The 61126-nt window shown below is 38.2% G+C and overlaps 2 protein-coding genes across 7 annotated transcripts; one reads left to right on the top strand and one right to left on the bottom strand.

Annotated features, from left to right (window-relative positions):
• Positions 1-2637: 2637 nt before the first annotated feature.
• On the bottom strand, positions 2638-41185 carry LOC113228782 (EH domain-binding protein 1). 5 transcript variants are annotated; one of them, XM_026462160.1, is made up of 27 exons: positions 41080-41185; positions 31997-32108; positions 30154-30249; positions 28900-29011; positions 27598-27779; positions 26540-26660; positions 25743-26246; positions 25460-25522; positions 25245-25304; positions 24386-24460; positions 23054-23187; positions 19536-19671; positions 19396-19462; positions 19184-19313; positions 18869-19061; positions 18049-18196; positions 17729-17853; positions 16791-16955; positions 15586-15668; positions 13909-13997; positions 12747-12851; positions 11699-11805; positions 10661-10792; positions 9754-9839; positions 5566-5689; positions 5428-5492; positions 2638-3011 (listed from the first exon to the last, which is right to left on the bottom strand). In XM_026462160.1, the coding sequence occupies exons 2-27, from the start codon at positions 32098-32100 to the stop codon at positions 2933-2935; spliced, it is 3285 nt and encodes a 1094-aa protein (XP_026317945.1). In that variant the 5' UTR covers positions 32101-32108; positions 41080-41185; the 3' UTR covers positions 2638-2932. The 5 variants fall into 5 exon arrangements, with proteins under 5 accessions (XP_026317945.1, XP_026317944.1, XP_026317946.1 ...); XM_026462159.1 differs by having other exon boundaries at positions 2640-3011; positions 18049-18199; XM_026462161.1 differs by lacking the exon at positions 25460-25522 and having other exon boundaries at positions 2640-3011; positions 18049-18199.
• A 607-nt stretch (positions 41186-41792) lies between these two features.
• Positions 41793-60640, top strand: LOC113228769 (dynamin-like 120 kDa protein, mitochondrial). 2 transcript variants are annotated; one of them, XM_026462143.1, is made up of 20 exons: positions 41793-41978; positions 42315-42522; positions 43657-43792; positions 45276-45419; positions 45664-45750; positions 46091-46242; positions 46305-46492; positions 46563-46673; positions 47127-47256; positions 48261-48359; positions 48518-48649; positions 50910-51217; positions 53668-53861; positions 54994-55208; positions 55271-55412; positions 55874-56087; positions 57590-57671; positions 58092-58226; positions 58799-58868; positions 59572-60640. In XM_026462143.1, the coding sequence occupies exons 1-20, from the start codon at positions 41950-41952 to the stop codon at positions 59634-59636; spliced, it is 2841 nt and encodes a 946-aa protein (XP_026317928.1). In that variant the 5' UTR covers positions 41793-41949; the 3' UTR covers positions 59637-60640. The 2 variants fall into 2 exon arrangements, with proteins under 2 accessions (XP_026317928.1, XP_026317929.1); XM_026462144.1 differs by having other exon boundaries at positions 45306-45419.
• Positions 60641-61126: the final 486 nt, after the last annotated feature.

Genomic DNA, 61126 nt, shown 5'->3' on the forward strand with positions numbered 1-61126 from the left:
TAAGAGAATTATTATTAATGATTAAGAAATGGGTAGGCCGGGGCGTTGTTTTTTTGGTACTAACAAAGTGACGTAAAAATATATTAAGTTACACATAATTAACTTAATTTTATCGTACCTAGAAATTAAGTTACAGGATTACAGACACGACGCACCGAATGAAGGGATCACCGCATTTTTAGAAAGAGGTTTACCAGGCCAGTTTTTGACTATTATGACCTAGCACCCATTTCAGAAACCGTACTCGTGGCGGTTTAGGTGATTTAAAAAAAAATTTAATTCGTCTGTTTAGTTCAGGGCACGAGAAAGTAGTCATATGCATATGTATATGAAATTTAACAGCAAAAACCGCTAAACCAACTATTTACAAATTTAATAAAAAATAATAATTGATCGCATAAAAATGTCTCTACTTAAAAAAATAAAAGACTACTCTATGTAGCGTCAGTATAAAAACAATTATATTCTCTATGGCAAATTGTACTTATTTATCACCATTTACAAAAAAAGTATTCATTTACACAAGGGGAGTCGGGAGGAAGGTCTGGGATAATATTGAGGTACCACGATCAAGAGTAGAAACTCCCGATTTACAGCATAGCTATTGCCTCTCTTGGGTACCTTCCAACTTCCACAAGACAGGCAATGCCGGTACCTCTTAGGATTTAATGCAGGGATTAAAATTCTTTGGTAAACCTATATACCAAATATTAAAATTAAAAAATAAATTAAGCAATTTTAATTAAATAATATTCTAGAGCATAACATTTTTGTTATAAGATGTCACATAAAGGCTCACATGTTACTTTAGACAGTAGACGGCAGTAATTCTTTATAATGCTGTCTTTGATAACTGTAATGTCACAATTATACTCGAGAACATTAAATAATTAAAAGAAATAATAAAGGATAATGAAGCTAAAATATTAATTAAGAAATACGCCAAATAATTATATTTAAATATAGGAAACACTTGAGTATTATATGTTTCACAACATGTAAGGCCGTTTTTATATTAAAGTACAGTCGTCGACATATTAAGTGACGCTTTACCACCGTAATAACGATGGTTGGCATACAGTAGCACAAAATAAGTACTTGCATCATGTCGTCCTTAAGTAAGAATGAATTAAAGGTGTAGTGTAGTACTACTGCAATTCCATAGTTATTGTATTAATGTGTAATGTATTTACGAGAATAGCGTTCGGAAATATTGAGGTTTCCGACTTTTCTGTTCAATGTGTATTGTATGTGATTCACTACACTACCATGTCAAAACACTATGAATCCCTGTACGGTGTTTTGTAATTTCCTTACAACAAGAAGCTTGGCGGCTATCAATGCAAAACAAATTTATTACTTTTGCATTTATAGCTTATTTTGCAAAATACAATAATATTGGGTAGATAGAACGATAAGTTTTAGTAGCAGTATACGAGTAGCTCCGTGTGAAAATGGAATTTATTATTTCATCGAATCGTTTGAGAAAAGTACTATATATACCTCGGCGGGAATGGAATGCCTGACTCGTACTTTTAATAGTTTCGAGTGTATAGTCATACTCGACCGGCAATCCCTTATTATAGCAGTAGAGCTCGTTGTAGTAGCAGTAGAGCTCCTTGTCAAAGAGTTCGTCCAAAGAAGTACTGCCACGATACCTCAGATTTTTGCGATTTAAAGCTCTGAGTGGCACTGTAACAGACGTGTCGCTTACCATCTGGGGCACGACTTGTCCGTCACGTCATTTAGTATCATAAAATAATAATAATAATAATATATAACGTACTAAGTAAGTTACGTGCAATTTTTTTTGTTATTTACTTGAAAAAGAACAAAACCTAGAAAAATCCTTGTTGAAGCCTTTCCTTAAAATGCTACTTTTGATATTACGGTGTTGGTTTGACACGGTAGTATATCTGTGTTTACTTATGATACTTACAAAATTATACGTCATATATACCGTCAATTCGTGCTAAAATGGACACACGATAGAGAAGATGATAATGGTTCAGTAATTTACCCAACCAGCATTTATGCTGCTTGGTGGGCCATAGGAAAAAACCAGTGCCGAAGAGGGGAAATATGATTTTGAACAAAATACTCAATATGCCACCGTCTGTACTTGTGTAAGCACACTTTTTTTAATTATTTTTCGTACATCACCATTCGTAAATCTAATGGACTGGTCATTATCCAAACAATTTCTTTACATTTCATTTTTACAGCATTCACTACTACCTGCTACCTAATTTTGTCAATTTTCAATTCTATGATGAAAATAATAAGATTGACAAGTATAGCGAGTGCTTTGTGCATATAATTCACACATTCGGATTTCAATTATTTTTTTTTTAATTATGTTATCGCACTAGATACATACTATCTAAGACAGATTAAAATGACTTCGATATATAGAGTTAAATTTTATTAGTGTATACTATATTCTAACAGGCGTTGTATGATAGACAACTGACAAAACTTTCAAACAGAGAATACCGGATTTCGTTTCTACGAAACCAACAACATGTAGCCTAGGTATCGACAACATACTATTAAAATTTGAAAGTTGTAGTGTAGAGTATTTCAGACAAGGCTCGTTATGGTTCCCAGTTTTAAGTGCATTTTTTTAAATTATATTTTTAGATCTACTGTATACATTTTGCTTGCAACTAAAAACAAATAAACAACAACGTGTCTTGTAGTTTCAGCTGATATTTCCTTGTTTAAGGTCAACTATTTAATGTAAGAATCAATCAATTACTTGTCAAAATACAGTACACGAATAAAGTCTGTTATAATTACGACTGCGGCCGGAATCACTAAAAAAATTTAAATTCCGGCTCTTAATGAAAAAAAAACATCAATACAATAAAATGTATCGCCCTTACCTATACAAGCAATTATGACCATCACGGCGTATTTTAAATTTTATTCACTGAAGTATACAGTTGTTTTTCCTTTGTATTTCTACTTGTGATAGATTATGTTCTATCTCCGCGTCATCTGCTATCCTGTGAACAAGTTTATTTTATCATAAAAAGGCTGTTTTGGGTTCTGGAGTCATTGCACTTTTGACATCAATGTTTATGTTGTCGCTACAAGAAAGCAATTCTTTTATCATCATTAGTCCATAATACGTAATAACGGTCACGAGCGCCTGTAAAGAAAGGGTTTATATTATAGCATGGACGAAAAAGTCAAGAGGATCGCCAATTGCGATACAAGACAGCGTAGACGGGTATTTAGTACTTACTCGTACACCAGATGTCGCGATGAGTACCAAATATCTACTTTTGTAACTAATTTGTTTTACATTGACAAGCTGCAATTTATCAAAGCCACTCTAATTTCTAGTGATAACTAACCAATAACTAGATGATGCTTATTAGTGCCAGCAATCCATATTGACTAGGATTAGCGCAATCTATCCGTATTAGGAAGCGTTAATTTATAAATTAGTTTGTAACGTACAATGCCATCTATTGACACGATAATTTTATATGATGGTCAATATTTGAACGTCACAAGACAAAAACTGACTTTTTTTTAATATTAATGGCCTTACCTTCGCATTTAGCCAATGAAAGGGTTTTGAAAGCTGAATTACAGATTATGGAAGAGGTACGGAACTTGGATGAAAAAGGATTGGGAAGATGGGTAGTTGTTATAACATCGGCATACGTATTAAAGCTTGATATTATTATTTTCAATAAATAAGGCCAGAATATTGTAAACATTTTTCTTGCATAAATATATAAACTTGTTATGGATGTGGGGAATGGGACACTGATTGCCAGGAGTTCGGAAATGAAAGTATCGTGGTCAATTGAGGGGCAGGAGAAGAAGATATGATTTAGATCCCCATGGGCCCAAAATGAGCATGCAGGGTCAGAAACAATTTTGAGTTTGAACAGGTGGGCAAGAGTTGTCACGTGACCAAGTCGTAGTCTACAAATAATGGAGGTAGTTTTTTGTTAAATTTCATCTTGCTGAACCATGGCTTGCGAGAGATAAACTCTTGAGTCAAGCGAGTAGTGCTTCCCTTTGGAGGCATCTGCCATCCAGTTTCTATTCTAGTTATATTCCATATTAAAGAGAAATTAATTGACATCCACGATCATTTACATAATATAAACTATTTCCAAGTTATTGATCAGCGCGATCTGGATATCACGACGGAATTTTTGCCTTTTTCAAAGTTATCATCTGCAGTATGGAGATTATCAGTCCTCTTGTGTTATTGGTTATAGTTTGTTTTCCAACGTTTGTAAACCGTTTTCTACGCGCAGGTTTTTTCCATAGCCATGTTTTCCCTTGCCGTTAACGAGAGCTTAAATTTAGGCAAATATGAATTTTGAAACTAAAGTCATACGTATGTGTCGCTACAGGGACTCGTATTGTCAATATCTCAATTGAGAACCAACCGTTCTTATATTGGGCTGCCGACGGCAGAGTCCAAATTCAAATTGTCAGCCTTTAAACATGGCGTTATCGATTTAACTAAAATCATTTGATCGGTTTCGAATTATTTACATGGTACATAATAGAAGATTGCTTTGTTTTAAAGGCAAAGGAAAATATAATGGGTCTACCTGTTAAGTTAAAAGCTCTTCGAAACATATCTGTCTTCCTTGTCATAACTAACGCATTCGCATTTTGGTAAGTTTCGAGATGTCAGTATCTTTTACCCAAATGTTTTTTTATTAACAACCCTGTAACTAGATAAGATATAAAAAACCGGTTATAGGGGATTGTAGATCTTTTTTCGCTGGTTCCAGATATGTTAATAACTTACGAAATGTCGGTTACGTTAGTTATGATCAATGGTTGGAAAAAGGTGTTCCACATATATAGATAAAGCTACAAGGAGCGACATAGAGTTGTTGAAATCACCAAATATTGATTAATTATTTTTTCGAATTCCGGATTTCCGGAATTGGTTTCATTGCATTGTAAGCCAAAACTACTGACCTAGGAAGCCGAAGTTAGGTTTTTTAAAGTATTTCTAAAAACAGAGAATAAAAAAGTAACGAGAACGGTTACTCTCCGCCCCTCCCTAGCTTTAGATACCGCACGCGCTCGGCATATCAGGAACGGCAACAGGGCTGTCAGTTATCTACTGCATTTTTTTTTACATGTCACCATTAGTTACCTTAAAAATCTATCTTCGACTTCCTATGTCAGTAGTTTGTTCTTTGATGTAGTAAAACCATTTGCGGAAATCCGGAATTGGAAAAAGTAATTAATTAATATTTGGTAGTTTTAACAACTGTACGTCGTTCCTCGTAGCTACGTCTAGGACACGTATCTATAAATGTGGAACACTCTTCTTCGACCATCTGTCGGACGTTCGCGGCGTCGGCAGCAGACTATCTCCACTTGAGCCGCGAGACTTTTACGGGTTTTGAAAGAAACGCCTGTACATACGCTCTCTCCTGCTCGTCCATCTCCTGCACCAGCCGGTCCCGCTCGTTGACGGCCGAGAGCAGCTCCTGCAACAGAGCGCCGGTCAGTCCCGTCTTTGCTCTTGCCCGCAGGCAAGGCTCAAGGCAGGATTTTACCCACCTGCAGCAGCAGGCGCTCGCGGCGCTTCTGCTGCGGCGTCTTGCGCCACTCGTCCACGCCCAGCGACAGGCGCAGCTCGCGCGCCAGCAGCTCGCAGCGCCGGCTCAGGTCCTCCTCCTGCTCGCTGGAAACGGCCGGCTCATTTTCAGAACCATTCACACAGCGGGCGTTTTTCCAGAAAAATTCCCAACAATTTTAAAAATATACTTTACAACTATCTTTTTGACTTTTATTTAGCGTGTATTATAAAATACCTAAAAGCCACCTAAAGAAAAATAAGATTTAAAATTAAATCACAACAGCGAAAAAAACCTTTCTGTTGGCTCCATCGTTTTCGTTCAGTAACTTCAAAAGCAGTAATAACATTTTTCGTCCTCCGAGACAGGCTAAGGCGTCTGTCTAGCCATTCTGCCAAATCTTAGATTACAATTTTTCCTCAACGTTTGGTTCTATTAAGGCGAAATCTCCTATCCAAATCTTCAGTATGTGGATGCGATTACTGGCAGGGCGTACCGTAATTTAGGGTTTATGATGCGCACATGTCAACCCTTCAGGAACTTGACTAGTTACAAAGTTGTATATTTCGCTTACGTGAGGTGTTTATTGGAATATGCCTGTCCGATTTGGTCACCATCCTACGCTGTACACGTGAAACGCATTGAGCGCATTCAGAAAAAAATGTTATCGTACTTAAACTACAGACTGTATATTTGAAAGTGAGACATACTTATAGAGTGCGTTATATTCCTGATTCTGAACCCAAAGAAATAATAAACTAAGGAACTTAACCTTTATAAAAATTTTTTTTTACTTTTTTTTATCGACTACTACTTGTGAACAACATTAGTCATCAAAATCTATGCACATCACTATTATTGCTCCGACGCAGCAGCGGGCGGCGGCATGGCTTTGTTCTCTCGCACGGCAGCGAAAAACAAAGCACAGGTCGGGGGTGGGGGCGCGGGCGCATACGCGAAATTGCTGTTTGCAGAGACAGTGCACGCGCAACCTTGGTCTAACGAAGACACATAAATTATTTGTACTTCTATTTATTCTAACGTCGAATTGACTGAGATAGTGTCACGCAGTTACGCAATAAATGGTGATGGTGCGAGGCAAGCTATTGAAATGTTCAGAGAAATATTCCCAAATTGGAGTTTACGCGGAGGAGGTAAACAGTGTCGAAGTGTTGCGTGAGAGGATTATTTCAGCATTTTATACTGTGAGACAAAATGTGTTTGTGCTGAACAATTTAAAACAAAATTTACTATGCCGTGTTAGACTATACATTGTGGAAAACGGTGGACATTTTGAACACTTGCTCCGTACCAAGTAAGTGTAAATCAACTGTAAATAACTAAAAAATCAATCATTGTAAATAACTTGATTTCACATTTTTAACTACGCCAAAAACCTCAATTCTTATTAAATGTTAACTAGTTACTAAATTATAAACTTATCTTTTTAGTACGTAAACCATTTCGATGATAGTTCAAGTAAAACATAATTAACATAAGCTAAAAAAGTAATCATTTTGATAACAGCTTTTTCCAGCATAACATAAATGAGTAGGTGAGTAACTTAGCTTTTATTTTCTAGAGAAATGAGGTGCTTTGTCGGTCCCAAGCCCGCGAAAAAGTAGGAAGGGAGATGTGAAATAATTGTTATTGTTGCTGTCTCACTCGACCCTCGCTTGGTAGTATTCCCATTGCACTCGAAATCAAGCGAATCGGTTTATTCCTATGTACACTTTAAAATACATTTGTTGATTTATTTTTTGTTCTATCCCACATCCTAATTTTATTTTAGTCTATGTTATGTTGTAACAGGATTTACTATTACATGTATGAATATGTCTCACTTTCAAATATACATCCAGTATAAATTTTGTAGAACTAGTCGGTCATATGTCGAAAACTGCAGACATTATGGACTGCTAACTCTGGAAGAAAGGCGTATGGTGATGGACATGGATCTTCTTTTTACCAGTCATGTTACGAGGGCGGCTCGATTGCCCTGAACTCCTATCTAAGATCTCACTCTCCACACCGAAGCGCAGGACCAGGCATACATCACTATTTTCTGTTCCTATTCATTCTACAAATTATGGCATGAATTGTGTTCTAACGCGAATCATGCGTCATCAATCATGTCTCAATCGAAAATTTTATGGACTGGATCCGTTTGTTGGATCAAAGCACACTTTTGAAAGGAAATTGGAAACAATCTTATTGGAAAATATTTGAAATTAACTGAAATTTAAAGGAGATCCGCCAAATCCCATACAAAATTACCCCAGGCCCGGCGCCAAAATAATGTAACTCAATTTTTAGAGTAAAAATAGCAAAAATATTATATAGTTTCGGTATTGCTAAATTCACATGCTAACATTGTCTTTTTGCCCGTTGAATTTTAATAGGGGCTCTTTGTAAAATTATATTTTTTTAGAGAAACGTCGTCATTTTTAGTTCATTAATCTTGTAATTAGTCATTATGGCATATAAGCATGTATGTACTGTACTGTGAACTATGAAAAAATAAATTAGATGTTCGAAACTATGTGTAAAATAAAACACTTAGTATGGTTATAAAATAATATATATTTTCATTTTCTCGACAGAATATATGTTTGATGGACTTAGTTTTCTAAATCAACTAATACAAAATCTAAGCCTAGAGCTGGGTGGTCTAAATCACGTTCATTGTGTCTAGCCCAACCCAAATAGTACATGACGCTTATTACATGGGCGCAACTTCCCAGTGTTCTGTTCCCGTGATAACAGGAACAGTAATGTTCTTTCACTGCCTCGATTCCAAAAACCGCAGTATTAAATAACAAATAGGTATAATAAGTTTTTGATCTGACATGACGTGAATTAATTCTGCAGCGAATCAGTACGTTGTTTGTATGCGACTGTGACCTTATAACTCGATCATTTATTATATCTATTTGTTCTGAGTGTCTGTAAACCTCGATTTCATATACGCCAGTTCTCTTCGTGTGTTCGCTGCAGTACGAACGTGCTATTTTGAGGTGATATGTGCCTATAGCGAATTTTATCAGATCTTCGTACGTCAGCTTCGGAAAATCTGATACTTCTGGATTGTTTGCGTCCAATCTAGTAAATGATGCTCTTTGCCTGTTCAAGTTGTTTTCTAAAACATACGCGGCCAACAGATTTGTTTTATGTATGTTGCGGTTTATTGATGCAATAAAATCATCAGTAAATCTACTGTCTTCGTAAGGCTCCTGAAAGCAGTTTATCAAAGCCGCTGCTATTTTGAAATCTGTGAATGTTTTCGTCAAGGTATTGTTAAACATTCTGTTGCGGAAGATTTTAAAGCTATTTTTAAACTTGCCATTCACAGTTTCTACAACCCAACGACACATGGTTATTAGTCGTGATTTGTTGGCCTCTTCTGTAGTGAGTTGAGTTTCATTTAATAATAATAATATGATTGATATACATGCTTATATGCCATAATTATTTATTACAATGTTAATGAACTAAAAAGGACGACGCTTCTGTAATAAATAGAATTTTTCATAAAGCGCCTATGAAAATTCAACAGGCAAAAAAACTATGTTAGCATGTGAATTTAGCAATACCGAAACCATATAATATTATTGCTATTTTTACTCTAAAAACTGAGTTACATTATTTTGGCGCCGGGCCTGGGGTCATTTTGGCGGATCTCCTTTGAATACAATGCGGTGTACCACTTACAGAACTGGTTTATTTTTCTTGTTTCGTGCTTTTTATTTAATAACTTTTTTGAATGCATGCTTTTTTGCAAGATTAGCACTCTCACTTTTTTTGCTATGCTTATTATTGTAATTGTGTTCTTTTTTTTTTCATTTCTAGAAAAATATCCAGAAAATACCTATTTTCTGAAGAATATGATTTTTTTTAAATGGCAATTTTTCCATGACCCCCAACACTAACGAGGACCTCTAGACGTATCTCGCACGTACCTCCCGAATTATACGTGAGCAAAATATTATTTTAAAACGAGATAAAAAGGAAAAATTCAAACCTGAATACTATAATTTGAAGCTATTCAGAGCTAGAATAAATATACGAACTTTAAAGTATACAAAACTGTCGGTAAACATTAGGTGAGGCAGCAATTTAAGTCTCTATCGGAAACGGAATACTTCTTTTAAAATGGATATTCAGTACTTACAGTATATTAAGTTGCATTTGCCGCCGTATAAGTGCGTTCTTCTTGTTGACTAAGTTGAACCATTGAGACATCAGTCTGTCTTCCTCCTGTGTAACATTTCCATATGTTAGAAAGGGACGACAATATTATAACCTGGCCGTTCGGCCACTTCGAATTTACTGAAGATATAATAACACGAGTGCGTTTAATATAAAAATGCTTGAATTAAACAACGGCACTTGAAATTTTATAACCAATTATGGAGTGGATCAAACTATTTTTTATTTTATCGTTTTAAAAGTGCACACTTTTAAAACGATAAAATAAAAAAATAGTTTCATAAAAATCCTAAAAAAATGGAGAATCTAAATCAAATACTCCACCTTTTTAGAAAAAGTTTGTAGTACGATTAAAAGCGCATCAAACTTGACACTTAGAACTGTTCTTATGATAAACGGCCTTTTGTCGTCCTACATTATTGTTTAACAAAATGGCGAACAATAAAATACATAAAGGACAAAAGGGATAGGAAGGGACAAGAGGGGATAGGTACCGGATCACGAGGTGTAGACACACAGACGAGCAGAACATATCGCCATTTATTACTCTGAAAGCAAAAGATGTGATTTGGAGGCGGTAAGGAAGACTGTATTTTTTGTGATTTTGATTGCGTGTCGAGTTTTGTGTTTTTGATCGTTTTTAGATCAACCAATCGTTTTTCGGTCAATTCTTTTAGCACTTGTTGGCACTGGCGTGCATACTAAAATCGTGTTTTTTTTGTTTTTTTTCAGAGAACCGTTGATGCGTACCGTCGGTACGTATCAGTGTTACCAGCGGTCGGATTCTCTAAGCAGTGCCCGCCTAGACAGGACGAGCTTGGAGAGAAGAGTACTGCAATCACATTCGGACAGTGGAGGCGAGTCCCCACCTGCGTGTTGTCGGCCTGCTCCATGACGCGGCGCAGCTGCTTCTCCAGCGCCGCGGCGCGCTCGTCGATGGCCTTCTGCTCGCGCTCCAGCGCCTCCAGCTCGCTCTGGATGTACGAGCCCGTCTCCTTGCCCTGCGGCAGAAGCACCGTCAGCAGGCAGTTACATATTACGAAAATATATGCGGGCTTGGCACGAATGGATATCCGAACGTAGTGGGAGGTAAGATGATATATGTACATAAGCACTATCCGAATGGGCTAACGAGTGAGACGGTTTGAGTGAATGTTTAAATCAAAAATGAGTGAAGATGTGTACTTGGAACGAGAAGACGGATGAAGAAGGACGTGTGCTAAGCTAATTGTAAAAAGGTTTAAGTTTCTTAATTTTTTTATGTAAAACACGTTTAACAAATAAAAGGTTTCTTTTCACAATTTTTGGTCATAATTGAAGTCTCCTGATCCCCACATATATTAAAATATATAATAATAATAATACATAAAATTTATGTTATAAAAACGTCGAATAGTTGGTTTATTCGCTAAATGAATGACTATAGTTATTATTATCCTAGAGCGGGTAACATCGAATGGAGTTGTAGGGAAATAGTAATGAAAAGCAAAGGGATCTATTTTATAAATAAAAACTATCTCTAACAACTAAACAATCTAGACACCATTTTGTATGCGTGGTATCAATTAGGAAATAGTACTGTGTAATAATTTTTATCTTATTTTTAAAATGTGAATAGCGCCACTCTCTTTGCAAACACCCTTACAGGGTGTCACATGTACTGTAATTTTAATATTATTAACATGTGACTATGCAATAAACGATTACACTACAATCTCAAAAAAAAACTGGTTTAACGGTAAAGAGAAACCTACATATCGGTGACTTACAACACTCATCATAAACGCTGGAAACAATCGTGAAATATATGGAAATTAATTAAATACAAAACGGTATTTTACATAGCAAATATTTTGTTTTTCGTACCCGCCATCGCAGCTTTAATTCATAAAAAACTAGTGAGGTACCTCATCCATATTGTCCTTGTCCGGCGTTAGCCTGTCCAGCATAGCGGAGAAGGATTGCAGAGGAGACCCGCTTTTCACGCTCCGGGTATCTTCGCTGTTGCGCTCCTCTGCGCATACAAATAAAATTCCGATTAGAATAACCTATCACAAATCACCCTTTGTAGACGGTGCTGCAATGGAACTGCACTGCCTGAGGGATGAGGCAAAAAAAATGAGGTTGGTGTTGTCTCTGGTTCGAGTCCGGTAGGACCGAAATAATTTTCTTTGTCTTTGTTCGATCTTTGTACCACCAATAATAATACAATAACAAAATAATTAAGTATTTTCACAAAAAAATATATGAATACGCGACTCATCTGATATTAAAAAGACATAATGTTACTTTTATTTCGTACAGCTTTATTATTAATTAAATTTTTATTGAATTGATATTCAATTCATTTTTGTGAAATTACTCCACTAGTTTGTTATAATTATTAATACAAAGATCGAACACTCAGAAAAAATTCCTTCGATTCAGTCGGAGTCGAACCGACGTCTCCTTGCATACCGTGCCAGACGCTATATCAACTAAGCCACGGAACGAACCAACGGACCTCACGAATTTGTCTATGTGCTTGTGTCGTGTCTTTGTATTTGGTTTTTCAACGAATTTTTAGTCGTAGCGCCATCTATGAGAAATCTATGAAAGATTTATCACCCAGTTAGTACCTTTACAGCTACCGGTCCTGGCGAGAGATGTCGCTATTCATTATTAGCATTATTATTTTTATTTTATTAATATTGTCAGTTATCTAAAAACATTAAATTCGAAATCCCGTTATTTCATTTATGGCGATATGCGATCATTGAAATTAAAAGTCGACATTGGCACCATCATTTCAAGTTTTAATCCAATCTTGTTAGTTCTATCGACCATAATGTCCGTTTTGTCAGTGTCGATTCTCGTTCTTTTCGCTCTTCTTAGACTTATCGATATTGGTACAGTAAATTTATCGCAAATTCGAAAAGTAATTAATCAAATTAATAGGTAAATTAAAAGTCTTACCAGATCGGTCTGGACTAGCGGAGCTCTTCCTCGACCCGTTACTGGAGTTGGAATGCACGGAGTCAGCACGCGCTAGTAGAGCGTCCAGTTGTTCTACTCCACCCGCTGTTCGACAAATAATTAACTGATATATAAACATGCCACATTAACACACTAAATACATATTTCATCTAATATTAGGAAACGTAGTGTACAGAATTACCTGAATTATACATAAAATAATGGGAACTCCATAGAAATACGGAACGTCGATTGCCTACAGAAGCGCAGCCATCTTTTCTTAAATTTTTCTTTTTGGCATTATCCGTGCGCACAAAATTTTACAGTTGAATCTTTACCCCATAGATTAACAAGATTTGCGCTTCGTCGTCGTGGAGTTTCAGTAGCCGTTGGTAGCGGTAAAGGAAAACATCGTGATGAAGATAATGCACAACTCTTGGGAAACCTATTGAGCAACTCACGGCCGTTTCCTTACATGCGACCTAGTGTCCAGCAGCAGAACGTATAATAGATTGATGATTATGATAGATGATATTTGAGAAGCTTCATAAATCTCTGACAGTTGTTTTGACTTTAACTTTTCTCTACTGACTCGATCTTATAGCTCAGTTGGTAGAGCTGTGGCCCTAGTTTGGCATACGCACGCAGGTTCCAGTCCTGTCAGAAAAAATCTTTTGTGTACCATATTTGTATTAATAATTATAACAAACTAGTGGAGTAAATTCACAAAAAAATATATTAATATCATGATAGTAAAACATCATGTTATTCAATAAAAATCAATTTAAGAAATTTCTATGTTAGGATATTCCTTGTAACTAATACTAATACAGAAATTATATCAGACCAAGAGACACGAAAGTTGGTATCCCGTACCACATTTACTTGAAACGAGTTTGGGATCTATCGCGTACTACCCAAGGTGCTTAACGACTGTGCTACCGAGATTTACGGCTAGCAACAATTCATAATAATCCGGGTTTTCTCAGGGCCAAAAGAACTGAAATATAGCACACAGTACCGAAGCCACGAATCAGGTGTGCCTTTTCAGCTACCATAAAAGTTTCAAGCTATTAAATAAACCGTATTCAGAATATACACTAGTGCTTGAATTTGTTACGGCTTCCTTCTAACGCATCTTAGTACCGAGATGTTTTCTTACCGGCGGCAATTTCGTCCATGACCGATTGCTTGCTGATGATCTCGACGGTGCCGCGTGTCGCGCGGTTCGGCGATAGAGGGGAATTAGGGCTGCAAACAAATTATCATATTTTATATATTTTGGGAAAATTCACTAACTTTAGTGCTTCATTGGCCGGGAAGTAAGTTCCGCCGAAGAATGTGTAGTGTTTTTCTCAAACAATGTGAAACAATAATAAAAGATTAAAGGGAGAAAGATGTATATAGGAAAGTTAAACAAAATTTTAATTACTATTAAAAGTTTGACATTTTCTTTTAGCACTTGTCCTAAACAACTGCTACTGAAAATGATGCTTTTCCAAGCTCATTAATAGTCTGCCAAACTTCCGATGACGTGGTTGAATGTGCATCCATTATTGTATTTTCGTTACCGCTCTTCTCATCAGCACTCATTTTCGTGACGAAAATCCAAAAGAATACCAAGGCACTTTAGTTTATTTTACCGTCTTCTTTTTCTTTTTTTTAAATAGAATAGCTATATAGGTAGATGTTTTATTAATTCTCTCCATGACGAATGGCAGTTGGTTAGGATATTGTCTAAAGAATGTGCTAATTTGTTACACCATAGGATGTACTTTATCCGATTACATAAAACCATGGAAACAGGATAAAATAAAAGTCTAAAACGAATTATTTTAGAATAAAAATATCTAACTTTGTACATAATTTTTATATGGAGATATTTCTCTTTAAGTACTACAGAGAATCTGCAAAAACTGAAGCCCTATTAGTTATTAAATTCGCATTTATCCCAAAATTTACAAATTGCCCAGCCAATTAACGACACGACGCACCGCCCGCTGCTGCCATCGGGCGCTTGTCGACGTCGGATCTGTGTTAAGTTTTCTCCTACTGTTCCTATTTTATCCACATTTATTTACACCGCAAGTATTGCGGGACGCGGGAGGCGACCCACCCCCAAACCTCACCTCCTGAAATCTAGGCTCGTGTTGAAATAACTGGCCTTAACGAATGGTAGTAACAAAATTTATCAATTATTATATGGCGAAGTGACATTACGGCCAAGTACACGAAGCAAACTATAAAACAGCGCGTTGGTATGGTGTGGTCTAACGGGCTGGTGTACTCAACTCGACGTTCAGGCGCTAATTTATAGCCTCGTTTTCACAGTTATTAATTTGAAATGGAACAATACACCAACTTGTTATCTCTAACAAATAGATGACGTTAATATGAATTCGTCAGATTGTTGTAAAGGTCGGTCGGCAACACAGAATTACAATGTTGGCACACCTGCATAACAGGTTAGCCAATTGTGGCGTGTGTACGCGGGCGGGAGAACCGCCAATTGACAGACTGACTATTTTAAACAGCCATGCAGTGCACCCATAAAACCTCGCGAGTTGCAACGTTCCATCAGTTCCAATTATATCAACCACGCTATATTTCTATAGTTAAGTGTGTGGACGTTTTGTGGAAGACTGTTTCTCCGTAAATGCCCACTCAAAAGCTTTCCTTTTCTTCGTCATATACCAAGCGGAATTGAACGCTTTTTGTAACCACGGGGTTTTGTTTAAAAAGTTTGAAATATAGATTTAAAATCGAATTTTTTAGTTAGATACCTTTCTTAAACAGAAATGAGATATGTCAGAAGTGGTTTAAGGCGCAAATGACTTACCTAACAATGCCCGCTCGCGCATCAGCGATCAGTTTTCTCGCTCGCTCCCGGAGCATTGTCTGTCTTTCTTCCACCGTCATCGACTGTACACACAACGTTTTAAATATTATAATATCATCATCATCGTCGTCAATATATTAATCGACCAGTGGGACTGCTAGGCACAGGTCTCCGCTAAGGTTTTTGGTCATAGACATAGGTCACGGCCACACGGGTCCAATGCGTGTTGACGACGTCACGCCTTTCCAAGGGTCGTGAACCTCGTGGCAAGTCTTACTTCACCATCAGTGAGAAATTTCACTATGCTATATATAGTGACAATACTAAAATGTACGAACGTAAAAAATATTTTCACAGGTACGTGCCGCCATAGAGATTCGAACCGTCGACTTCTCAATTGAGAAGCAAGCGTTCTCACACTTAGCTGCCACCACCCTTAACAACATGCTTGAATGCAATTAATTTGACTTATCAAAGTCACTAGTGCTAAAGCATATATTAAAAAGTGTGTCGTGCTAGTGTGCATTACCCATGAAAATCAAACACACCCGTCGTAGAGGTTGTTTTAAAAATTATGGTTATACCATCGAACATGTAACCAGAAATAGAGACGAAATAAGGGCTATCCATACCTGCCAACTCATCGGATAAATGGGCCTTAAATCACTTCTAAATATCAACTCTCGTTTGCGCTGAAATCACAAATTAGAAAGCTGAAATAGTACAGCGCCAACAACGTACATGTGTGTACGTCTCCGTATATTCCAAAAATATTCTGTATTTATTGTAATAAAGATAATATCTCTAACAATGAGGGCTCTTCCATTCGGGTGTGGGAAAAACAGCATAACATTTAATTACATAACAAACTGAATCACAATGTAATTTTACAATTTTCGTCCATTATAGCAAAGCTCAAGTTAAACTGGGCGTGTTGAAGTGAAACAATTGACGACACCCGTCAACTGTTTCGAATTCAGGCTGGCCAATCAGAGCGCAATTGTCACAGTAATGATTTCACAGAATAGTTTTCTAACAATTAAATGACATTTCGTCTCTATTTCTGGTTATATAGTTAATGAGTTATGCTTACTTGTCTGGCTTAGGACACTTGTCATACTCAAATATGTGTAATGCCAATTGGTTGTCATACTTCTTGCTAACTTTGTTTACTGTGGTAAAAAAGTTTAAAATAAATCACGTACCTTTTTAGGGCTCACTTCGTCACTTTTAACTCCGTTCATCTCAGCTTTTGCTTCTTCCTTTTCTTTTTGTCTTCTGAATCTCTCTTTTTCTCTAGCCTCTTTTTTAGTTTGTTCTAGTAGTAGTCTCGCTCTTTCCTTCAGCTCATCGTGACGTGATAACAATTGCTATAGCCAATCACGTTACAGGACGCGCCATTATCATCCAATCAGACCGAACGTAAAATAAGTAACCAACAACAATGAGGAATGGCATCCGTGGACCAATCAAATCCATGGGTGGGTCACGTCGATCAATCGTAGTGAACCAAGGGAAACGTTTCGACCAATCGCAAGCGTCGTTTACATGTAGCATCCAATAGGAAGCGGGCGTTTTCACACGCACACACAGGCAGGTTTTTCAAAGCGATGTGGGTGGAATGAAAAGAAATGAAATGACGTTATGTACTTATGTGGAAGTAAAATTTAAATAAAAACTGTTAAATGTTAAAAAAATAAATTGGGATTGAGGAGCGTTATACAAAACTATAGAAATTGTAAGTCGATTGTAAAAGAAAATTTAACAAGTCTAAAAATAATGATCAAATAATAATTTTTCAATCAAAAGGGACAGCACTATTTTTAGATCTGTTTATAAACTTTAGAAAGATATGCAACAAAATAGGTAACTACGTAACTAACCAGCTTGAAAGTTTCACACTAAAGTACTGTTACTTCAAATCCGCTACAAAATTATTAGATCGTGGTTTCGGTTTCGCTTTAAAAGATTTAAAGTAAAATACGTTTTCCACTGAGTCGAATCGAAAGGCGAAATTGAAACGACGTCCATGGATTTAAACTATGCTATGTCAATCTGAATAGGTACATAATCTAATTTCATTATAATTGGGTAAAAAGACAGCAACACTAAAGCCACTAACACTAATTTGAAAATCACTTACCGGCGTCGGTTTGGGCAATTCGGGCGTTTGCAGCTTCGGCTGGGAGTCAGTTCCAGGACTAGCTGGGTTGCTGAGAATCACCACGTTTAGAGGATCTGTTAACGGCTCTTGTTGTTCTGATTTCGCTGAAAAAACAGACGAGTAAAATAGGAATAACTATAAAAAGTATCCGTAGTGAAATATAATCCAGCACTACTTTATTTGAGAGTCAAAAGTCCATTATCCTGGGTAATTGGACTCTGCTCCTGAGAAAAACCACAGAGATTGTAATGCGTCTTTAACTTGTGATATGGGGAGAATTAGGGGGTCAATGTCCTTACCAGGTTCAGCGTCGTGAAGTCCGTTGCGGTGCGGTAGGGGTTGGTCCTCTTCGTCGTCCGAACCGAAAGGATCGGTCAGCTCTTTGCGCGTCATTAGACGCAATTGCGGCTGCGGCTGCGGCAAAGGCTGCGGCTGAGGCTGCTGCGGCTGCTGTAGTTGTAAGGAAGGCATTCGATGTATTTTACTCGATTCCTTGTAACTGTGCGATTAATCATGTGGGACGAAACGGGCTACGATTGAAAACTGAGTGTAATGAGTAGAATAAACCAAACAGTCATGAGTAGAAGCTCATTAAAACTAATACGATTTCTTTCTAACATGAACACTCATCCTCCGATTCAAGATCTGTTACGTCCAGCAAAAAAATAGGCTTAAGCTCCAAACTTGCCAATCGAAATTCACTCAAAATTTTACTTCAAGCATTAAATTTTTAAAAGTTTTTGGCCACATCCGATAGCAAACTCCTATGAACACAAAGGTTCAAATAATCAAATAAGGAGAAATTGAGTGTCCCTCAGAATTTGACGACTTAAAGCTCTCACTGGCACTAAAACTGCTATGAACAGGGGTGTCGTTAATCAGCAGACCCACGACATTTTCGTCCCGTGACTTGGTATCAGAAAAAAAGGCTTTTGTCTACAGTTCAATTGGAAGGTTGTTGTTCCGAGCCGTTTGGATATTCACTGGTTGGACTATTCACAGAAAATGACACTCTAAGACCAGACACCGCATAAGCACTAAAAGATTCAGGCAATTACTCGACCGAAGGTTTCTTCCTGGGAGCAGCAAGGTATTTCGACCTCGTTGGACCTAACTTACCTCATTGGCTTTAAGCGGTTCCGCAAACCACTTGGCCGTAGGTTTATTCCCGGGTGGAGATAGCATTTTATTGAGTATGCTCTTGGACTGTTGCAGGAACATATCGCGGACGTCTTTGATCGCCCCAGGGGAGTTCGGCTTGTCCGGCGTTGAACGTTCTTGGGAGTGGCGAGATTCTTGAGAGTCTTGAGACCTTAAATTGTTAAGGGCAAAAACACAATCAGGTGACAATAACAACGAACGTCAAAAGGTATCCTCAATTGTCGCTCACGACATCACATTCCAATTCGCGCCGACGGTCAGTAAGTGACTCACACGGGCCGAGACTTATTCTCCATTCGATGCGATCTTCTCGTGCTGATCTCTCGACTGAAGAGGTCCTGCGGCAAGGAACCGTCGGTGTCGTGGCGGCCGACCAAGTACGACGACTCCGTCTCGTCGTTGCCTGAACAGATAAACCGGTCGATTGAAACTCCAAGAACATCGGAATACTCGAACCGCTTTTCGGCGGGCGTTCGCTCACTGACCTAGTTGTTCGACCTGCAGCTCGTTGCCGGTGAAGTGCGCTCTCAGTTGGAACAGGTAGGTCATGATCTGCAACAAGCGACCGTTAGTGCCGGGGCGACGGCGGGCGGCGGCGGGCGGGCGCGGGCGGGGGCAGACTCACCGCCAGGCGGTCGGGCGTGGCGCGCGCGCAGACGTCGGCCACGGTCAGCACCTGCGAGATGCCGAGCTTGGCGCTGGCCTCCAGCGCGATGCGCACGTTGCGCTCCGCCTCGTCGGGCTGCAGCCCCGAGAAGTCGCTGCGGCACAAAGGTTCCCCTCACCACCGCCGCTCGGAGGAGCAGCATCTCCGACACGTTTGTTTAACAAAGTAACGTGCCCAAAGGTGCCTGTAGACCGGCTCGATTTTTTTGACGATCGACGCGGGTAACGTGGCTTATGTCGAGGAAATTCGTAAGCGACAGACAACCGACAACTTATTTTTAACGATCGTCAAAAATCGAACAGACCTGTAGGCGTATCAAATTGGCGTCCCAGTTCATTTACAAAAATGTATAATTTATATAATGACATTTTTCTATGAAATAAAACAAAAATAAGCTGCCTGTTACCGACAGCCATTGTGACAAATTAACTTCAGAAGCAAATATACGCTTCCATAGTAAGAGTTCTAATTATATTTAAACTCGCTGCTTGTATGTATCTCAGTTTTCTCAACCTTGACTTGTCCGAGAGCCTTGATGATGTCCTTGTAGAGATTTATCATTTCTTGACTTATTAGGAACCCTTACGGTAGCTTCATATGTGTATGTTAACGTATGTGCACAAACAATTTTCCACATAATTTTATATTTCTTCGTTATAAAACGAAGACACAAGAAATTTAAGAAGAAGAAGAAATTTGACATTTCAGCAGAATAAATTTACCATAACAATGCACGTCACCTTGCTTTGAGAGTTATGCAGGAAGTGATAACATAGTAATTAATAAGCACGTCCACTCGCTTCAAAAATTTTAATGGGAGTGATGACGGAACAAACCAACATAAGATTAGTGGAAGGAAAATGAACTCGAGAACGATTCAAAATTTAAAAAGTAAGTGGCCAGGAGCGGTATTCTGTAATCGCTATCGTTATGATTCGGTATGGCTCTGATAGCGAAAGTCGTCGATTGCCGTATCGACAACTTACCGATTATGCTATTCTGTAAACCCACGATAACGAAAATCGTTACTGGAACCGACGCGTACCGACAGCGACGTGACGTGAGCATTTCATTATCGAAAAATATACGAAATGGGAACATCCCGACGGGAGGCTATGTTTCTCGACCAATCACGATCGAGCGTTCAAATAGTTATTAACAAGCACTCTTAACTATGGTTATTTAGTTTGTGAAAAGTAGTAGTTTCAGTTTTTTCACGAATTAATTTTTAGTTGAAGTATTATTTCGTTTTGAGTTTCTTGATTGTTTGTTGCTTTTTAAACAAGTGATTGCAAGACACAGCCAAGAACAAGTACCTTTTAATTACGAAACATTTTGGCTTACCTTAAGGCAAAACGTGATTTTTTTCCACTTAATGCAATCAAAACACAAATATCAAACAGTGAAATGTTTATAAGAAAGCGCGTCGTTAAGAATAACGACGTTAACAGGATGTACTCGAAGAGCCGATAAAAATATCAAATCTTAACGAAACTTAACGAACGTATCGAACAGAATTGTCGTTATGATCGGTTAAAGTAGTGTACAGAATAATAGCATTTGTCGACAAAACCGCATAACGAATATCGAATAGCGAGCCTCAACGATTACAGAATACCGCTCCAGGTACCAGTAAAGAGGGTGATAAAAAGATGGGATGACCATGAAGGTCAGGAACGTCACAAACTCTACCGTTCACGAGATTTAACCATCGCTTAAAAAAACATTCATAAAAATGATTTCTGCAAAAAACTGTCCCTGCATACATAAATAACGAAAATCAACAGTAGTGACCCGTTTACATAACAGGTTTTATTTATATTCGGGTTCATAGGCAAAAGCCTATGATTAAAAATAAATGTTAATTTATTAATAAAAACATCGAAAACAAAGAAATATTCCTACGATCCGGTTGGACTCGTACCAGAGACCTCATCACAGCGTGGCTGACTCAGCCATCGAATCGAAGGTATTTCTCTTTGTTCTCGATGTTTGTATTAATAATAGTAACAAACTAGTGAAGTAATTTCACAAAAATAATTTATTACCAACGTAGTAAAACATCGTAATAGTCAATAACTTAGTATTACAAACGTCTATTTATTTTCCTAAAGCAACTTACTTGTTCTCCACAAGACAAACTGCTTTACGAATGTGTAGCCTTGTTTGATCAAATTGACGACTTCAAGTACAATTTGCTTACCTATGAAACTATAAAGAAAAAATAATCTTAACTTAACTGGCGTACTTTTTTGGATTCTTTGAACTTAGCACTTTTATCTTCTCTACGGGGTTTTATATTAGTAACTTATTTCATTCTTAAGTTTTTAAAAGCTAAAAAACACAAAATCCTATTCACACGAGCAAAACCACATGTAGTATAATGCGTGCAGAAGAAAAACTTGAGTCCAACTAAACTCATGGTTTAAATTAGTAACAAATTGCTACCGTTACGTTCTGGTTTAGTAACCGAAATAATCATTGCTAATTTGCTTTGTTTAGTTTACATCGTAAGTGTTAAGTTGCCTTTAGAACGTTCCAATTTAAACGTTAATGACTAACTGTCAGTGATTAATTAAGTACAATTTTGCCATGGTCGATTTGAAAGGTTAATATAATAACATAACAATAATATATTTATTTGACATCACAAATACAAAGAGCAACATGACAAGATTTCCAAAAATAATATAACAAAAAGCTTATGCTAAAGTGCCATTATATTTTAACATTTATATGCATTGCAAACGGGATACGCTGACACGCCTGGGAGCACTATGCACGGTCGCAGTTGGTTCCACACTAGGCAGAGCCTATCTTGTGACGACCCTATTACGAGTTCATTAAATGAATTTCGACAATGGTATGTTACGTTGCATATTATATTAAGTTTATTATTCAATAATGACGATGTTTTACAACTATGATATTCAATTATTTTCGTGAAATTAATACATTCTGAATTCGAACCAGCCGCTGGTATCAGTAAAGGTGCCTGGCTGAGTGAAGAAAAACTTTCATAGATTTCACACAGATGGCGCTGCGACAAAAACATCGTTAAAAACAAAGCTGTAGTAGTGCTCCTTGTGAAAGAGTTCGTCCAGGGAAGTACTGCCATCTTACCTATTTCTGCCGCCAAGAAGTAATGTTAGCCTTACTGCGTTCCGGATTTGAAGGGCAAGGATGCTGGTGAAATTACAGGCACATGGGACTTGTCAACTTATATGTCAGGGTGACGGGCGCAGTGGCAGTGCGCCTCAGATCTTTGCGATCGATTTAAAGCTCCGCGTCGCAGTGCAACTATGGACAGGCATGTAGCTTACAATCAGCTTTAACGACTTGTTAGGTCCCGTCACTTGATATTATAGAAAAGTTCGTTAGGTCAGCTGGTTCGTTTCGTAACGTTCCAATTTTGGATTAATGATTACAACAGATTAATATAAATTCAGTAAAAAGCGACATAAAATTGTACCCACATGAGATCCGGGCGATGTCGATGAACAATCGCGCAGAAGGCGAGGCCGGAGCGGAAGCTCGTCGTGAGATTGGTGACGCGACAGGAGCGGTACTCGCGCGTCACGGACTGGCACCATTCCAGGAGGTCTTGCACCTGGGGCAAACAAATGATCTTTCGTCACTGGCCTCTTATGCCTTTGCCATATGGTTCCGATGATTTTATACTAACAAAACTGCATGTCAACGCAAGAAGACAACGTGATAAGGATATAAATTAGAAGGCACCCATTTTAGAGGTCACCCACAAAATGATTTTGAATATTTTGGCTTACCCGTATTCTCCATTGTGATTTTTTCGTGTCTATTTTTCAAAATGGTAGCCACTTATGGATAATTGACATCAATACAAAACAAGAAATGTTTTGAGACAAAATCTCATAAAGTATTAAGTTTCCTAGATATAAGCTATCAAAGAGTTTACAGGAGGCCTAAACTCAAAGTAGAACAAAATCTGTAAACTTGCTTTTAATATTCTTTTACAGTCATTCAGATCTATATAAAGCGTCAATGTCAAATCCAAGGGGAAATCCTTACACTTCATACACCTCCACATATATTTCAATGGTCTTATTTCAATGCTTATCATCTGCCTAAAGTAAAATGTGAGGTGACTGGATCCATTTATCTTGAACTACATTACATCAAGGTGGATATTTACACAAAAATAGGCATTTATCTCGTACACAGACAGGTAGGTATTTTAAATGGTTTTAAAATTTTTAAATTAGCGATAAAAATAAGAGACCGTGGAGTTTTATAGCATTTTAAAATTATCATCATTAATTAGCTTCAATTCAAAAAGAAGTAAGTACACACAAATTAGGTTTTCATTGCGCTAATCAAAATGTGAAAAAAAACACTAACTTATACTTTGAAGAAATGACACCTTAAGAGATTTCGTACGTAACAATTCTAATTTATGTCAGTTATCAATTTAGATATGTTTTATATTCGGCCGCCATTTTGATTATATTTCAAAATTGGCGCTACAGGCCGCAAATAAATAAGCCAGTCTCCATAGTAAAAATTTTAATCCCCTATACGTTTCTTTTTAAAACAGAATTACGTAATGCTGTGTATTTGACATGGAAAAGAGAACAGAGAAGTATTACACATAAAATGTACTCATATGCGTTGTATGGTAAGGCATTGCATGCAATTAAAAAGATAAATTGATATTCAAGATAAGGCGTTGCAGAGTAAAACAATGCTTAAGCAATAGGCTAAAACAAGCGCCTTGTTAAGTTCAAGTGTTATTTATTATATGCGCTACACAACTGAAGCTATCTCACCTGTGGTATTTTACTGTAATCGGCTGTTTCCGGCACCGGTTCGACAATTTCAACGGCCGTTTCTTCAGTCGACGTCTTAGCATAGATAAAAGATAAGAGATAGACATAAAATACAAAGAAAGAAGTACAAAATAGAGTTAAAAAGAAAACAATAGAAAATTAAATAGATAAAAACTATATTGCAAAGCAAAAGAAGTAAAAGCTAACAGGTTACGTTTGGACCCGTACTATTGTAACGCTGAGTGTTCTAGAGAAAATAATTAAACTCGAATGCATTTATTATATGTTACCATAGAGCATTTAACTGTAGGCTTGTTCCAAAGACATTATAAAGGTGTACGAAAATATAGATAACCAACGGTACGTCACAGTTTTCTCATGCCTTCGAATGACATACAGTGCCGTCTTTAAGCTTCGTGTCCCGATGTCCCCAAAATACTTAACAATGTCCCGCTTTGGCAAAGCAAGACACACTTGACACAATTTTTTTTTAAATGGTGCCGTAGCAAAGAATATATAAAGCCAGCCCACCAGACTACACAAGATTTCTTAAAATTTTTGATTATTAAACAATTTTTATTTTTTTAATCATCAAATATTTCGTAACACTCATAAACATGAGTTTTATTTTTAAAACAATAATAAATATACGGGCGTCCTGCTCTGTGAGAAATATGAAATGGTCACGTTAGGTATACCATGTATGCAATTTAAAGAACTAGTTTCATCATCTAAAAACACGAACACCCCAATAGAGATTACTAGTATCACAATTTGAGGGTCCAATAGTAACTTGTCAAGTTTTATAAAACATTATAAAACTGTCAAATTAGTATACTGTCAATACAATCAACTATACCTGCTTTTCAACATTGCCTGTAGTTTCTGGCAACGGTGTGACATTTTCTTCGGTTGGCGTCTGAACCGTAGATAAAAATAAAGAAAATAAATACATAAATACAAAGTACAAATTAAAGAAAAAGAAATAGAAAAGGAAAAATAGAAAAGAAACAAGAAGTTTAATCCGTATAATTCTTCTACACTTTATATATTTCTATGACATTGACATCTTACCTGTGAAGTTTCGCTGTAGTCCACTGATTCTGGCAAATCGTTTACATTTCCCTGGTCCGGCGTCTTACCATAGATAAAAAATAGAATTAAGAAAAGAAATAGAAAAGAAAGTGCAAATAAAGAAAGGTGAAAGACAATAAGAAAAAAATGTTTTAAAATCGACCTACTTAAACAACAATTTAACAGCACCTTTTGCCCAGAAGATTAAATTAAATATTTTTTTTAAATAACGAAAAAATTATTACAACAACATATTTGCGCATAAATCCAAAATACAACCTACCGGTGTTTTATCCTTATCCATCCTTCCAGGCAATAATTTCTCCACTTCTCCAGTGGGTGTCTTGTCATCTTCTTCATTGTCATTTTTATCCAAATTAATATTATTCAGATTCGTTTTAAACTCCAGAGGTTTTAAGTTCCTCCTCACAACTGCATTAGGTTTAAATATATTCGTTTTAATTAAACTATCCGTTTTTAATTCCGAATTAACTTTACTGGGCGTTGACGAAAATTTCGGCGGTTCCTTCATAGCCATTTTGGTCAAATTTGACAGGAAATCTGGCCGTGATTTTTCTGGTTTTTCTGTGATTTTCAACTCTTCATTTACTGGTGTTACAGCACCTAGGTCGTTCGGGGGATGTTCTGGTACTTCTGGCGAGACAGGCGCGGTGGGGGTGCGGGAGTTGTCGAAGTTGAGGCTTTGGACGCTGTTGGGGGTGGCTGCGATATCGCTGTTCGTGAGAGACTGTGTCATTTCTTCCATTTGTTGGCGGAAATCTAGCACCTGTGGCGAAAATGATAAAAATAGTTTGGTCAGACAATAAAGATTCCTGTCGCAATGTGCGCCTGTAATTCGTCTCCCAAAACATACACAGAAATTAAGACTAAAATGTCAAAATTTCAAAAATAAATTCTGCCAGAATGCCACAAAGCACGCAGGAGGCTTACGCTTACGAAATCCTTCATGTATTTGTTACGACTTTTTGCGCACCTCTGAGAACTTACGAAAGTTTTCCACGCAACCAGGTACCTCTACAGCTACCAGAAAAATTTTTCTACCCGCTATTTATATATTACCTGTCTAGTTGAATTGTCGGAGAGCGTATAAGTGTCGTCCTCGTCGAGATCTTCCAGCACAGCGATGTCAGAATTGTTGTTCACGGAAAGGAGCGAAGCCAACGATTGCATATCTTCGTCGCTGTAAAAATGTGTATACCAGAGTTAAAAACGACCGAAAGTTTCTTAATATTTAATCAGAATAGATTGAACTATAACATCATATCTATTTAACTATCCCTTTAGTTAAGGACTTCGAATTCTTAGCATCAAATTGTATATGTTGGTTACACTCATCTATACCGTGCTTATCAGGTTATCGTCAGTACACAATGAAATCATCATCACCATTATACGCCCCGCTACTAGACACGGGTCTCCACTAATGAAGTGTTTAGGTCATAACCCCTTTCCTAGGGTGATGAACCTTCTTCGACGTGCAAGTTTCATCACGTTATTTTCCTTGACAGTTCAGCGAGAGCTATTGCTGCTGCACATTCACCAACGTACGTAATTTAGAAATTGAAGTCATAGGCAAATATCCAACCGTCGACTTCTCATAGGAGAAGCAACCGTTCTTCCATAGATATAAAATTATGATCTTCAGCTCAATGTGAAGTTTCGAACGAAAATATAACAAAGGTTTATTCTAGAAAGAACCAATCAACTTAAACAAATAAATAAATACTAGACAACGTCACACACGTTGCTCTGATCCCAAAGTAAGTAGCTAAAGCACAAACACCCAGACCCGAGAAAATATAGAAAAGTTAGGGTCGCATTCCAGAACTCTACTCAATGGTCAAGTCAGGACTTGAGCAGACTTTAGTATGATTTCAATCACTGGAAATACGACCCTAATGGCAAGGACTTGAGTATGATTTTCATTGCTCACTTGAGTATTGAGTAGAGTTCGGGAATACGACCCTTAGTTTTCTACACACTGACCCGGCCGGGGACCGAGCCCGGAACTTCAGAGACGGCGACACCACGAACCCGGCGTGCAAGGCGCTCGACCTCGGAGGCCGTGAATTGCGCAGTCGGTCGCGCTTAATTGGCGAAAGCGCAGTCGGACTTACGTGGCCTGGCCCTCCCGCAGCAGGACGCAGTGCAGCGTGAGGTGGACGGTGGCGCCGACGATCTTCTGCGTGGTGGGGTCCATGCTGAGCGCCAGCGCGCGCTGCGAGGGCTCCAGGCTGGCGTACTTGCGCATGTTGATGGAGCGAACCGCCAGGCGGCGGCGCTTGCCCGTCGACGACACCTGCCGTCAAATAATACCGCGTGCCTATCAAGTAGCAGTAGCCCTAATGAAAGGTTCGTCCGGGAGGTACTGCCACGTTACATATTTCTGCCGCCAAGTAATGTCGGCGTTCCGGTTTTGAAAGGACTTGTCAACTTATCCTCACTATAACCTCACTTTCCCAAACTCATATCTTATAAAGAGTGATTATTGAGGAGATGGCAAAACTTTCTATTTATTTTAAATTTCTTATCAAGGGTGTTAATTTGGATAGCTTACTTTAAGAATAGGTAAAAGCCAGTTTGTGAATATGAAGGAAATGTAATGTGAAATCGGCTTGCAAAATTTGTATATATAACCCATTCTTTACATTTCAGTAACTTTGTGTTTTAAGAAACGACTTTGGGAAAGTAAAGCGACGTTATGTCTCAGGGTGAGGGGCGCAGTGCCCCTCACATCTTTGCGTTTTAAAGCTCTGAGTGGTACTGCAACTGTTATGGATAGGCGAGTCGCTTGCCCCCAGGTCCACGACCTGTTCGTCCCATCACTTGGTATTATAGAAAAGAAGTGGATCGCCTGATGATAAGTGATGACAGGATCATAGACGTCCTCTGTAGCACAGTGGGCGGTAGACAATGTGATCTTGGATTCAGTTACAGGTAGGATCAATTTAGGAAATCTATTTTTCTGATTTGGTTCTAGTCTACGTATTCGGAGTCTACTCATACTACACAGAATTCCCAAGTTTGAGACCAGGCAATTGGTGTGATCGTCTGGCACATTGTTATCTCGCCCTTCTCATCGAAATCACCATAATCACCAAATAAACCTTAAAACCTCCACAGCTGGCGTACGCCTTTTCCAAGCGGACAGACCACAGTACGTTAAATGGTGCACAGGCCACACGCGAGCTTAAGGACCCATCGACCAAGACACGACCAATCACCAAGCTCCCCTTTTCCATGACCCTCAAACTACGAAAAAGTGGTATAGAACTATCTATATTAAGGCAGTCAAGTTATAAAGAAGTCCTGAATCAGTGCCAAACAAGGCATTGAACTCAATACAGTCAATCATCACGTCTTTGGACAATTGAATAAAATTCGTCTTTGTACCTTATCTGATATTAAGCTACACTTACATCTTCCAAGACAAAAGTCCAGTCTTTATCTTCAAGTTCATTGGTGCGAGAATCCTTAAACAAGGTCACGGCCACCGTGTGGTTTTCGGGGACCGTGTAGACTACTGTGCCCCTGCAAGTGGGAGAATATACAATGTATAGATATAAAATTGTTATTGATACAAAGATCGAAAAAAGAGAAAAATTCCTTGGATGTTATTGGACTCGGACCAGCGCCTGTTGCCACACTGGGGCAACAGCTCTTACCAAGTGCGCTAGAGAGCAAGCACATCTTACGAATTTCTATATGGGCTTGTTGCAGATTTTTGTATCAGATTCAAAGGCTTTTTGCCGTGACAAACTTATGAAAGTTTAATTACTAGTCAAATTTAATATAAAAAGAATATTAGACAAAGTCATATTCATTACGAAGCATTATGCGTAGCAACGCAAGAAGCTATTATTTAAAGGATTTTGACTCTTTGCTGAATATTAAACAAATTACTTCTTTTACAAACAAAGCAAGAATGTTTTCTCGTTTTAAGTACATGGACATCTGGGAATGGATGTACAATTCACAAAATACACTCACGCCTTTGCGTTGCCTGGAGAAAACCTCTCTAGATTTACTTACATTCATTAACAGAGACGGGCAGTGGGTTAAAACCAAATGAACCCGGTTTTATCCGGGTTTTTATCCAAAGCGCCGCCAAAGGTTTTATCCCATTTATGAATAAAATCGTGGGGGAAACCATTATACGCGTAAAATAATATGGAAGTTGGTATAATTCTATTCTTGTTAGGTTTTTTTTTTTTACGATAAAGAGGCAATTTACAGCAAGCGATACTTTATGATTCGATTTTTGTGGAAATCGATTCAAATTATATTATTATACGATATAACGTTTTTTTGTATTGATAATTTCAATTTTCGATTTTCAAGCGAATGGATTCAATAGAAAGGCAAAACAAGTGAGCAAGCACTAAACATTTTGTAATAATATCATTTCTTTTGAACAAATCTCGATTTACAAATATTTAGTTGTACCTAAATAGTTTTTGCCCTCGACTCCGGGTGTTAATGGGTTTTACCCCGATTTAAACTCAGCATTAAAAAAACGCCGGGTTAAAACCAGGCGTTACTCATCAATCTTTCCACGATTTTAGGATCATAGTCCAATAAAAAAAATGGTCAATTGGAACTATAATGACATTTTTGACAGCATCTATGCAAATCTGTATGTGTAAATATTAACTTATTACTCTGGCACTCACTTGAGCGGATCCTTTAGCGAAGGCTCCCACTCCAGGGGGTCAGTGATGACACGCCGCGAACGTCGCGTCCATACTATACTCAACTTGTTCGGTTTCCTGATAACAAAAGGGCATTAGAGATATAGAGTTGACCTTTCTAAGTGTCTGAGGCAAAAATGATTGATTATATTGTACGGTTACACAAAGCGGCAAACAGTTAGGCGGTATCATTAATTTTGCTAATGCATTACCAGGCGTCAAATATCCACCATCACACTTCCAGTCAAAGGAGTAGAGCCCATTTCTGTACCCTTGATGCCCAGCATTACCCGAGTTTGTTTCTTCCAAGTAACTGCGAGATGTGGATTGACCTCTGTTCTGTTTCCTTTGCGTTATGATGTGGGTTTTTCAAAGAGCGAGTAAACAAGGCTCTCAATGGTGATGACTGCCTCCCAGTTTTAGTAGCAGTAGAGCTCCTTGTGAAAGACTTTGTAGTGCCACCTTGCCTATTTCTGGACGCCAAGCAGTAATGTGAGCTTTATCGCGTCCGGTTTGGAAGGGTAAGAGTGCTGGTGAAATTACAGGCACATGGGTCTTATCAACTTATGTCTCAGGGTGATGAGCGTAGTGGCAGTGCCCCTAAGATCTTTATGATTTAAAGCAGTGAGTGGCACTGCAAAAAAGCCCATCATCAAGTTTCTCGTATTTTGTGTAAGACATGTCGTGGTAGTTGTGCTGACCTTCCCCACCTCTCGAGGTAAGGCATTGGTTCTTACCTGAGAGGGAGGGAGGGGAGGAATGTAGTGTGTAAATATTTATGTAAACACTGACAAATCTCGCATCCCAGGACAAGGATCCGTTTTGTTGGTTCGTATTAACCCGCCGCTGTACAACGAGTGTGTTTTACACTTCATTACCATATTTAATACGAAGCATAAGTAAATTGTTGTTCACCAAAGTTCAGGGTCATGGTGAACAAGTGTACAATAGTGCATATTAATAAAGACAATACAAGCCAAGTTGGTAACAGGTTTGTCATTTTTTCCAACTATGGAATTATTAGAGTTTGTCGTATACCTAAAAACTGCAGTATCTTATCAAGGTTTTTTACGAGAACTTGTTTCCTGTTTACTTTTAAACTATTTTGTAAGTTATTACACTTCGGTAGGTGCTTGATGACGAGGTTCTACCACAACTGGCTACTTAGTGCCTCTAAAGTTAATTTCGTCACTTTGGTACTTATTTGAAATACTCAATTAGAAGACATTCTTTAGTTGCCCCCCTTTTCATCTTGCATATTACTTAACCTGGTAGACATTAAGACTTAGCAATAAGGCTGCCTGTTGTGTTGTACATTAACTTACTTAAATTCCTGTTCTGTCTTGTCATAGTAATTTTAATGTGCAATAAAGAATTTGCATTCATTCAATCATTCATTTAACTGCTTGCGTGGCCGAACGGTTACCATGCTGGTCTGCCACGCAGAGGTCCCGGGTTCGGTTCCGCGGCAGGCCGGGATAAATATTTGTATGGCCTACATTTATTTCTCATGTTAAATTGGGGTGTAATTTGTGGTTATATACGTGTATGTGTCCATGGTACCTGCGATACAGGGTTTTCCTAGTGCGGAGCTATGACTGTGTGCGTTATTGATGGTAGTCATAAGTAAATTCTCTAGTTTGAGACCAGGTAGTTGGTATGAATGTCTGAAGCACACAACGCTATATATAATCGAAGTAATATTTTTATTTAGTGGACACATCCCTTTGAGAATTGCTTATCCCCAGTTCCCACATGACACACGTTACTATAGGTACTTCACGCCTAAATAGTATAAGAAAAACTGCAATAAAGACAAACTAACCACTTAGGCGACGTTTCGAGATCAACGCGGTGGTAGGAGGCGGTGTACTGAAACTTGGCGGCGCGCTTGTTCACGCGCTGCAGTCGCTTCCACACCGACGCCATTGCCGACTCTGCAAAAAACATTTTCATTTGTGATTAATTAGAAAAAAAGTAGAAAACGCTGTGTACAACTCTGCCCTCATATCATATTAACGTTATCGTTTTTTTTTTGGGAAATTGAGTTATTAACATATCCGGAATCAGCAAAGTAAGATCTACAACTCTCTCTAATCGGTTTTTAACATTGACTTACGAATAAATGGACGACGGGTCTAATACAAAAACCACGAAAAACTAAAAACTAAAACGTTGAATTTAAATTGTAATGTCATCGCAGTACTGTCTAATATTGCTTGCTTCGCTGTCAGTCGAACAAACGAAGACTAAAGCGTGAATGACGCTCTGTATACTAATTTAACGCCCTATAAGTTCGGACACTTTTTAGCGCGGACCCGACGTCCATATAATTGTAAGTCAATGGTTTTTAAATATCTTATTTGGTTTCAGTTTTATTGTTGAGCAAAATCAGGCATTTTTTAGGTGACAATAAAACTTCAGGCGTCAATATCTCGAAAGTTAACGAAATGAGTTATACTACAAAGGTTTAGGTAATTAAGAGTCGACACTACCTTAGCTCGAATGCAAATATTTTATCCGCATTAGCACGGTTCATTTTCGTTAGGTCGTGCGGCTGGGACACTGGCTTGATTGCAGAATTTATTTATTTATAAAAGAAATTAAAGGAATTTGATAAATTTAAAAAAAAACCATTGGTATATGTAAAATACCTATTGAACGTAGCGGTTTTCTTGTAAAATGTAAGTTTTTCTATCGTGAAAGTTTTTGGAAAACGTGTTTTACACCTTACAGTAATCAGTGTATATAACCTCAATTGATTCAACACTTCACTGTTATGCTGAATCAATCAAAGCCATCTGAGGTAGTGTAGACTCTTAACTAAATGAGGCACCTGCTTGCTTATAATGAACTTTTCAAAATGGCTCTAAATATGACAATATTTTCAGATAATAGACAACATTTCGAACTACCTATTTAAAATAGTACTAAATATATAATACAAATATAATATTTAAATAAATATATTTACGTATTACACTTTCCTATGATAAACAATCTAAAATCAACAGAATAATAACATAAAATATTTCAATTATTCAAATGTTAGCTGGAAGCAATCCCTTTACGGGATATGCTCGTCTTTGTACAATAACGTTTTATTTCTGTGTTAAAAATTTGTTTTGTTGTACAATAGTGTTTACATACATACATTCTGCCTATAAAAAGATGACAGCCAATAACATGCGACCAATTTTCAGAAGTTTGTTTACTTTTAGTTAATATCCTAAACCTTTATAGTTACCTCTATAGTTATGACAAGGAGGACAGAATTACTAACAATTATAATTGTAATAATACCGGAATGCAAGATATTTATGACTTTTACGCGTATTTTCCTTATTGCTACACATAATTAGTAAATTACTACGAGCACGTGGGATTTGTGAACTTCATGTCTCAAGGTGTCGAACTGTAAAGCGGCCGATCGAATTTGTCTTTTTTAAGACAAAAACTAATTTTCCCAACACCCGATATACTGATAAAAATTACACATATAACGATAACTGACTTCCCGATCCCCGGAGCGATATACCGCTCTTTGGGCGTGCCAATGCCTAACTGACTTGTGAAACTTGCACATTGCATTATGGAAAAATACGGCAATAAAATTTATAAACCCTTGCAAAATGACCGTATTTTTACCATTTAAACCATTTATTGCCACATACATTAATTACATAACAAAACTAAGCTTAAAAGATTACTTATTAATGCAAAAATAAATTAAATCAATATATGCATTAAATGATTTGTGTGGGGGAGACAGACTCGGCATTTACTGAGCGCCAGAAGTGGCTCAGCGCTGGTTTTCAGCCTGCCCCCGATCTTTGCAAACACATTTGTAATAGGGCTTGTTTCGCAAACTTAGTACTTGGTAACATTGTAAAGCTAAATCTGAATAAGTAATAAATAATTCCTTTCAGTTAACTTTAATAAATAATCTGTATTAAAACATCATTGTACATTTTACTCCATTCTAACTACGTTTCTAATCATCTTCTTCTTTAACTGCCTCCGTGGCAGAACGGTTACCATGCCGGACTGCCACGCAGAGGTCCCAGGTTCGATTCCCGGGCCGGGAGAAATATTTGTGTGGCCTACAATTATTTCTCTCGTGAGTTTGGGTGTAATTTGTGGTTGTCTATGTGTGTGTCCATGGCACCCGCGACACAGGGTTTCCCTAGTGCGGGGCTAAGTTGAGTGTGTGCGTTATATCTTCTGTATAAATTTACCGATCCATGTATATAGTATATCATGTGCACCCTAATTCTAAACCAATGTACCACATTAAAAATAAACAATGTAATACCACATTAAAAAATTGTATATCTTACTTAATTATCTATTGCCTCAAAACAAGTATTAGGGGTTGGGTTATAACAGAATGCAATGGCAGCGGCAATAACCCTCGAGATCTGTTACGGTGGTAAGCAACACGCTTGTCTGGCTGCCACGAAGAGCATTTGTTCGTTCCGTTTCTTGATTAATATAATAGAATTAGTATTACGTAACTAGGTAGCATAATGGTTGCTTTTTCAATCGAGATCGACGCTTCGATTCGGGAATATCGTCGATATCGTCGGGAATAGTGCAATAACGCATAATTAGCATTGGATAATAAGTTTCCATTTCGGTAATTTAGTCGCCAAATCAAATACACGTAACTGTCGTGCCAACCATATAGCGCTATTTACGGGAACCTGTTGTTATCAGTCCATAAACAACATAAATTAATGCTTGCAAAACAGAAAGTTATTGCCATAGAAATAACAAAATAATGACGTTCAATCGTAAAATTTGGTTTAGTGCTGATACGCGCCTTTTACCAATGCTAGGCCGATATGCACTATCCCAGACGATATGTGAATGTTTCGTAGCGGTACTTCTCGCGATTGGTGGAGGAAAACATGTAAAGTCCCCAATTGCATTGAGCTAGTGTGGCGGATTACGGCCAAAACTCTTCCCATATCCTCTATGGGAAGAGTTTTGCCCGAATCTCCTGATTCGTGCGCAGCAGTGGAGAATATATAATATTGAAACGCGTTTTTCGAGCCGCTCAATAAATAACTGCCGTAATCAGTAGGGCAGCTGCCGTTAGCGCGGGCGGACGTGATTATCTATGTATTATCAATCACAGACAGAAACGGAAGCCACATCTGGTCGTGTTTATTTTCATTTTACTGAAACGCACACCAAATAACATTTTTGTGGCGGAGATCTATGCTAAGCATGCAGCAGTGGCGTGGCTACAACATACCAATAACCACTAAAACGTAAATGTACGCAATACATTTTTAATCAAATTCTGCGTGTAGGTAAAAATATCGACCTCGACGGCCTTGCGGTTAACACTATGAGATCTTGATGAAGAGGTCCCAGGTTGTTTCATTCCCGGCAAGACTCATTTAAGAAACGAGCTTTTTTAAAATATGGTTCAGGGCTATCTTTTCTGATATTCATAATTCTTAGGAAATTCCCCTAGTCGGCGACTGTAATCGTCTTGGTATACGTTATTATTAGTTAAATAATAATGTATAAATAACAAAATAACTTTATTTACCTACACTGGCATTAAACAACATCGTTAGTGTTACTTGAGGCTGGACGTAAGTGGCTATTCAGACCTACCCTTTTGGTGAAACTCCCGACATTTTTTATTCCAACAGTAGTATGAAGCCTCTAGACTTTTTAGTAGCAGTACAGCTCCTTGTGAAAGAGTTCGCCCAGGGAAGTACTACGTTCCGGTTTGGAAGGGTAAGCGTACTGGTGAAATTACATCAGATTACATCATCAGTGCCTGCAATTGCATCAGCCCCCTACTTACAGAACGCAGTAATGCTTACATTATTGCCTGGCGACAGAAAGAGATAAGGTGGCAACACTTCCATGGATGAAATCTTTTACAAGGAGCTCTACTGCTACTAAATTATAGATGTTTATTAAGGGAATCACCAAACTTGCCGCAATCGCACTAATCCGGGCAGCTTTATGCTAATAAGATAAGAATAAAAGCGAAAAAAACGTGCGAGCGTTCGCGGTAATAAGTGTGGTGGTTCTCTAAATTGAAGTACAGAACCGTGGCCGCTGCGCTTCGCAATATTCAATGGTGTGGCAAAAATCGTCTCCGATTCTGGCGTCGCAGTCACAAAAAAAAACAAGTATACGTCTCATTAAAATAACCAAAACAAACAGTCACTTACGCAACACGCTAATAACAGATATCGCATTATTAACACCTACATATTAACCTAAATGTTGGTGATGATCTCATCTCCATGACGTTATTTGAACTCTACGGTCATTGCTTGGAATTGCAAACAGAACTAAATGTGCATACTAACGAGGAGTCAAATAAATATATTTTAAGATCATCATCATTGTCATCGAAAATATCCACTGCTGAAATTAGAATCCACCAATAGAACGCCACCACGCACAGGTTATCAGCGTCCATCGAGTTTCTGCGACCTTCTCCAGGTCGCTCGTCCACTTAGTGGGAAGATGTCCAACAAAAAGTGCGCCTTTTCAAACAGCACCTCATTATAATTGCACAGAATACTAAATACGAGGCGAAAATAAAACATCGCTCCGTACTCTAACATTATATAAGCAGTAAACTATTCTGATTTTAATGCTCAATAAGGATTGGGCGAAAATAGATTTCCAAACTTGGCTGGCGCACTACTGCCCAATCAACGGTCTTCTGAATTATAAATCGGAATTAGTTCCAGTGTTTAAGCACGCCCTACATCATCCGATGGCATCATAATAATCATCCTAAAGTAGATCGACTTCCCTACACACATTCATTGAGAAATCTCATACGACAGGGTCCGACGGGATGGCTACATCGAGCAGAGGTATTTCACGTTAATATCGGTCGTAAAAGCTCAGATTCCTTAATATTCTTGTACGTAATTCTTTTGTCGCGTTCACAACAGCCATTAAATCATTTCATTACGTTAGCTTTGCAGCGCATTTGAAAAGATGGGAATCGAAAACTGTCGCGCTGTTAGCCTATTAGAGACAGTCGCAACGTGAATAGCCGCCTTAACTCTCAACATGCATCTCTTGAGCAATTGAACACATTCATGTCTATTTAAAGAATATATTCGAGTATGGTGTTTAGATTCGTTTCGAGTGTAAGAGTTATTCTCGTTTCAGCTGATTATGTATGGCTTCGGAATGTTATTTGCTTCTTCTTATCGCCACTGGATTTTAGTTACGAATAGAACTCTTATAAGAAATGTGTTGTCAGTAATGCCTATGGTATAAATCCAGAAGATTGACAGGAGGTTCTCTCTGTATATTAATTTGTCGCGTTAAACTAAGCTACGATAGCGGAAATTCAGGGATTATCGTAGCATTCCCCACGCACACTTCGCTTGAATAGGGCCCAGTCTTATTGTGTTTGCCAACGTGATTTCAAAATGTAGCCATTTTGCAAATTCACTTGTCATGCAGTGGACTATGATAAAATGCTTAATGAATAATAATTAAGCAGTTTTTAATGTCAGACAGTAATTAACAAGTATCCCAAAAATTGAAAAAATGTAATAACAGAATTTTAATTACTTAAAAAACTAAATTCAATAGTTCAAAATCGAGTGCGTTCGGACGGGACTTATAAGGGTACGGTTATTTGCGTAAATGTTGGGTGGTTTCTATCCGATTTGTTGGAGTCAAGTTGTAGTGCAACGAAGACTTTGTATGCATGTTTGGTTTGGTAATATTTTGATTTATCTGTCTGGATTTTATTAAATGTTTTCGTGATGTTTCGTTTTTACAATGGGGCTGTATGTTCAATAATAATCAAAGTTCCTAAATAAATACAAAGTTAAAAAACGGAAGAAAATACAATAATGGTTATTTTTGACGTCATAGTTTAGTAGACCATACAAGCGACACTGGTATAGCGAAAAAGTGGTGGAATGGGGTGCACATTCCACCATTTTTTCGCTGCACTGATTTGAGATTTGAAGACCAATCTTCATTGTTATTTAAGATATGTTATTGATGCACACAAATATGAGTCATTTCGCCTTTTAAAATCTAGGACTCAATAAAGAAGTGGCTAATCACTTCAACTTTGGACTAAATTACTTTGATGGAAGTATATTTTATTTTTATCCCAAAATTTTGCTATTTAGCATTACGCTAAAATAGTGCGAGGACAAATGTTGGTGTTTACTAATGAATTGGTACATCCTGCTCACTTTTATGACAAGTAGCAATATGCTAAATGCAGGTATGACACTGTTTCTTTCATTTTGCTATGCTTTACATCAAAGTTTTGTCCCAGTACACTGAGGACAAACATTTCAATGTTAATTTTAACATGACACTAATGTTGCAACAATTAAATATATTTACAAATAAACCACTAAAATATCTACTGTTCTAAGCAGAGATCGAAGGAGGCAGAATTTATTTACCACTTCAAGTATATAAGCTAGAAGTAATGTGAACATTACTGCGTTCTGGATTTAAAGGTGTTGGTGAAATCACAGAAACATGGGACTTGTCCACTTATGTCTCAGGGTGATAGGAGTAATGGCAGTGCTCCTCATATCTTTGCGATTTAAAGCTCTATGTGGCACTGTAACTGTTGTAGACAGGTGTGTAGCTTACCATCGGGCGCACAACTTGTTCGTCCCGTCACTTGATATTTAAAAAAAAACTTCCCTCTATAATCCCAAAGTAATGATACACCATTGGAGAAAAATAATTATAAAAACCAAAATACAACACAATAATTACGGGATGGTATTGCATGGTATAACAAGTAGGTGTTCGCAGGGTCTTACTTGTACCACCTGAGCTTCTCCAGTAAATTTTGCTTGTAATTGGCCACATTAGAGCAATTGTGGTAGGATAATTATAAGAATTTAGAGGGAGGTTATATCCATTCTAGGTGTATAACTTGCTTAAAGTTTACATAATGTTAGACAAAACAATATAAATAGAAACTGGCTCAACTATGGTGAATATGGTGATTCACTTTCTTATTATCTGTTAAAATTTACTTGTTCAGGTTATTTATTGGTAGCGCTTTCAATTAAAAATAAATGTTCTAATCTTTAAGTTCTAAGTGTAATGAGAAATACATGTGTCATTTGCATTAATTTCCTCACACATTGAAGCATTTATATTTTGCATCTCATAATGTAAACTTGAATATATTATTGGTTTTTCCTGTAACTGTTCAATTGCAATTTTTGCTGATAAGATTGGAGCAAATTAATATAAATGGAACAATGTCCTAACTTAAAAGATAAGAAAGAAACATAATATCATTAATGTCACATGTCAATATTGATAATTATGTATACATATGTATGAAATTTGAGCACAACAATATTTCAAAATTAATAAAATGTATCTAATAGTAAATTATGGTGCAAAGGGTTTATTTCTGCAATTCAATGTCCTTGCACTAATTTTGTATAATTAAGGAATCTTTCTGATTCTCAAAAAAAGATTTCTCCGGGTGATATATTTAATGTAATAACTGGTTTTACTACATTTAATTGCATATCTGGAGTCTCTAGAAACATTACAACTAGAAAAGGTCATTTTTGTAATAAATCACTACTACATATCCATATAAATTGTTTTCACTTGTGGCAGTACATTATTTTTATAATTCTTAATTTTCTATTATGTAATATAAAAACATTAAAAACTTTCGATATTTAACACAATTTTTTCTAGTAATTTGTAACATGGGGAATGAAAAGAATATTTATCTTGAAAATAAATTGTGTGATTTATTTTTAAGACAGACATTGTGTCACTATATAGATAAAAGTACATTGACACTGTAGTAAATAATGAAAAAATTATTAATTGCAGTCATTTTATTACATGTAGATTAAAGTATATATAATATATATATTATACATATATAGGCAAAATGCGTACATGCATGCACTGAGATACGAGCACAGACACAGTCAAGCAAGAAATGACCAAACTCACTTTGACACAATCACGTACAGGCAATGATTACACACTTGTCTATTATTGTTTTTTTATTTTAGATAACTGCGTACTTTGTTTTCTCCTATAATCTCTTTTTGGCTTGCTGAGCACTTTATATTGTTACATGTTGGTGGAAATTAGTAAATGACTTTGGATTACCTCATATTTAAGTATACTACAATTGTATAATTTGTCTGTGAATTTTCCTAAAATGAAAAAAAGTAAATAAAATAAATACTATTGAATTTGTTTACAAAAACATACAATAAACAGTCATTAGCATATTTTTGTTATTATACAATAATGTGACACTGTCCTCTGTAAAGGTAGTTGTCATTAGAAACATTGACAAAAAAAGTCTAAAAAATAAACTGGCAACAATTAGCTACAAATCAAAAGTATACAAGTAATACAAGGTAACAACAAGCTGCAGTGTTATCTTATGATTATTCTCTTGCAACATTTTGATAGATTATTTCAACTAACTAACTGCTTGTCTGATTGGATAACTCACCAATTGTTAAAAAGATCAATAAAACTACGTCAATATATATAATACGTAAATACAGTTGCATGCACAGTACCTAATTAAAGATAAATGTATAAATAATTTTGAAGAGACCAATGTCAACATGACCCTATATCCTCGCTCATAAAACGATGAAGAGCGCAGGGACAACACAGTAAACAGCACGCAAGCCGAGCAAACAAACGCTACAGCATTGCGCGTACTACGGGCTAAAAATAAAACTCGTACAAAATAAAGAAGTCCTATTTTATAAACACAATACAAACATGAAAAGTTCATTACACTACCCTGATATCACCACTTCCTCCTCCCATACACCAATTAACGATAAATAACCATCCAACCTTGTGAACTCATATAAAAAGTGAATCGCTAAAAAGACAACTTACAAGTAAGATATCGATGTATTCCGCATCAAAGAAATGGCCTCATTTCAACTCTTCCCAGTCACTATTTTGCACTGAACACGAATATGGTGCTTTGTTACTCAGGTCCATTTGATCTTTAACAAAATTATTTTTGATAGAGCTTTAATTTTTACGTAAATTAGCAGCACACAGTAAAAATTTCAGTCCATTTTGACGTTTCTGACAGTCAGTAAACGGTATTGCCAGCTGATATTCCAAATTTCTATGAAATCAAATTCTAATTACTGTTGAGCAATTTTCCAACTTTCAAATAAATTTCCGAAAAATTGGAAAAAATATTTTACACGTTTATAATTCTTATAACTTCAAAAGTACTAATTTTGAAGTTTTTGAACTTAAGTTTTGTTCGCTAAATAAAACTTCAAAAAACGTATCTACTACTAAGTAGTATGTACATACATAATGTGAGCCTTCCAAACTCAGATTACAAAATATAGCTTTCAAATTAGATTTTTCCACTATTTGAAATTTTTCGGATAATTACTCACAGAAAGGGAGAATGATCAATTTTATTGACAAGAACGAATGAATTTAGATACGAAAAGGAATGAAGTGAAATGTCAAAGTCTAAAAAGTCAATCAAAAATGGTCTTGAAAAATCTGTAAATTTCAATTTTTTCAAATATGAATTGATTTCTAATGGTTTTACAAGAAGATTCTCTAATTTTTACCCAATAAAGTTTAGTTATATATAAAGTTATTTGTTTACGTAATTATTTTATGTTTTATGTACCGGTGAAGGTTATGAAATAAGTTTTTTCCCGACTTGGTGTTTATTGGTTATGTTTATAAAGGGATTTTTACGCGGAAAGTAAAGAAATTACGTAAACCATGTCGAGAATACTGCATAATCGCATCAGGTAACCGCACATATCCCGTATCTTACGAAACTGTGCAATCTTTTTTTGTCCAAAGAATATTCTTCATTTTCTTAGGTATTTCAAATATAAATCTTCTTTTATTTACAACCTAATGTAGATTCAATGAAAATTTAACAATACACGTGGAATCATCACTATTTTCAAGTGAATTTACTGGATTTATGAGGGTTTTTTATTTTTATGTTTACTTGTTTATTTCTTTACTTTAGGAGCATCCAATAAGTCAAATTGCAACTTTACTACATAACTAAATGCAAGACTACATAATTAAATGCAGAACCTAATATAACACAATAACAAGTATAAAACTTTTAGATCAACAGCATGGTTGCGGATAGACAAGCGAGCAGTTGCATTTTCTATGTGGTCAGAGCGTAGTATTTTACTTCGCAAGCCCATAGACACAAGCCATGTGCAGAAGAGAAGATACGGTATGCTTGTAGCAAGAGCACTGCGTGGTGTACTGAAAATCAGATATTTGGTATTGGGAGGTGCTGTTGGAGGAGGCATGACACTCAACAAGGTACAATGATTATTAATTTTAATTAATGAATTTGAAAAAAGTTATATTATCCTCAAATTTATCATACCCATTAAATAGTAAGTAATTTAGTTTTTCTCTCATAATCTGAACATGGTTCATTCAGTCTGAAACCTTTTAATAATTAATGCAAAATTGTTACCATTGTAAACTGTAAGGCTCAATTTAATTTGCGGGGGAACAGAATGGAAGCAAATTTTGTAACTATTATTGTACATAGCAAAATGAACTTTATGGTCAATTGTGTAACGTACAAACTAGATACTAGCCAAAATTGTCCACAGAATGTGCAAACATTCTTGAGCATGCATTTTATTATACTATGTACACAAAAATTCGTTCTCACTCCCTTCCACCAACAATATTAATTGAGCCTATGAATGTGAGTTTGGCTCTAATGATGAATGACCATGACGAGACCTGACATTTTAACATAATGTATTTAACAAAAATAAGTAAAGTGTATGTGACATCTGCAACAAAAAAATAACATCTAGTATTGATTGTATCTATTGTTATTGGTCACAAAATATTATTTGGGTCATTCCAAAATACAAAGTACATAATATAATGTCCACGGTGATGTTTTAAGCTATATAGAACAACTTATCTATTGTATTTCAGTAGCATAATAAGGACTTAAATTTCTGTGTTTCCAAAAATGTAAACACAGTAAAAATCTTGATTCATTACAAAAGGGGTCCAAGGGTTTGACACTTACAGAATATTACATATATTTGTATTAATTGTAATGTTGTGTATTACGTTGTAATCTTTTTGGAAATAAATGTATATTTTTAGTATGTTACCTCACCTTTCAACTTCCAAATTTAACACTATATGTACTAGCTGTATACAGGTGGCATATATGCTTCACTGAGCCAACTGATCATCACTCAGCCATGACTATCGGGTCAAATAATAAATTGTGAGTTATAACCTTAACCAAATACTATAATACTTTTAACAAATGAAAAGGCACCAAAAATAATGACAGTTAAATTTGACACAAATATTTTTGTATCACTGTTACCACCCAGTATGGTAGGCAGCGTCAATGATTTCTACATTTTGTTTTTGTGAAACTTCTAACACAACTGTTTTCTTTTTGAACAGAAATACTCAGAATGGAAAGATGGCCTCCCGGACATGGGGTGGCTGAATGAATTACTGCCAGACAATGAGCAATGGGACAGATTTACCACCACACTTATTTCTGCCAAAGACAAGATTGGTGACAACTTACAGATAGGTGCGTTACTTGTTCACATCTATTAGCTTTGATTGCAAATTGTAGTTAATGGTGGTCACAATAGCTCAATGTGCAGTGCTGGAGAGCGTGGTATTAGCCATCGTAATAATAAGAGCCTATATGCACACTGCATATTTTTACGCACGGTTGACATCCGTTAATGAGATTCAAACGAGATTGAGGGTCCTATTCTAGAACTCTACTCAATGCTCAAGTCAGGATTTGAGCAGACTTGAGTATGATTTCAAGCACTGGAAATACGACCTTAATGGCAAGGACTTGAGTATGATTTTCAGTGCTCACTGCAATACTCAAGTCCTAACTTGAGTATTGAGTAGAGTTCTGAAATACGACACTCAGTCACAACCTTTGCACACATTCAAACACAAATGCAGTGGCGCCGTAATCTGCGTTAAAATATGCCGTGTTACGCGCTATACGACGATACAGATGTGAATCCCCCAGTCTGCAGCCTTGCAATACGGTGTAGCCATTGTTGAACCGATTGAAATGCGCGTAAAACGCTATATGTGTATAAGTTTCAAACGCGCTTCTTGCGCACGTTGTCTAAAAAAATGCGCTGTGTATAGGCTCTATATAATGCCATCTCTTTCTTTTTTGATGTTCCGAATCGTCTTATCGTAGTATAATATTTAAGAACTTAATGTTATTTATTTATATTCAAAGATAATGCGAACACACACGCAACATAGCCCCGCACTAGGGAAACCCTGTGTCGCGGGTGCCATGGACACACACATAGACAACCACAAATTACACCCAAACTCACGAGAGAAATAACTGTAGGCCATACAAATATTTCTCCCGGCCCGGGAATCGAACCTGGGACCTCTGCGTGGCAGTCCGGCATGGTAACCGTTCGGCCATGGAGGCAGTTTTAAAGAATTAAATGTCACAAAAATACTTTTGAATTGTTATTTTACTTGACTCTAATCTGGTTTATAAGGTGACAAATGTAGAATGATTTTAGTTCAACCCGTTTTGATATCTTTGAGGTTTTGTGAATTAATCTATTTTTTTTCTGGATCTAAAATCGCGTTTTGTTCACGGCTGACTGGCCCGCTGACTAAGTCAGTCATGTCCATGTAGGTCCTAAGCCTAATAAACAGCTTGCCTACACGATTTTAGATTAAAAAAAAATTTAATCGTTTCCAGTGTGCAGCAATTGTGGAAACTTATGTATTCTGTATCTATGGGTTGTCTTATTGTCAATTTCTGCATGAGATTGTATAATTTTTGATTACATAATTTGTGAGTTGGTTGGTGAGACGGTGGTTTGTTGCGTTGACTAAACCATTATGAGTTAAATATTTGACATTGCATTATTATCCAATATACTGTACAGTCAAAGACCTTCGTTATGAGTTCCTTCAATGAATTATCTGCTGTGATGTTAGTGCCAAACACATGTCCACGTGGGCGTGTCCACTCTCGGTTCCGCTAAGCGTGAGATTCCTGGTAGGTGTCCCACTGACGCTGTCGGTGACCGTAGATCCGCAGCTGCGCGACGCGGGCCTGCAGCGCGCGCTGCAGCTGCGCGAGTGGCTGGCGCAGCGCTACGACGACGCCGTGGCCGCGGCCGCCGCCGGCAATGTAGCGCATATCGGTGAGTCCGGGGTGGGTCGGTTAGGTTCCGGGACATTAGAGATTTCAAACTTTTTCAGGTACTTTAGACTTGACAAATATTTGTAATTACATGTATATCGATGTGATTTTCTAAAATACTTTGATAAAAAAATATTCTGTTGTTGAATTCGACTGTGATCCTTGTTTGAAGGTGCTGTAATTTCGTTTAAGGATGCGGAAGGACAGTCAAATTTGTTGCGCATTAAGTTGTCCTTTTTTTTCAGATTCGTCAACAAATATAGTTAACAATTTGCAGAGCAAGCCACCGCCGCAGAACAACAGAGGCTCCGGGGATGATGCGCATGTATACGGTAATAGGGAGTCGAACAATTTTTCGGAAAGAATTTAAATTGAACCGCAACGTATATACATATATACTTAGATGTATAGTGCAAATAAAAATAATACTCTGTTTAAATAAAGATTTTAAAGTTCAAAAAATGATATTTAAATGTACTAAAAAATATAGACGGGCAAGTGGCACCACAACTCAACTCTGAACACATGTAATTGTAAGAAACTGGACATTGCGCTCTTGCCACTAACGATACACTGACGTTATTTGTTTACCAGCACTCGACGCCACGTGTTGCGTTTGCGTAACAGGGTAAACTGAATCGAGTGATCTAAAGTGGTCGTGTGGTCTCGCAGAGAAGCGCGTGCACGCGCTGCAGGAGGAAGTGCTGGCGCTGCAGGCGCGCTACCAGCGGGAGCTGCAGCGCCTGGAGCAGGAGAACCGCGAGCTGCGCCAGCAGAACATGCTGCTGCGGCAGGGGCGGCAGCCGCCGGCGCGCAAGATGAAGGTCGGTGCCGCGCGGCCGGGAGGGCCGCGGCGGGCCGGGCGTGACCGCGGTGCCTGTTGCAGCGCTCGCTGATCGACATGTACTCGGCCGTGCTGGACGAGCTGGCGGGCTGGGAGGCGGGCCCGGGCGAGGCCGACCGCCTGCCGCGCGTCGTGGTGGTGGGCGACCAGTCGGCCGGCAAGACCTCGGTGCTGGAGATGGTGGCGCAGGCGCGCATCTTCCCGCGCGGCGCCGGCGAGATGTGCACCAGGTGCGCCCCCGCCCCGCGCCCCGCCCGCCCCGCCCCGCCCCGCGACGGCTGATGAGACGTTTGTCCGCAGGGCGCCCGTCAAGGTCACGCTGTCCGAGGGGCCCTACCACGTGGCGCAGTTCCGGGACTCCGCCAGGGAGTTCGACCTCAACAAGGAATCCGACTTGGCCGATTTGAGGAAGTAAGCCTGGATTATAACTGTCGCTTGATATCGTGTTCTCGATCGATCGTAGTCTTCCCGCAACGGATACGAGTCTACTTTATTTTGTTTCGACTGAGATGCCGTAAAACCGGCTTATGTCATTATGAAGACGGTCCCCTCGGGAGTCACAAAAATGGTCAGCAAGTCCACATGTTTACCGGATATCTTAGAACCAAATACTTTATACTTGTACCCCTCTTTTATATTTTCTATAAATCGATTAATAAAGTCACAGACACTTTTCACATGTAACTACTAAAAACAGCAGTTTGAAGGACAACACTGAGTCGAAAGAACAGAATACTGATGCTACTCAGTTCTCACCTAAAGTAAATCAATCGCCTGTGTATAAATGTTATGATGACATTTATAACACATTACTGTAATACTGTATTAAATTGCCAGCCGATAGATGTTGTCATTAATGTACAGAGAAGTGGAGATGCGCATGCGCAACAGCGTCCGCGGCGGCCGAACCGTGTCCACCGAGGTGATCTCCATGTCGGTGAAGGGCCCCGGAATACACCGAATGGTTTTGGTCGATCTTCCTGGTGTTATTTCCGTAAGTACCCATATTAATAGGCTTGGAAAGATATACTAAATCATTATAAACACAAGTATTTTTTTCTAAATTAACAATGAATGGGAATAGGACCCTGTTGCGGTTAACCAACCATAAAAGAAGTGAGGATCTGTGATCGTCAGGTCTAGGCATTGGCCTAGCTTCCGTGTGCCGCCGATGGATGGGAGACGCCGGGAAAAGGAAAACGGAAATACACTAGTGGTCCTCTATATTACTAATTTCTCACATTTGAAATGACGCATTCCACAAAATTTTCCACTTTTGAAAAGTTCTCATCTATACAGGTGTTAACAAATTCTGTTCGGATATATTTAGTGCCGTCAGTTTGCATTAAAATAATTAATTTGAAATATAAATAAGATTACAATATACCACTTTTTAGTTTTATGTCGCTCTATAAAAAACAAATTTAAAATTCTGTCTAAAAATATCGACGCTAGGAAAATGACTTTTTAGCAAATATGGTGTCAGGAAAAATCTGCATTTTTTGTCTAGTAGTCGTGATGTTACGACAAAGATTTTTTGTTGCACGACGTCGATTTTTGACGATCACACAGAAAAATGCTGTAAGTAGAACTTTACATGTTAAATTTTTCGAGGCACGACAAGATTGCTTTCCAACGTCGATATTTTACTGACAAAAAGTTTAGTTATTTAGTTTTTATTAGTAAGTTTCAGTTAAGTCAAGTTATAAGCAAGTGATTTTTAAAACAATTAAGAAAAGATAACATTAAAGAGATTTAATCACTAGGCAGCATTGTTATAATAGTAGTATTGTTGTTAGAAATAAAATTATTGAGCGCTGGATATGGTTAGCATTTGGCTTGTTTTCTTAAACTTCTCTAAACACTAACTGCTACTAAAGCGATTGGAATAAGGTAAATAAAAAAGGTTGACTCTATAAGCATCCGTACTCAATTTATGAGCAACCTATATAACCGTTTATAGTTATTTTTATTTTATTTTATTAAATAACATTTCAGACTCAAACAGTGGACATGGCGGCGGACACACGAGATGCAATAAGACAAATGTCTAAGCAATACATGGAGAATCCCAACGCCATCATTCTTTGCATACAGGTAAGTAAATATACGTCCACATCTCGACACAGGTCTCCGCTATGAACTGTTAAGGTAATTGGTGAGAATGCACGAATGAAATGATCATAGCACGTGCGGATCAGTAACCTCAGCCCACCCCACAGAGACCCAAACTTGATGCTGATATTAATTACCAGGACGGATCGGTCGACGCGGAGCGCAGCAACGTTACGGACCTGGTGTCGGCCTGCGACCCCCAGGGGAAGAGGACCATCTTCGTCCTCACCAAGGTGGACTTGGCTGAAGAGAACCTTACGAATCCCAATCGGGTGAGTTGCTGACACTCACTGACGGTACTTCACCGTGCAATGTAAACGCCTTTACTGGTCATTGAAAATCAGTGCAAAGTGCGTTTTCCAGCATATACTGAGCTAGTTATCCTTTTGTTGCTTCAGCTGACACTATAACTACAGCAGCCGACTTACGGGTGGAGTTTATAAAACTAAATTTGACTTTAACTAAGCAAAGATGGCGATCTAAGCAAGCTTATTATTATTACGCTTAAACTGACTTCGAGTTTACTTTCATAATTTAATTTTATGTCTTTCATATTTAATGACTTCGATTTTCTAAACCGTTCGTGTTTAATTTTATTGTTTTGTTTGTGATTTGGTTTTGCGAGTTTTTTTTTTTATTTTTGTTCATCGTTCTCTATTTTTTTACCATTCCTTGTTTTTATGAAACTATTATGTTTTTCCTCTTCTTTAGGACGTCGTTTGTGGTAACAAATAAATATGTTTCTTTCTTATTTCTTAATAGAATACAGCTAATGCTGTACGTATATTTTTCATGTGAGCTGGCCAAATTGTCTTTTTAATTTATTTCATGACAAACATGAGGCCATACAGCCGGCCATTTCGAAATAACTTTATGAATAAGAAAGCAGTGTTGCCAACTAGACTAAAGCAAATATCACTAAACCGAAGGTCCATTTAATTGACCAGAACTTTGTGTTCACAAAACACTTCAATACTAAGATAAAAATAATATTGAATGTTAAACTATTAAATCTATCTAGGATGCTGCGAGAGGCCATTGAAATTAAAAAACATCCTAATTTCAACAGGGAAGATGGTTTCTCCGTACCACCAGTTTGGGATCCAGTATTTCCTCTAATGAAAAATCCCAAACAGACATAAGACTGCAGTACTAATTAATATGTTTTAGTTTATTCTAATTTCTATTAATAATTAATAATAAATTAAACTTAATAAAAATTCATTCAATAAAATAATTTGTAAAACTTAATGTAGCGTAAATTGGAATGTTTTCTTTGTAAAATTAAAAATAAGGTATTTAATTAATAACTATTGTAACTATAGTGAAAAAATAGGGTGGTTTGCATCAATATTAGACATAACTGGTTGAAGACTGTACCACCTCAGTCAACCGTGACCATGGGACCTGTAAAGGGCCCGAAACGTCGGTTTGTTTGAAAAAACAAATATACGCGATTTAAATCCGGAAAAATAGTTTCATTTCCTATATTAAATCTAATTAAATACGCGCCCAAAAAATAGCAAATTTTTTGCCGTTAAATAGAAGTAAAAAAGACGCTTTTGATGTCAAAATGTCACATAAAAGGACGAAGTCGCTAAGTTGGCAACTCTGTAGAAAGAGAGAATAGATATGCGCGCGACGCGTCGTACATCGTTGATTATTAAATAAGTAAATATTAGAAAGACAATTATAATAAAGAAATAGGTTTCGCAATAATCGTCTTGTCTGGTATAAGTACCATGAGCAATCCAAAAGTAAAAGTAAGTTAATTGCGGGTCGTTTAATGAATTGTAATAAATAATCAAAGTTAGCAAAGTGATAATCGATACTCAAAAATAAGATAACGAACCGTGAAGGTGTTCTGCAGACTTCTGAGAACCGATTTATTTATTTTTACATTACATTTATTGAAATTTCAACTACTCAACTTAACTTCACAGAAAATTTACTTTTAAATGATGGTCTCATTAAAACGAATTCTTCATTTTAAAGTTAGTAAATTCTTGAAGTGCAAATTAAAAGTATTTCTAAATGCATTGAAAAATAGATCAGTACAAAAAAGCAGATTTCCCGGTTACGCTATCAAAAACAAATAACAGGTAAGAAGTGCAACTGTAGCAGTGATAAGTCACGTGATTGATTGCCTTAATTTACTATTTTACGTTAGGGCCAAATTAAGGGTTACGAGACTGTAATTTGAGTGCTCGGCATGTTGTGGAACGTGTTTACTTAATTTAGTTATGTTCTTATGACGCAGACAATATGAGTCGAATTGCTGACAGGGTAATTTAGAAAGCTTTACTTTTCTTAAGTGGTCGTAGGTAGCTTATGACAACGCACAGTTTAGAAACAATGTCTCCCGAAGATTCATTGACGTGTTGGTCGGTCAAAGAAAGCGACTAACGGGGTGCCGCTCAACGGCGGAGGTCGACGATTCGTACCTCCCGGCACGAGTTTCGGAGCGAACCTTTGTCGTTGAACAAGTCGGTCGTCCTGCGCCCCGGTACAGTGCTGTAACTGTCACGGCAGATCCGGCGCATCCTGGAGGGCAAGCTGTTCCCCATGAAGGCGCTGGGCTACTACGCCGTGGTGACGGGCCGCAGCCGCAAGGACGACTCCATCCAGAGCATCCGCGAGTACGAGGAGCGCTTCTTCCGCGGCTCGCGCCTGGTGAAGGACGGGCTGGTGACGCCGGCGCAGGTCACGACGCGCAACCTGTCGCTGGCCGTGGCCGACTGCTTCTGGCGCATGGTGCGCGCCTCGGTGGAGCAGCAGGCCGACGCCTTCAAGGCCATGCGCTTCAACCTGGAGACGGAGTGGAAGAACACCTTCCCCAGGTACCTTCGACTTCCCGACGCTCCGCCGCGAAGGCCGTTTCAGTAGAGCTTGCTTGTTCATGCTCGGATTATGAAAATTACTTTTCACTAATATTCTAGAAAAACATCAAATTGTACTACAAATATTTCAACGAAACGCCAAACGTTCTCCGGAGTCACTATTATAACGAGTGACAACGTTCTAATTAAAGGGCTCATCGAGGACTTTCATTGAAGGTAAAACTTTCATGGCGAACAATGTCACATACGTAGCTCTGACTCCAAAATAAATTGCTCAAGCACGTCTTGTGTTATAGAAATTGTCACTACATCGGCACTATAAACACCTATACCCGAGACAAATAAGTTTTCTACATTGACCCGGCCGGGGATCGAACCCGGGGCGTTAAAAATAGCGCCACCATGAAAACCGATGCGAAAGCCACTCGACCACAGAGGCTGTCAACACAAAACTTTTATCACGTTATCATGTCACTTCGACATTTGTACATATTTCATACTTCATTATAACCTATTCGCTTACCTCGCAGGCCATTTTCCGTCTTACATTCTTGTCGTTAAGAGTCTATACTACTTCAAATGGCTTCGGTTGATTCCGCATTACAATGAATGTGTTGAATGAACTGCTTTGGAAAAAATATATGATAAAATTTAGGATATACACTGATTCCTATACGGTGTTGAAACACGATTCCTAAAAACGGAAAAAAGACACATCCTTATCTCGAAATTGTACAAGAAAACCGCTGTATTGAATAGGTACTTTACATACACCAATGATGCTTTTTTAATATGTAAAAAAATTGTAAAATAGACCACGTGTCGTATACTATACGATATACATTTTTCAAATGGCTTCAATTTAGTTTGTAAAAAAATTAATTCTGAAATAAAGTCAGTGTCCTGCCGCTCGACCTAAGCAAGTAGTAGGGGAAGAATTTGAATTCGAGCTGAAATATCGACTCTTAATAATTAAAATTCCTGAGCTTGGCAAAAAATATGACGCGCCGTTGCACAATTTGATTTGGGCGCTTTAGTGATTGAGGTGTCAAGTGTTTGCGCATGTAATCATTCCTACTATAGTTTGTACTTAAGTGGCATGTCAATCATCGTCATCTACCCATTTATACGTCCCACTGCTGGGCACGGGCCTCCTCTCAGATGAGGGTTTAGGCTATAGACCGCTACGCGGTTTTTCGGGAGTTGTGAACCTTTTTCAACGCGCACCTTTCATCAAAACATTTTTCCTTCACAGAAAAGCTCATGGTACATTTCAAATTAAATTCCGCACGCAAATTCCGAGAGCAAAACTCAGAGGCGCGAGCGCGGTCAAAACATTAGGCTACCACGGCTTTCGGCGCGGCGGACTGAAACAATCAAAGACAATAATGTAATTTATAAAATTTGAAATTGAGACATAATTACATTTTGTCAATTATTGCTTTTATGTTTATTTTAGTAATATGCATTTTTAATGAAAAATAAATAATATAAATTGCGTTACAATATTATACTACTTCACATTAAAACTGATATTAAAAGTCAGTGCAAAATAATTATATTTAAGAACTTCATAATTTCAAAAATACGAAACATCAATTTCCATTGAAATCTATAACAAAAATCTACAGTTTAAAAAAAATGCTAATTTTAGGCGTTACTTTCAGCCATTTTGTTTTAAATTTTTCAAATATTTTACATCGGAATACGTTGTCGCGTTCCATACTCTCGAATATATTCTTCAATTTTGGTGTTGTTTAGTTAATTCGCTTTATTGATTTTGGCGTTGATTTGTTTTTATTAATTTTTCAGAAGTAAGTATTTTTAGGTTCGGCGACTTCTGTATTTCTTTTTTTCAATTCTGAGTAATTATAATATAACGTTTTTTGTTTGAAAAAAAAAATAAAGACAAATATTTCATTAATATGCTTTGAAACGTTTGATACTAATGTAACGGTAATGCTATCAAAAATTGTTTCAAAGTTTACAATACTTTCGCACGTTATTAAAATTATTGCAATGCATCGTTTTCTCAAATTACGTATACAATGGTAGGAAAGGGTAAACGGTCGCTATTGATGTGGGGACTGCCACTTATACTCAATACTTATTCGGCAAGTGGTCCGATTTACGGTTTCTATATGTCGGTTGTTATGTTCCGTAAAATTGAGCTCGACGAGGACGACAGGTAGATAAAATTAGGAAGGCGTTCCGTAGCAGAGCCCTAAACTTTTTTATACCACATATCATGTAAGTCTTGGGAAAGGGACAAGTCGAAACGCAGAGTCGATCGACTTGTTGGTAATTGTTGAAATGATCGAATGGCTTAAAACGTTCGCAGTCCGTTTCGATACCTTTCCCACCGTCGCCCTTAACACGGCGTCGGTCCCGGCTTCCGCCGAGGCCCGCCAGTGGCCGGAGCGGCCGGAGTGACCTCGGGTCGGCCTCAGGCAGCGCGAGCTGGACCGCGACGAGCTGTTCGAGCGCGCGCGCGCCGAGCTGCTGGACCAGTCGGCCGAGCTGTCGGCCGTGCCGGCGCCCGCCTGGGAGGCGCGGCTGCAGGCGGCGCTGTGGGCCGCGGCCCAAGACAAGGTGTTCGGCGGCATCTACCTGCCCGCCGCGGCGCAGGCGCACGACGACGTGGGTGAGCGCCCGCCCTCCGCGACCCCCTGCCGCCCCTCCCGCCCCGCCTCACGCTCCCGCCCCCGCCCTTGCAGCGCGCTGCCTGGCCGTGCACCGCCTCAAGTACCAGCCGCCCGCCGGCCCCGCCGGCCCCGCCGCCACCGTCTGGCTGGACGCGTTCAACTTCGACACCAGTGAGACGTCCGCACCACTAAATAGCGTGTAGAATCTCGTATTCGATCGTTAGACGAAGTCGAGTCGCCTTGACTTTGAGTAGTCTTAGTTGTTCCGTTTTCGCACATCATCTAAGCTCGTACTGGACTACCGACCTCCGGTGAACAAATTGACGTTAATTTCGACGTGAATGATGCACGATCGCGTGGCACCGCGTCACGCCTTTAGAGATACTAAACAGATATATACACTAAAAGCATTGACTTACAATTAGATGGACATCGGGTCCGCGCTAAAAAGTGTCCGAACTTATAGGGCGTTAAAATCGTATACCGAGCGTCATTCACGCTTTAGTCTTCGTTTGTTCGACTGACAGCGAAGCAAGCAAAATTAGACAGTACTGCGATGACATTACAATTTAAATTCAACGTTTTAGCTTTTTCATATTCCTTTACATGTCACTACGTTTAAACAGGTTGACTTGGGACATTTTTTTCGTGGTTTTTGTATTAGACCCGTCGTCCATTTATTTGTAAGTCAATAACTAAAAGAGAATAAGGTGGATGCGGATTGTCCTCAGTATTGTTCAATTAGTAGGAAAGCAAGGTAATCATAAATCAACAGTCTAATTTATAGACTTTAGTAGCGCCATTTATGGGAAAAGTTTGAAACCTAGCAACTAAATGAATGACAATTTTGATAATTTCGAAATAAAAAAACACGGGACGTGATTAAAATTAAAAGACTGGTAAGTTTTTTCTGATTGGCCGTTCATGTCTTATCTGCACTATTGGACGCAAGGTAACGAGCTCCTAATTCCTATAGTAGATAAAGCAGCTTGAGGTCCAACGTCCGGTATACATCATTAGACTAGAGTCATCTCGGGTAGCCACGTTATGTAATGTACGAGCTAGCGTGCCGGATCGTCTCGTCGCAAACAGACGGCACTGACGACCGGCCCGCGCGTGCCTCGTCCCCAGACAAGTTCAACACCTCCGTGGACATAAAGCTGCGCGAGTGGGCGGAGACGGAGCTGCCGCTGCAGTCCATCCACGCGGGCCGCGAGGCGCTGCGGGAGGAGTTCAGCGAGCTGATGGCGAAGGCCTCGGAGACCGACCCGGAGTACGAGCCCGTGAAGAAGGAGGCGATGGCGGAGGCGCTGCGGAGGCACCGCTGGGAGGAGCGCGCGCAGGACGTGAGTGCAGCCGCGGCCGTCGCGAGGCCGGCCTCGCCCGCCGCTGACGGAGGCCCGTGCAGGTGCTGCGCGTGCTGCAGCTGAACGCGCTGCAGGACCGCTGCGTGGCGTCGCGCGCCGACTGGGACGGCGCCGTGCAGCTCATGGACGCGGCGCTCAAGCAGCGCCTGGCGCAGGTGGACGCCGACCTCCGCGCGCTCACGGGTGAGATGCCCTTCCGTGGCCGTGGCCGGTGGGCGGCCGCCGTGGCGTCGCGGCCGCGAACGGCCCGGCTCGTTTTCAAACATTTTCGCACGTCTGCAGTCGCTTTACCTACGGCAATTGAGCGCTTTCGCGCGAAACACTTTGGTGTATACAAAGATGACGGGAGCATTTTTAACACAGCTCGATACGCGAGGGTAATATTAGAAATACGTAAATAATTACTAGTATAATGTAAAATATGTTAAAACTGAAACTACAGAAACCCGATATTCCTTTTCATCGTTTCCGCGGCGATGATTAAACGACGAAGATAACTATATACGCAATTTCATATCGTTATCCTTGGCTCCAAAATGTGTAACAGTAGTACATCACCTTAGAGACTCGACACTCGCATAAAACAATAATGGCAACGCGGCCAGGACAAGTGCCCGTGTCACAGTGCGGCGCGGTGCCCCCAGGTCCCGGGTTCCGGGAGCGCTGGCTGTACTGGCAGTCCACGTCCGAGGAGCAGCAGCGCCGCGCCGAGGTGCGCAACGAGCTGGAACGCCTGGGCTCCAGCAGGCCCGCGCTGTCCTACGACGAGGTGGTGGCCGTGCGGGACAACCTGCGCCGGAAGGGCTTCGACGTCGACAACGACTACATCCGGGACACCTGGAAGCCGGTTTATTTGAAGCAAGTGTCGCTCGCTCTTTGGTAGTAGTAACGGGGGCAGTCGCTTCACGGGGACCTGCGCTTAGGCGGTGAGAAAGACACCCTTCCAATGAAACGTGGACGCACGCCGTATTTCGGGGATGTTTCTAGAAAATAATATTTGTTATCCATTTTCATCCATCCACTCGCACGGATATATAACCAGAAATAAAAATAACAAAAAATACTAAATAAAAAAATTACTTGATCTTTGTTTTCTGCATAAACTATTTAATGGTCAAATAGGTTGTAAACAAATCATTGATAAAGTGGATCTCGCTGTTCCGAGTCGTCTACCAAGATATAAAATAAAAAAAATATTCCATATCCCGCATTGTAGAACTAATCTCGCTCTAAACTCCCCAGTTTTACGCTTATGCAGAGAATTTAATGCAATTAATAGTGATGTTATTGAAACAGATATTTTTAATGACACATATTATAACCAATTCAAACAAAAAATTACTGAATTTCAGTGATTTTTTTTTGTGTATTGCAAGGATAAAAAGTTTCAATGTTGTATTTTTTCCAAATTCACATTTATTTTTAATTTTTATTGTGTACATGGCAACTCATGTGCTATGTTGAGAGGATTGTACTTTGCTGTTTTTTTGTTTATTTCTGTTCCTTACTTGTTACTCTGATGTCATAATTAAGAATGCCGAGTTTCCCTGTTACTGGGATATATACATTAACATAGATATTAAATTTTATATTGTATTGAATATTGTATATGTTCTATTGGATACCAAATAAATAAAATAAAATAAAACAAGGGCCATCAGCGCCTGGCAACACATCAGGCAAATGGGCCTTACATCTGTTTTAAACATCAACTCTCGTTTGCGCTGACATCACAAATTAGAAAGCTGAAATAGTACAGCGCTAACAACTGACCTGTGTGTACGTCTCCATATATTCCAAAAATATTCTGTATTTATTGGAACAAAGATAATATCTCTAACTATGGGTGGCTGTTCCATTCGGTGGTGTGGGAAAAACAGCAAAACAACTAATCACAAAACAAACGGAGTCACATTTCATCGGTTATTAAATATTAAGTAGCAAAATTTTCGTCTATTATAGCAAAGCTCAAGTTAAACTGGTAGATTTGAATTCGGGCTGGCCAATCGGAGCGCAGTTGTCACTGTAATGATTTGGCAGAATAGTTTTCAAACAAATGAAATGACATTCGTCTCTATTCTGGTTATATACTCGATGTCCACTTATTAGTTAAGGGGAAAATACTTAGTTCATGTGTTCATAGACTCCGGCACTGATATTTCCTTTATCTTCATTAATAAAAAAAGTTTATTTTTTTGTAATCTACGCATTGTATGTTCAATATTGGTGAGTAGCATTCATCTTAGAACATTAAGTCAATCCACAACGAAATTCGAAATCGTTACATCACAAAATAAACGTAAAACTGGAACAATATAGTAGGTCGACCATACAAACGTAATAAGTTACATTGTTTACAGAAATTTCCTGCAGCGAGCACAAACACGAGCACGGGACTGCAAAAAGAGTTTCTATCTCTACAGCCAACAAAACGGAAACGGCGTAAGTATACAGGCTGTTCAAGAAATGTCTACATTTCTATGAAACGACTTTATCCATGATGCCGAATGACTACAATGAGAAACTTATAGAAATCGCTCCTCGTTATTTTATAAAGAGACACGCCAAGTCCAAGTGCCCCGAACCCAATATGTAGTGTTGGATCATGGAAAATTTTCTATTTTGTGTCATCATGTGATCATGTATTTAGTAAATATTTTTCCGAATTTTTTTTTCTATATTTTTCCACATTTGGCAATTGACAGCTGTCAAAAATTGAAAATACTGAACGAGATCTTTATTCGGGACGTCCTCATTTAGCGCCTACAGTAATAACGGATTGTTCCATGCAAAACAAAAAGAATGAAGTATAAGTTCCGTAGAGAACGTAATGAGTCACACCCCTTGTTCGGACTTTGGCAGAAGGAGTGCTGCGAAGTGGTGATGTTCTGGCGCGTGCAGCAGACGCTGCGCACCACGGCCAACGCGCTGCGGCAGCAGATCGGCAACCGCGAGGCGGCCAGGCTCGACAGGGAGCTGCGGGAAGTCCTGGACGAGGTCACTGGTTCACGTACTAGTCCGTAGTTTTTCAAAAGGGCGCTGAAGAGTCCTAGTGTCCTGTAACTAAACTAAATACACTTTTTTTCCTTGTGAATTAATTTTTGTGTTAAGTTAATATAAAAAATAAGTGTTTTCAATCATGCTTTTGGTGGTGGGCCTTGAAATGTTTTTATCTTGCCTTAATGGGCGGTGAGCCATAAACTTTCGGAACCTATGTACTAATCCATACAAAAATACCTGACCATTTCATTTAAATCTACCGTATATCGATAGTTTAAATTGCATTCGTATATATTCCACTATCAAAGCATATAGCCGGAAGCCTGCACCACGGAATCATGTAATAATTATCACTTGTTAATGAGAGTAAAAGAAAACATTGTAATGAAACCTGCGTATCCAAGAAGGTCGACATGACGTGTGATGATTGACAAATTACAATTTTTTTACCCAAGAGCCTTCACATAACAAATCACCTAATGTAACGCAACCCACTGAGTCTTGCTAGTTTCATTATATACCTGTATAAAAAGGTGCCAGAAATACTGAATAAATTTTCTTATTTTCAGATGTCTGCGGACCCAGAATTAAAAAAGAAACTACTATCGGGCAGAAGAGTAGAATTAGCCGAAGAACTCAGTAAGTACAGTGCTTCTACTTTCGCAATGTCTCTCGGCAAACTTCGTGTTTCGGCAGTCGTCGGGTTTTATTCAGTTGCCCTTTGCCTTTGGTACTGACTGGACGCTTTCGTCGACGTCGAGTCGGCTTGGTAGTATATAGAGTTGCTATTACATTTTTGATTTATTATCCAATGGCAGAAAAGCCGCTAAAGTCACAGCCACGACAGATAGTTTACAGCGTGTACTTGTATTTTTTACAAGAAGCTGGTACGTTCAAGAAAAAACAATGGTTATTTTCCAAAAGTCCAAAAAGGTGTGAACAGTAAAGAATATTTTAAAAGAATATGATAAAAAAAGATAAATCAGTTCCCTTTTTTTGCCGTATATTTTTGTTAACTTGCTTATTGACATGCAGTAAATGTTATTAAAAATAGTTCCATATCCGTGTGCCTTCGGAAATCCGAGGATTGCCAAGGGCCATTGAGAAAATAGAAGCACTGTAATTACTAATTAGTAATCATTAGTAGACGCCATGTTCACGATTGAACATCAAAATGTTAAAGGCACTTCCAATAAACTACCGGATGACCGTATGCCTAACATAATAAGTATAAATAACGAATAAATTAACGTAGCGAATAACTTAATAAATCATTGTCGTCGAGAAATGTAAGTCCGATCCCAACTTATATCCGATTAACTTGTAATTTTCTGTCTTTCAGAACGTGTACGACAAGTTCAAGAAAAACTAGAAGAGTTTATTGAAGCATTAAACAAAGAGAAATAGATAGTAAACCACAGTCGTATTGTTACTTATCTACAATCTGATACTGAGAAAAAAATTTACGCTATATATTTGTCGAATTATTTTGTCAGCGTGACGCGAACTTGTAAATGTTTTCGACTGTATCCGATCGGTCTTGTGTGTTTGTGTCTTAGGATGAGAAAGATTGCTACATGTTTGAGATATGACACAATTTTACCTAATGAAATGCTTTGGCCCTTTCAGGGCGTCGTAAAGGTCAAGTACCGGTGGTCCGATGACGTCATCAGCCTGTTATTTTGAGATAAAAAAGATAGCTACTGTTTTATATCGTTTAGATTGCATGTATACAGGATTTTTAAGATTTTTTTTACCACTAACTTTCATTTGAGAGATTATAAGGTGTCATCGATGTACACGTCATTTTGACACTATTGCGTTATGCGAGTGCTGTGACCGCCTCAAGTTTTGCAGCGAGACCCATATTCATTGCTTGGTTTGTGAAGGTCTCCTAAACAATTTTACGAGGCTATGAATAAATGCTGATGACGTCATCGGACTTTGCCCTATTAAAGCGGTCTCATGCGCGTTTACCTTAATGCGTTTATTATAATTTATTATTCTATATGAACTAGTCTCTACATGTTGATGAAACAATTTTTGTTACATATTTTTTCTAGTTTCCATTTTAGTAGATCTCGGTAATTGGTGTTAAAAGTTGTCATGAAGACAGTAGACCCTTTCAGCAATAATTTTGTGGACCCATTAGAACAAATGTAAAATGAAATAAATTGTACAGATACCACAAAATTTCATCGAATCTTTTGTGGATTTACATTCTTGTAGATAGAGATTTAAATTTTTTTCAAACAAAACCACAACGCCGATTGGTATAAAAAAGTGAACCTGTACATTGTAGTGTTTAACTTAACCAAAAGTATTTATGTATAGCTACAAAATGCACTTCACTACGTTGTATTATTTTGTTACTATTTAACTGCTTGATCTAAGTTATCTTTTAATAAAACGTTGCATTAAAGATTTAATGTTTTTTATTTGTAGTAAAAACTAAGAAGTGTATTGCAGTATACAATTTTGACCTTAATAATAATATGAAGCTTTTCAGTAGAAGGCAAAATGCCGAATCTTTCTATTGTCGTGATGGACAATTCTAAATTTTTGTTATTCTATCATTGTAAGATTAAAAGTTTTCAACACCAGACAATTAAGCTTTCAGAAGGTGGTATTCTTCTATACATTAGTACATTGGTTTTCAACATTGGTTAAAAACATTGTGAAATCGGGTCAAACCAAATTTACTTGAAGGACTGCACAGACAAAGCAATCATGGAAATTTAAACAAACGTTTGTTTAATATGGCTATATGCACTTTATTAGAATTTTACAAAGACAAAAAAATACATTAATTTTGGATACACAGTTTAACACACAGGTTTTCAACGCAACGTGTGTAACGATAAAAGTACATTAAAGTAGCTATTTCAAATTAGAGT

Source organism: Hyposmocoma kahamanoa, unplaced genomic scaffold, assembly GCF_003589595.1.
Source record: "Hyposmocoma kahamanoa isolate Upper Pololo Valley unplaced genomic scaffold, ASM358959v1 240, whole genome shotgun sequence".
Classification (NCBI taxonomy): Eukaryota; Metazoa; Arthropoda; class Insecta; order Lepidoptera; family Cosmopterigidae; genus Hyposmocoma; species Hyposmocoma kahamanoa.

Coding starts and splice junctions, on each gene's coding strand:
- LOC113228782 (XM_026462159.1), bottom strand. CDS start 32,100: ATGGCGTCGGTGTGGAAGCGACTGCAGCGCGTGAACAAGCGCGCCGCC. Junction 26,661..27,597: donor CTGCGGGAGGGCCAGGCCAC/GTAAGTCCGACT, acceptor ACATTTTTACAG/CGACGAAGATATGCAATCGT. Junction 26,247..26,539: donor CCGACAATTCAACTAGACAG/GTAATATATAAA, acceptor TTTTCGCCACAG/GTGCTAGATTTCCGCCAACA.
- LOC113228769 (XM_026462143.1), top strand. CDS start 41,950: ATGTCGAGAATACTGCATAATCGCATCAG. Junction 51,218..53,667: donor TGGAAGAACACCTTCCCCAG/GTACCTTCGACT, acceptor GGTCGGCCTCAG/GCAGCGCGAGCTGGACCGCG. Junction 53,862..54,993: donor GCAGGCGCACGACGACGTGG/GTGAGCGCCCGC, acceptor CCTCGTCCCCAG/ACAAGTTCAACACCTCCGTG.